The sequence below is a fragment of the Lygodium microphyllum genome, chromosome 9, assembly GCF_053477565.2.
Source record: "Lygodium microphyllum isolate KBCC chromosome 9, Lygodium_microphyllum_v1.1.10, whole genome shotgun sequence".
NCBI lineage: Eukaryota > Viridiplantae > Streptophyta > Polypodiopsida > Schizaeales > Lygodiaceae > Lygodium > Lygodium microphyllum.
Genome location: NC_141143.1, coordinates 159,937,030 through 160,009,118, shown reverse-complemented (window position 1 = coordinate 160,009,118; position 72,089 = coordinate 159,937,030). Strand labels below are relative to the sequence as shown.

Below are 72,089 nucleotides of genomic sequence, written 5' to 3'. Positions count from 1 at the left end.
AGAGAGGGTGTATGTGGGAGCCTGAGTATCATATAGAAGAGGTGGGAGTCTATCAATGTCTAGCCCATGTCTGTCAAACCAAGCTCTAGTCTGTGCATACCATGATGTGGTATCCCCCGCTCGAGCCATCTCCTGAGATGCCATATATGCTCTATATGCAATGCGATCTCTGTCCATATCCTGAAATCTGTGTAGGAAGCAGACTGTCTGAAATAATGCCTCGACTAGCATGGGCGGTGTGGCAAGCTCTGCTCGCACAAATGTCATGTGGGACTGAGGCCTTGCTGCGAATCAATCTAGATATCATGATCACTTGAGGTCTCTCCATCAATGTCCATACATAATCGGCAAGGCCTGGCCCCCATATAGCTGCTCCATACATCAGTGATGGAGTGACTAGAGTATCAAAGAGCCACCCCTTGGTGCGGGGCTCCTGGAAATGTGCCTGATAACACTGTCGCTCCATAAGAGCCAATGCTGAGTATCCTCTAGTGAGGCGGTCACGAGCTACCTGTGTCATCGAGAAAGTCCCTGAAGCTGCTGTAAAGGTGACTCCCAAATATACATATGATCCAGTGACCTCAATGCTCCCTCCTCCTGCCATGAAAATACTATGTCTGCGTATCTGAGCTGATGTATGGAATATAAGAACCTTGGTTTTACCAAGGTTCACTGTCATGCCTCTCTGTATGCAAAAATCATCCAATGCTAATAAATGCTGCTGTAATCCCTGAGCTGAGTCTGAGACCAACACAATGTCATCTGCATATAGTAAGATATGAACTGTGGCTCCACTGAGATCTATACCTCCACCGGCTCGCTGTTGAATAAACTCTGCTATCTCATCAATGTATAGCCCAAATAGAGTCGGTGAGAGTGGGCATCCTTGTTTCACACCAATGGTGCTCACAAGGGGATCTGATATACCTCCCGGACATCTGACTCTGCCAGAGAGGAGAGAAGTAGTAGAAGAGGGAAAAGAGGGAGGAGCAGAAGGTGAAAGAAAGTGGGAGAAGGAGAAGAAGAGAGGGAGAAGGAGAGGGAGAGAAAGTAGGGGAGTAAGAAAAACAAGGAAGAAGAAAAGAGGGAGAGAGAAAGAAGAAGAAGAGAGAGAAATAGGGTAGCTGCTACAAGTCACCCAAACCACTCTCCCAACAATGAACCCCATTCAGTGGGTTTTTCCCAACCAAACATATCTACCCGAAACCCATCAAGGACTAGATTGCCCAATCTCCGCGAGGCGAATGGCTCCCAAGAAGAAAGTCGTGGTAAGCATAGGCGCCCAAGCCACCGGTAATGCTAGAGGGATGAGCGGAATGACCAACGCAGCACACACGAATCAAGCCCAGGTTCCAAGCAAAAAAACGAAGTTAATTTAGGACTTAGTTCTCATGGAAGGATTAATGTCATGCATAAGGTTTTGTTTATACTAAAAACTAAGTTGCATGCAACAGTAGGGATTGAACTTGCATAAGTTTTTTACTCACCTTAAATGATAAGGTTATCACCTTACCTCACATGAAATGATAATTTCTACACACATAAAATGATGGGGTTATCGCCTTATTTCACATAAAATGATAGTTTTTAAACCAATTCAGTCCATGAATAGTCATTTAGAATTCACGTTGCGCAATTATGGTTAAAAGAAACACATGAAATGTTAATTTCTGTTCATAAGATACATTTGCTTCGTTAGGAACAAAACCCTAGGACTTTCATAGATGCAAATCACATGTGATCCGGTGCATTAGAAATAAGTACTCATTGCCAGGAATAAAGGGAGACAGAAGTTGTTTAGGGGACAACTATACTAAACGCGCAACGTGCATGATGGTTGGGAAATCTTGCATAGAACCGCACTAAGAGAATTTGAAGGATCACATGCATCTAAACCGCATCTTGGAAATTTAAATGAGGAATCATGTGTTGCCATGTGTGTTAACTGAGCTTGGCAGGAATTAGAGATTATAAGACCCCTGGGGGGTTCGAATAAGGCATGTCCATGGCCTTGACTGACCAGCTAGTGCTTCAGTTAGGGACTAGGATACCCTAAGAAAGTATAAGTTAACTTACCAAGACCATTTGCTCTTGTTGAAATTATTGGAATTTCGCCAAGTCGCAGAAAGACCTAAGATTGAGTGCTGGGCATCCGGGAAAAAGGAGTCACACCTTAGCAGTCGGTCGCACAAACGACCTCCGAAATGTTCGTGCTTGTACTTAGATACATTATTTACTTTCCTTGCTCAAGGAACTAATTCAAAGAAAACACTTAATGCTTCAGGTTGAAAGCCTGGAGAGAGAGGCAAGAACAGTTACCTCCGACTGTCTGCCTAGCCCTATCCAAGGGGGTTGTTAGCCGCACCGGGTATATGGACCTAACCTACCACGAGAGGTCTCTCTGTGGATACTACTTGGAGCGGGAGGATGCTTGGGTGCCAGGGGAGGCTCTGGCTGTAAATCCCTTACGTCCGGATCCTGCGCAAGAGGCTGACATGACTCGAGATGGGATCTCAAGGCCAATCCGGAATTATGATAAATAAAGAACAGATGCTTGAGAAAAAGGAACTTTCTTGACATTGTTTTTGTGTCAGTGCCTAAGTTACGTGAAGAAACCCGTGATTAAATTGTTTAATTAAGGGAGTTGATTTGCATGTGGATGTGACTCAGGTCCATCCTACGGAAGGGTGGTCCCAGTTAGCTGGGAACTTTTCTCAAATGATGAGATGATAAGACAATGAGGACCTAGAGACTTGCTGGTAGGAAAGGAACCTTAACCTCAGGTTGATCCCAAGTGGGAACAGCTGGACTCTTCCGCTTGGGGCAGACTCGGGAAGACCTAGATCGCAAACCCTGTGTCATTCCCTATGAGTGCCAGCAGGCGCAGCCTTCTAGACCCTCCTCTCGATGGGATGCTAAGACGTGTCCCATTATTGGACAAACGGGCACGTTACAGTTGGTATCAGAGCGAATTAACGGAATCTAATATTTACAAAGGAACTTAATGGAGGAAAGTAGAGCAATGTTTGCTATTGAGAACATTTCCTTACTTACTTATGGATGCTGGGCTGTAGAGTCACGAAGCATGGAACAAATTCTTGGTGTTCTAGGTTATGTTTATGACTGCAAAGCGTGCTTCGGATTATCGACGGAGGCTAGACATGATGAATATTCTAGACAACATCTACAATCCTTTACCCCTGTATGCGGAATGGAGATTGATGGGAGAATCAGGAATATATTACACAGCAGCCCACCGACTTGCATACCTTCAGACCAACTTGAAGAGAATCAAGTGGATGGAGGATTTAAAGATCGTGAAGATGTTCATCTTTGTCGAAGCTCACGCAAACGCAACCCTGCATGTTGGCGGTCGGCAAGTCAAGCAGAACAAGTATGTGTATGAAGAAGTGACTCGGGTGATCCCTGCCGGACAGAATCAAAGTGCTGGGGCATTATGAGAAGAACGGGTATCAAAGGAAGGGATATCCCGAGCTTCATATGACTTATCGATTCCTGAAAATCCATGACCCCTCTCCATATTATTACTCAGTCCTTGTAGCCGAATGTAAAACAATCGTATTTTCCCTAAATTGATGTGCCAATCAGCTTGTTCTACTTTCCCAAAATAAATATACTCAAAAGGGCTATGCCCTCATGAATTAATAAGATTTTTATTACTGTCTATTCTGGCTGTAAATGTTGGCAAAGGAGTTAAGTGATTAGGTTACTTCGCTAAAAGCTGTGCTGGTCATATTAACGTAATGTGAGAAACATTTGGTAAGTTTTTAACATAAAGAATCTTATTGCCCAGGCGCAACCCCAAGTGCAGATTCCAAGTCTGACCCCTGCACTAAGTACAGCTGTGATTCAAGAGAAGAAGTTCCTTCTCAAACAAATCAAGTCACCTGAATTCGATGGTAAGGGAAGGACTGTTCAAACTGATGCCGAGATCTGGATCGAGTCCATGGAGGACTATTTTGAGGCAACAGGAACTGCACCTGCTAACCAAGCTATGCTCGCCAAACTTAAGCTTACAGGCGAAGCAAGACTTTGGTGGAAACAATGGTGCAGAGACCAAGGAATCTCAGAAGGAACAGTCACTTGGTAGAAGCTTAAGGAAGCTATGCGAGGGAGGTACCTGCCACCTGCCTACCGCACACAAAAGATGAAAGAATTCTATGAGTTGAAGCAGCTTGGGCTATCCCTTGATGCATATTATTCAAAGTTCGTCTCTCTCTTAAAGTACGTGCCACAAATGGATATGACACAACAGGTGTCAAAGTTTTGTGCTAGGTTAAATCCACCCATAAACACCCGCTTGGAATCAATGCACCCAACGGACTTACAAGACGCACTCATTCGAGCTGCACCAATAATACAAGAGGTGCAAACCAAGCCAAGGAACAACAGGACTTGGCCTTACAGGGATCAGAATAAGGGAATGTATAGGTCTCAGGCTAAGAGAGCGCAGGGCCAGAATTAAGGACAAAGGAAGAAAGCTAGGACCAACGCTATCAACAACTTTGTTCCTACACAAGGTAATGGCCGCAATCTCAGTTGCTTCCGTTGCAACGAGCCATCCAATGGACTTACAAGATGCATTACTTCGAGAAAATCTAATCTTCCAAGAACTTGGATAGAGCAATGGTGACAAAGATGATCCTCAAGATCTGGGCAAGAGATGCCACACGTGGAAGAGATAGGGCACATCTGTAGGAGATGTCCCTACCGTCAATGCTTCCATTACAATGAGCTAGGACATGTCCAAGACAAATGCCTTGACTTAAATCTAGAAGACATTGAGCCTCCAAGAAAATGAAGCTACACAAGCACAGGAGTCTATGGATATATAGAGGAATTAGATGAAGACAAAGACCTAGAACCCACTACACCTCTTCAGGATGATTATAAATCTTAGAAATTTTATCGACATGAAATACAACTTGTATTGGAATAAACTTTACTCTTGTAACTACATCTAACTTGAGTAATGTGAGTTGCATCTATTTTGAGCCTAGAACTTGCAAATGACTAGAGATACTCTGGCAAGGAATGACAGTTATAACTTGCAATGAATTTCTCTTAAGTCATTTCTTATCAACTAATATGGATTGGGTCTTACCAGAATGTCAAATCTTGGAAGTATTCTTTAGTATTACAAGCAAAGTTGATTGTCCATGGAGCTTAGTCCCAAACTAAGAAGAGGACAATCTGGGAACATAGTTTTCAAGATAAAGGACCACTTCGATATGCTAAAAGGATCCTAGGACAACTTTGTTTAAAGAAGAAAATCCTGCCAAGGACAACCAATAACCTTGTGACCCCAAGTGATAAAGCTCCGCATTGTTTCTATTGTAGGGAGTTAGGTCATTTCAAAAGGGAATGTCCAAAGAACTGATGCTCCAAGTGCCACAACATTGGATATAACTATGTCAAGTGTCCCAACAAATTTCAAAGAGAACTTGAACTTACAAAGAATAAAAGTATACAAGTTTCAGTGATCTAGAATATACCATATACTTAGGAAAACTTAGAAGATATCCATGAGATGTGACTACAATAAACTCTTCTCCTGTAATCCAGACTCGGATATATCAAATACAATGAGTTGTTATTTCAAAAGACCACATGCTTATGAGTGATCAAAACATCACAATGAATGTGTGATGGATCCCTATGCCACAGGTTCGAGAACGAAATTCCTAGTTCTTCCAAGATGAGGACATCTCAAGTTCTCTCAGGGGGAGAGGATGTAATGTCCCATCCTAACGAATGCCCCCCCCCATTTTTTAAATTAACAAAATTCTTTTTCGTTTTTCCCCCTGCCTTCGACGACAGGTGGCGAGGGGGGGAAAGTGGTAGTTGATGCGGTGGGTGGGGAAACAATGAAGAGGAGGATGACGTCAAAGGGAATCATCATGATGACAATGGGGGAGGGTAGCTGTAGGCGACGACGGAGAAGGAAGATAAGAAGAAGAAGAAGAGAGGGAGAGAGAGGGAGAAGAAGACAAGAAGAGAGAGGGAGAGAGAGGAGAAGAAGAAGAAGAGAAGAAGAAAAAGAAGAAGAAGAAGAGAGAGAGATAGGGAGAAGAAGAGAGAGGGAGAGAGAGAAGAAGAGAAGAAGAAGAAGAAGGAGCTCTTCCCCTCCTTAGAGGAGGGTGGCCACACGTGTTCCTCTTCCTTCTTCCACAAGTTTTATTGCCTTTCCCGCAAACTTAATCCCTATCCTGTGAGTTTTTCTTCCCTCTTTTGCTCAAGAAGCTACTGAAATTCTTGCGTCAATTACACCTAAAGCAAGAAAGATCATGGATGGCCCCCAAAAGTGAAGAATGTCGAGTGCAAGTGGCAATCCCACAAACCGTGATGAAGCCTTGGGCAAGGGTACCACTGCCAACCCAACTACGGTTCCGGTCGTAAGTAATCTATTTTTAAATTATAGATGCTTGATCGATTATCGCATGAGACACGTTAGGGTCATATTATGCCGTTCAATAATAGAACATTAAAAAGTCTAAATTACATTGTAAGTATTTGAAGGATCGAATTCCCCAAATGCGTGTATTAAAAGAAGTTAATTGCATTTAGATGCCATACGACAAACTCATAAACAGCATATAAGGCTTCAAGCATTGCCATCTTCCCATCCTCACAATAATAGGTGTGTTTCCACCACACCATCGGTATGATGTAGCTTACACACTTGATAGAAGGCTTGATAAGAGATTTAACCTAAGGAAATTCATTTTTGAAGCTCTTGACCTTGCCCAACTCTTGCTAACAATACAAACTAATAGCTCATGCTTGGTAGATTGGAACCTTGATGTTATGCATAGTTAGCACAAATAACAATCATAAGGGCTAAAACTAAGAATGCCTTGGGTTCTGACTGATAACTCCTATGATTATCAATCCTATTTGGATTGGGATGGATCCAAACACAACTTCGACCCCCAAAGGCAAGTAGAGAGCTCAAGGGATTAGGAAAACCCGAGGCAAAGGAAATACCGATGCTTTTGTACTTGCTGAGAAGTGGGTTAGGTTATTGATCAATATAAGTGCTCAATAGAATTTACATTCTTGCATAGTTGTATGAGACCTTGGCACGAGTCTTAGCCAAAGTGTTAAGTAAAGTTTGCATGGAATCGCCCTAATCCCAAGGGGGAGAGCAAACACACGATAGAAGGTTATCAAGACTATTCTTGCAATGTTTGGAAAAGGATGCCATTGTTTTGTGCATTGATTAAAATAATGTCCTAAATGCTCTTGCATCAAAATGATTGTGGGATGTGAATTGAATGATTAGTCCAAGTGCTTGTGTTTGATGGTAAATGCATGGTAGGGGCTTGTAATGACAAGTTGCCATGGGAATAAAGAAATGTTCTTCTCAGAAGGGGATATTAGGTTTATTGCCTTGATTGTACTTGGTTCTTAATTGGATTAATTAAGGAAGGATATTTTGCATGGGTGGATCATCTCCAAGGTCACACCGCATTTCAACCCGAGAGAGCACTGCTCGATTCACGGGCCGAAAGTCGAGTGGTGAAAAGGCCAACCACGGAAGTTGTGTCTCACACCTAGGACACTTGGGATTAATGGAGCTTTGAACACCCCTTGTTGCCGAGTCTAGAACAGAGTTGAAGACTGCTAGGAGCCCAACGTTTGGAAGCATTGGAAGATCCTATTCTAGATATTGGATGGAATTTATGGGGCCATGTGATTTGGACTAGGTACTTCTATTGGATAGAAGGGATACATAATTCTCCTGTATGGGCAGGAGACAAATATTAACTGGAAAATAGGTTAAGGAACTTGTTTGTAAGAAGGACTGCTTGTTTTGTTTTCGTATCGGTGCTGTAAATTACATGAACAAACCATGTTCCCTAAAAGGCCTAATTAAGAAAGCTAATTTTGAATGTCACACATAAATGCGATATGACCTAATTAGAAAACTAAAGCTATCAAAGAAAGTGGGTGGGCAGAACCGCGACGGGTTTGTCCTAAGCCAGGGTGGTCTTAGAGAACTAGGAGGCTTCTCACAAGGTTTTACCATCGTTTGACCCTTATATAAGGTTAGGTTAGAATCTGATTCATGCCATTTTAGGGGACTGGAATGGGACTATGCCCTACGGGTAGAGAGGTTGAGTGGCACATCCCTCCTGTTTTCCATTCTCCTTGAACCAAGTGCGGCATGGGTCTGCTTTGGATTGGATTTCTGTACGTAAAGTTGGATGTCCAGAATCCAATGCTAGAATATTGTCAGGAGACCTTGACCCCTAGGAGCCCAAATTTCAGGTCGACCCTAGTAGGTTCGGCCACAAACGTTCTATTGTAAGGCAGTCTCCGAAAACCCTAGGTAGAAAACATCGGAACATTCCATGGGAGTGCCGGGCGGTGACACCTAGATTTGTTTCTCGATGGACCGCTAAAAAAGTACTTGGATAGCCGATAGGTAGACACATTACATCATGTGCTTCCCAGAGTATTCTCTATTTGAGTTTCTTGCTTGAGGGAATGCATAATCTTGTTCTAAAATAGACAAGTCCCCCATTGATAGAGAATTCTTGATACTTGATTTTTAAGTCTAGGGTTTTGGTCCTTCTCCAAAATCTCCTTTATCATCTTTCTGGGTCATGGCTTGCTTCCTCCTTAGCTAATTCAAGGATAGGGTTACTAGGCATTGACACCATAGTTACTAAGGATTCCACCATTGAAGGTTCCTCTATAATAAGAGAATTGAGGAACGCCTTGTGACTTAAGGCATCAGTGACCACATTCTCCTTACCATGTCTATACCTGATCTCAAAGTCATATTCTTACAGATTCTCAATCCAATGATGTTGCCTCATATTGAGGTCAGCCTAGGTGAAGATCCATTTGAAGCTATTATGGTCTATGACCAAAGAGAACTTGTTGCCAAGCAAATAGTGTCACCAAATTTTGAGAGCATGAATAATTGCTAGCAGCTATAGGTCATGAGTAGCATAAATCCTCTCATGGGTTTTTAGCTTCCTTGAAGAATATGCTATAGGATGACCTTCTTGCATTGGTACACAACCTAGTGCAAGTGAGCTATCATTTGTGTGACAACTTCGAATTCCTTGCTCAAGTCAGGGAGTTTCAAAATTAGTGATGTCACTAAGCTATGCACTTGAGTTTATCAAAATTTGATTGTTCGGTGGGCATCCACACTATGGCGACCTCCTTTTTTAGAAGATTTGTGAGGGGTGTTGTAATTAAGGCATAGTCCTTAATGAATATCATGTACCATCCTATTAGGCTAAGAAAACTACACACTTCTTTGACAGTGGTTGGTGGAGGCCACTCTTGGACATCCTTAACCTTTGTAGGGTCTACAGAGATTCCCTCTTTTGACACAATAAACTCGAGAAATTCCATCTGTCTCTTGAGGAAGGCATACTTTTTCTTCTTAGCATAGAACTTGTGTGTCCTCATGGTTTTTAGAACGACGTGAACTTGGGGTTCATGATCCTCCTCTTCGTTGGAATAAACTAAGGTATAATCAAAGAAAACAAGTACAAAATCATCGAGATATGGTCTAAAAATGTCATGCACTAGTCTATTTAATGTGGCAGGGGCATTAGTCAATCCAAAGGACATTACTATGAATTCAAAATGACCATATCTAGTATTGAATGCCGTCTTAGAAATACCCCCATCCTTGATGCAGATCTGGTAGTATTGTGACCTCAAATCAATTTTGGAGAAGATTTTTGCCCTTTGCAATCAATCAAGTAACTCATCCATCCTTGGGATAGGATATTTATTCTTGATGGTTACTTGGTGTGGAGAAACAAGAACAAAATCTTGCTTACTAAGTTGCTTAGAGTACAACTTGGGTACACTCTATCTCACACTTGATAGTGACCCATAGGCTATTTATATAGCCTTTTCCAAGCTAGGGTTAGGGTTTCCCCTACCCCTTAAGGCCATTCACATTCATCTGCCCTCATAGGCCCTTGCTTAGGGTGAATTGTCATGCCTATATTGTAACACCCCCCCAATGCCAAGGTGGCATTGCATCATAAGACATGTTAAAGTTTCCCCCCTAAATCAAATGGGATGCCTTTATAAATCAGGCTACAAGGATATTCATAGGTAGATGATGTTACAAGACTCAAAAAAGTTGGTCATCTGTGGATTGGGAGAGGCAAAGTTGGCTTCCAATTCCTTAGATACTCGTGGAACACTAGGACACTTACTGGTGATATGCCCCGTCTTTTTGTATTTGTTGCACTTCATTTTGTCAAGGTATTTCTTCTAGCAATTGCTTACAATATGTCATTTTTTGTGACAGAAGGAGAACTTAATAGAAGCAGTATGGACTAACACTTGCTCACGGGAAGTGATTGCTGAAGTTTCTTCTATATGGTTTCTCTTCTCTTCATCCAGGCAAGACTGGATGGTACTTGCCAAGATTGGGTTCGGGATATTAGTTAGGGTAGTCACAAGGGTTGGAAAAACCTTCTTCACAGACTTTAGTAGGATGGAAATGGCATCTTCATCATGGATGGGTGCTTGAATGGAGGCAAGTTGTGCCATAAGCCCCTTCATATGTGAAATAAACTTGCTTAGATCTTCTCCATGTTTGTATTCCAAGCTGAAAAACTCGAACTTGAGAAATATCTTGAAGTTCTTCCCTGTAGCGCCATAGAGCCTTTCAAGCTCATCCCACTTTTCCTTGGCAGTGGAGAGTTGGTCAATATAATGAATTAAAGATTCATCTAAATGAAGCATGATGATGGCCTAAGCCTGTTCATCATCTTCTACATCACGGGGATTGGATGGGTCAATTACTTTGGTCCCTTTTATGAGGGGCCAGTAGCCTCTTTCCATCATTTTGTATTTTACCAAGACTTGCCAAGGATGGAAATCTTTTCCATTAAACTTGCAAATTTGGGGCCTTACTTCTGCATAGGCCATGGTCATTATAGGAAGGTCTTACCAATTGCCGTAGGCAATGGCAGTGTTTAGTCCTTTACAGGTGGCCAAGTACAACCGAATAGCATAACTGATAGCCAAGTTTTAAAGTTGTAGAGTTGAAAACGGTTGGAAATCATACATATGCAATATCTCAAGATAGGATTTAAGAGGTCCTATTCTTCGAACAACTCTTGATTTAGGCTTCATTGTTTTCCTAGGTTTCAATAAGGTGAGCTTTGATTAGACTTCAGGCTCTTCCTAATAATATGGCCCATTAGAGGAGTTCTTGGTGGAGCACTACTTATCAATCAACTCTATGCTCTTGGATGAATCAGAGGAGAGTACAATAACACTCATATCTCTAATGTACCAGCATACTAATATTGGGATATGATTTATGTGTTTATAGTTGTACATGTAACCTTACAACCAAGCAAGAAGAGATAAATGTTATAAAGCAATTGATGGATTTAATTTTCTGATAAAAAAACCAGATTGAGTCAATATCCAGCTAGCAACATGATTGTAAAATGCAACATTAGTGCTTACAAGCACTCATCTCAAGGTTTATGCCACTTGAGATGTGACATGTAGATTGTTTGATGAACTAAAGAGGTCCACCGAGGGTAAAAACTTTGAAATAGAGCTTTGAAATCTTCAACTAACTTTAGAGAAGATCAATCATTGATTAGAATCACAGTTAGTGCTCAGAAATTGAAAAATTTAAAGAATGGAAAAGCTTGAAGCTTTCTGGCTATGGCTGCCAAGAAACAAGCAGTTAGGGTTTGACTGATTGCAACCACCATAGGAGAAATTTCACCAAACCCTCTTAGAGGAAGATAGTCCAATGGAGGGGATTTGAAAGCCCTATGGTGACTGGGAGGATTTCTGCATCTATAGGCCACGCTGACCTCTAGGAGTTGATGCGTGCAGATCTGCACAGTTTTCATGATTTGCACAATGCTGCCCAATGTTGCCCTCTAATTGCCATGCTAGGTTTCCTTGTGTTGGGGAAGAAGTCCTCAGTGCTCTCCTTTGGCTTCCCCAGCTCCTCCAAGGTCAGGGCGTCAAGGTTTGGCTATGGAGGTAAGAGGGAAAAGATGAAGATGATGGAAAATCATGTGCACTTAGTGAAGATGAGGATAGAGGAAGCTAAAGGGATCAGAGGAGGCTCTGATACCATGTGGAAAATCAGAGTTTGCAACAAGAAGAATGCGCACAAGAGGGAGATGAGAGCTCAAAGTACAAGAACAAAATCTTGCTTACTAAGTTGCTTAGGGTACAACTTGTGTACACTCTATCTCACACTTGATAGTGACCCGTAGGCTGTTTATATAGCCTCTACCAAGCTAGGCTTAGGGTTTTCCCTACCCCTTAAGGCCATTCACATCCATCTGTCCTCATAGACTCTTGCTTAGGGTGAATTCCCATGCCTATATTGTAACACTTGGTTCAAGCCTCTATAATCGATGCAAATGTGAAGTGTACCATCCTTCTTCTTCTGGAACAAGACTAGAGCCCCCCAAGGAGAATTGTTGGGGCATATATACCCTTGGTCCAATAGCTATTTGAGTTGTTCTTTTAACTCAATAGCTTCAGGAATGGACATCTTTTAGGGTCTTTTGCAACTGGTGCAGCACCTAGCATCAGCTTAATCTCATGGTCAACTTCCCTAGGTAGTGGTTATTCTGTCAAATCCTCTAGGAATACATCCACATACTCTTTTAACCATGACAGTTCTTCATTGGAGTCCTCCACCTGTTCCAGCTTGTTTAGCTTGATCAGACAGACGTGTAATCCTTTCCTTATCCCTTGAGCTATTTGCATTGCCTTGGCTAGCTAGAACTTTAGTATACCGGCTTCTCCTTGAGTTGTAACTAGCTCACCTTTAGGATTCTGAAAGGAAACCTTGCTCTTCCCACAATGGATGTGAGCATCGTTGGGGACTAGCCAATCCATTCCAAGTAGACACTCATGGGCCCCTTGATTCATTACTTTGAGTTTAACAGATGTGGGATCTTCTCAGAGTAGAAATTCCACCTTAGCAGTTTGTCTAGTGCAAGTAATTTCTCGCCCATTTGCTAATTCCACAAGCAAAATAGGTGCAGCTACAGTGGCTATTCCTAACCTTCTTGCATAAGCTGGTAAAATGAAAGAATGAGTACTACCTCAATCAATCAAGGTTTTGAATTTCTTACCTTGGTAATCTGATGGAGTTTGGATCACCAAAATTTGGCGATTCGGTCCCTTTTTATGAAGAGCGGCATGAGCTGATGCCCTCTCAATATGAGCTCCCATGGACGGGTCTTCTTCTTCATTGATTTCCTTAATGGTGACATTGGAAGTTTTTGCCCTTCTCATTGCTGTGCCAATGTGGCCATGGGTAGCCTTGGCTTGCCCACATAATTTTCCTTGACGACAATCTTTGCCAAGTTTGGGACATTCTCTTTTAAAAACATCGCAGATTTTGGTCATTTCTTTGAGTGGGGACAAAGTCACCAATTGCATTTTCCTTCGGCTTATTCCTAACCTTCTTGCACAAGCTGATGAAATGAAAGAATGAGTATTGTCACATACAATCAGGGTTTTGAATTTCTTACCTTAGTAATTTGATGGAGTTTGGATCACCGAAAATTGGTGATCGGCCCCATTTTATGGAGAGCAGCATGAACTGATGCCCTCTCAATCTTAGCTTCCATGGATGGTCTTCTTCTTCATTGATTTCCTTAATGGTGATGTTGGAAGTTTTTGCCCTTCCCATTGCTATGTGACGACTATAGCCACGAGTAGCCTTGGCTTTTGCCCACTGAATTTTCCTTGACGACGATCTTTGCTAAGTTTGGGACATTCTCTTTTGAAGTGCCCAGGTTCCTTGCAGTAAAAACATCATAGATTCTGGTCATTTCTTTGAGTGGGGACAAAGTCACTAACTGCATTTTCCTTTGGCTTCTTCCGTTGGCCTTGACTCTATCCTTGCACCCTTTTAAATTGAGCTTTCGACGTCCCTAGATTCTAGTCTTTGTGAGACTAGGGTCTGTTATTCCTGGACTTTGGCTGGACTTCTTGGGCAATGGGTCCCGCTTTTATCAATGCATCTTGTAAATGGAAAGGATGCATTGATTCCAATTGAGTGTTCATTGGTGGATTCAGTCCATCACAGAACTTAGAGACTTGTTGGAAAATACTCATTATCGGGGTGTATTTTAACAAGGAGACAAATTTTGAGTAGTACACCTCTAGAGACAGACCCAACTATTTCAACTTAAAGAACTCATTCATCTTTTGAGTTTTGTATGTAGGTGGCATGTACCTTCCCTACACTGCTTCTTTTAGCTTATCCCAAGTTACCATGATTTTTGTAACTGCTTGATCTTTACACCACTGCTTCCACCAGAGCCTAGCTTTGTCGGTGAGTTTGAACTTGGCAATCATATATGAAAACTCGGATCTAGGACATGGCTATGACATAAGCTATGGAGGTTGAAATAGAAAGAATGAACTCATGAAGACATTGACACTGACAAGTCAAATGTCATACAAGTAAATTAGGTTCCAAGATTGAGACTTAGGCTCATAAACACAATCTTGTGTGTGGACAGTGACAAGGACACTTTACTGGAAAGAAAAGAGTAGCCCTGAGCCCATACAACTCCTTACAAAGAGACTAAAGTAGGTGTGATTGCAAATATCTCAACATCATAGCCTGGTTTAGAGGTGTTGTTCCTGTTGCACTCTGAAGTAATCCTCCATGGATTCAATCCATATTTCTACATTGGCTTCAATAGTCTTCCCTTTCCCATCAAATTCTAGTGGTTTGATTTGTTTAAGAAGAAACTTCTTCTCTTGTTGAGAACCGCATTTTAGGAGCCAACTTTGAAGCATTCTTGAAGCATTTAAGACCGGTTCTGGAGCAAAAAAGTGCCCAAGAGGTATCAAAGAGCCAATTTTCATGAAAATTTAAACGGTGGCGGATGGCCAAGTTGGAGTTTTCCTAGATGCATTTCGACGTCAGGAATCCAACGTAAGTCTCGGTTCGTCGAGGTCGTTTGACCCCCCATTCAATTCCCACAAGGGTTGGCGTTAGAAAGCAGCTACTCGATCGGGAAGAGCGGGATGGGGCCCAAATTTCTTGATTTTGACATCACGAAGCCACCTGTCCAGACGGATCTCAATTCCAACATCGTTTGGCCCCTCAAAACCGAAAAAACCACTTGCAGTAGTGTGAAACTAAGAAGCATGAACTAGATATTTGGTTTAAAGCTTAAAGCTCTTAACAAAGAGTTTACTCACTAAAATTGAAATGACATGGCCAGGGGGGGGGGGAGGGGGGAGGGGTGTCAGGTTTTCGGCGTCTCCAAAATCTCCAATTATTCATCATTCTCTGATCGGGAGAAATGAGAAGAATCCCCTTGGGCCTGAGATGCTCCCAACCTTCGCTCTCCATCACTGGAATCTGATCAAGAATTGATGCACTGAGCAAAGAGAATGAAAATCAATCTTTCTCTCTCCTCCCTCTCTCTCCCTTTAAGGGGCAGTTCATGCACATGAAGAAGATGAAGACCAGTTGAAGGATGCTTGTTGTCCGGCATGAAGTGGTTTGCTCCAAGATTAAGAGGAGGCTAAGGGGAGATGTTCAACATTGAAGATTTGCTGCTGGTTGATCCATTGGCAACCCAAAATAATAATACAAAAAACCCGCAACACGCAAGTAAGCGGTATGCATCATTTTTACAAAGGAAAATTGTTTCTTGTTGATGTTTAATGGTTGAAATGGAATTCATATGGAACGAATTTTTTTTGGGAGATTTTTCACATTATGATTGAGGGTTGTGCATAAAAGAAATGCAGATCCATAATAATAAATAGTTGCAATAATTAAATTATGGCCCGAAAAGTGCCTTTTTAGTGTAAAAATGAAGGTTTTATTGGTTTTGGGTGGGGAAAAGAGATGCATATGGGATAAAATTCTGAGACAAAACATCTTTTAGCTATCATAATCAGTCACTAGTCATAAATTAGAAAATAATCTATTTTTATGCACAAATAAATAGAGAAAAATAGTTTAAATGGGGGAAAATAGGATTTTTACATTTAAAAAAATCTAGAAATTTATGATTCATGGTTGTGGCTATATAAAAAACCTGAGGCATGAAGTTAGGGTTTGTTTATGTGTTATAGTTCATGTTTTTTTTGTTTTATGCAAAAAATACATACAAAATAAAACCCTACACCTATGCAACGCAGCATAACCTAAACATTAGAGGGAAAAGGTGATGTTAAGAGATTAAGAGGGCTGAGAGGGTTTTAAATCTTTGAAATATTTGATTGTGCATTGCATTTAAAGTTACGATATTTCAGTTTAAGAGGCTAGTAGTATGAGAAATCGGTGCTAGTCTCCATACATCAAAGCATACGTTTAGTGAAAATCATGAAAGGACTGTTTTTCCACATCACAAAATGCTGATTTGATGAATATTGTTTGTGCACTAGGATCATATGCACTTTTCATGACGCATGACATGGTATCATTCCTGAATTGCATAGCAATTGTCTTCCTACGATATGACTTATACGTGGAGTGGAAGGGAGACTTTGCTATAAGTCAGTTGTATGCTTTCCTTGGGACTGTTTGTTGAGGATTTATATATTCTTGGATCGTACAAAATAAGAAAAGAGTGGAATTTGTATCGTGTGTACTTTTTGTTGAAGCGATGCATCTTGGGGCCAATCCCCGAGGTGTAGGAGAGTCGCAGTGGAGCCGCGGCAATGAGCTCGGGGGAGTTTCCTTATGTTTGTGTTACGAGGCACTATGCCTATATGTTTGGGATCTTCCTCTAAGGAGAAGGGAAGGTAAATGTTGGACTACATATCAGCTACAAATGCATAATTAAGTCTATCTAGTGTATGTCAGTGTATTACAGACGCTCCTGGTCCACGAGGCCGTGTGGTGGGGTTGTTTGTTGTTGCATGAGGTCCGGCTAGTGCCATAGCCAATGCCGGCCCATTTTAGGTCCCATTAGTGGTGCATTTGCTAGGAGCCGCCAATAAGTGGTGGTTCCAAATCTAGGGTTTCTAGGGACCAAATAGTTGGTTTATGTCCTCTAACAAGAACCATCAAGCCGAAATACAAAAAGCGGAACGTGCTAAGAGGGCTAGATGGCAGTTGGAGATTGTAAGGCGTTATTCTCCTCAAGGAGTAGCCCACTATGCATAGGCGGCAATGGTTCTAATAATTTAAGTGTCATAAGTAGCCCTTTGAGCACAAGTGGAAGTCTTAGCACTTCCCCACTTCCAATCAATCAACCCACTTCAAGTGGGGGTGTAGTTTTACCTACACAAACTCCTGTTGTCAATCCGGTTGTAGCCATGGCACAACCCACTGCAATTCCAGCAGGAACACCAGATTTACTGGCATTAGGAGCACCTTTGCCCATCTTCCATGGGTTAGTAGAAGAAGATGGAGAACTCCATATGAAGGAGTTTCAAACGCTCATGTTCAATTATCGAATCCAAGATGAAGGACACCTAATGATGTTCTTCAATATGACATTAAAAGGAAGGGCAACAGTATGGTATCAAGGTCTAGAGGCCGAAACCATAACTAGCACTGACCAATTCTTCGAGGCCTTCCATAGAGAGTTTGCTCCTGAGAGGGGTGGACAGTATTGGTTGCGTGTCTTGCATGTAACACACCAAGAGCCAAATGAGAATGTCTAGGCCTATGCCAAGAAGCTAAAGCAAGTTCTTCGCAAACTTAATACTTATATCCCCATTCCACTGGCTACACAGTTGCAATATTTCCTACATGGATTAGATTTCAATATCTAGATGTAGCTCAGTAGTGTCGTGTTGGCCGATATGGGCACTGCTATTACCCAAGCAAGAGTAGAGTCACGCTTGCAAGTGGCTTATGCAGCAAGGATAAATTGGAATGGTAATAATCTGGCATTAACCAACGGGAGTCAAGGGGACCCCATGTCAAATGTCAATGGAAGAGGGAGTATCATGCCGAATCTACCTATGTTTACCATCTCCTCCCAATAGTATAACTATGCCTATGGCTAGTCAGGCAGGCCTACTAAATGGTGGAGGCCAAATAATGAATCCTAATGTTGTCCCAGTAGATCAGCAGCCAATTCCTAATCAAGTGGTTAGGCCGATGGGATGATAGACAGATGATCGCGACTATGAGTCAAGTGCCTCTAATGTCCTTGGCGAAGTTAAGGACATGATGAAGCACTACACCGATATGATTTCTGAACAATATAGAAAAATAACTGTGGATGTCAATTTTCTTAAGAAGCAGTAGAATTTGATAGGAAGTCAACGCCCTGAAGAGGGTGCCCCCTCAAGATTCAGATGTAAGTGGTGTGGTGGCCAACATTTCCCTAAGAATTGTCAAAATGTCAAATGCGATATTTGCGGAAAGTCTGGCCATTTAGCTGCTACCTATTAGAGTAAGATCAGTTCTCTCCAACAAGAGAGTAAACTGCCAAGTCCAGTTAACCATTGCGCACAAGGGAATAATCTCCAGCAAGATGAGGGACCAAGACAAATACTACAATGAGGAAAGACTATTGTAGAGGAGTTGCCTCATGGCAGTGGAGTCAGTCTTATTAAGGCTGTATGTGTCAATGACACTGAAACTTCTAATCTACGAACTGTAACAAGAGGTCAAAAGATTAAAGAGGGTGACAAAGGAACTATAAAGCTTGTCGAGGGGGAAACCTTAAGCAAGATGCTAGGGGAAAGCAAGTTTTGAATCCTGATAACATTACTATTCATAAAAGTACACTAAATGACCATACATATGTAGGAAAATGACCAATGGAATAATGTGAAGCCCATTTTTTTAAAAAAAGAGGCACTAAAGCCGGTCCAAAGACCAAAGGAGAGAATGGTTTGGCGCGAGAAGAGAACTTTGGCTAACTACCATGACTTTGATCTAGTAAGTTCTCTTTGCGAAGTTAAACCAGACATGAATCTCCTGCAATTGATTAAACTTTCTCTAGGAGTACGCAAGGAATTCAAGAAAATCCTGTGTATTGGGTGTATTGTAGAACCTTTGGGCATCGCAGGAGTGGGAGAAGATTGGTTCAATCATGCTAAAAAGCATTGCCCTAGGGTTCCAGCATATGTGGATGGAATATTAGTAGAGCACGCTATCATGGACACTGGATCCTCCATCAATATCATGAGTTCAGACTTGATGGAGAGGCTAGGTCTTGAAATTCAAAAAGACAGCTCCACACTTCTTAGGATGGCGGATGACAATCTAAGACAACTAGAAGGTTGCATCACTAAAGTCCATGTTACAGTTGCGAGCGTGGAATGCTATATGGACTTTAGGGTGATAAGGTTTGCATGACGTCATAGCTATTGATTTTTGCTAGGTAGGCCATGGATCTTACGAACAGACTGCCAAGTCGATATACACGCTGGTTGAGTGATTCTAGGGAGAGGTGCCAATCGTGTAATAGTGGATGCTTACCCTGAGTCTCATCAGAGTGAGAGAGCTCCTTTATCCTCTACTGAACTAGAAACAGTAGATGATCCATCTGGTAGTGAGACGGCATCGAGGGACGGATCTAAAGAAGGGTCCATTATAGAGGACATTTATAAGATAACATTGAATGAGCTGATAGAGCCTCAAGATCGAATAAGAGACATGGATGTTATTGAGTTGGACCTTGGTACCCCTAATGATTCACGGCAAATTAAATTAGGTCCCATGCTCAGTTTCAAAGAGAGAGAGGATTATGTGTCCCTAATTTAGGAGTTTCGTGACATCTTCGTTTGGGGCTATGACAAACTTAGAGGCATTCCCCCCAGTCTGGTTGTGCATACTATTCCTGTAAAGGAAGGTACCCACCTTGTATGTCAGAAAGTAAGGCATATGCCTTTTGAATTAAGGGACGGGTTGTTTGAGGAGTTACAGAAGTTGCAAAAAGCGTGTTTCTTGTTCAGTATACTGAATGGTGTTCACCAGTTGTGATTAGAAAGAAGAAGAACAATCAAATCTGGCTTTGTGTAGACTTTAGAGAGTTGAATAAGTAGACTATTAAAGACTTCTACCCGTTGCCCTTTATTGACCAAATTTTGGATCAATTAGCGGGTAGGGAAGTATATTCGTTCATGCATTGCTTTGTGGGATATAACCAAATGGCAATTATTGAGCAAGACAAGCTTAAAACGATATTTATTACTGTCTTTGGTACATTTGCGTACCATGTGATGGCATTTGGTTTATGTAATGCACCTAGTTCGTGGCAAAGAACAGCCGACAAGACCTTTGGTGACATCTCCCTAGAGGAGTTGAAAGTATTCATTGATGACCTAGGGGCAGCCACCACAAGAGAAAGGCACTTGATTATTTTGCGGAAGTGTTTTGAGCATTGCATAAAATTTTGCATAGCTCTCATCCCACAGAAGTGCGTCTTTGGAGTCCCTTATGGGCTATTGTTAGGTCGTGTGGTCAGTTCAATGTGGATTGTGATTGACCTGAAAAGATCAAGATCATAGTTGCCACGAGTCTGCTGCATAATCCAAAGGAAGTACATAGCTTTCTGTCATCGGTAGGGTATTATCAGAGGTTTATCAATGCCTTGGTAGAAAGAGTGTTGCCATTGACAAACCTATTGTCCTTCAACTGTCAGTTTACATGGAGTGATGCTTGCAAAGTATCTTTTGACGATGTGAAGCAGGAGCTTGCCAATGCACCTAAAAGGGGCAAAATGTTCTATCTATTTTCAACAGCCACCATGTATAGTATCAACTACTCCTTATCCCAAAATTGGGAGGAAAAGTGGTACCATCCAATAGCCTTTGCTAGTAAGAAGTTGGAAATATCGGAAATTAACTACACTTATATGGAGAAGTTGTGCCTTGCGATGGTATTTGCGACCAAGAAGTTCAGGCACTACATTCTTTATGAGAAGGTGGTTTTTAATACAAAGGCGAAAGGGCTTCAATTGTTGCTAAACAAGTTACAGCCACCTGATCGATTAGCAAAGTGGGTAATCACTTTGTAGGAGTTTGATTACGAGATCAAGAGCAAGCCACCAAAGCTACAGGGAATTGTAGAGTGTCTTGTGGATTTCAGAGAGCCAAAAGAGGTCTTGGCTGAAGGAAGTGACATGGAAACATTGTTTAAGATTGATGCAGTGTCTATTCCCTCCTGGTATGTTGCTATAACGCACTATTTATCTACAGGAAAGACTAGAGCTACTTTATCCAAATCTGAGAAGAGGAAAGTTAAACAACAGGCATTGAAATTTCCTTGATCGTAGGAACACTATATGGACAGGGTGTTGATGATATCTATTCCCAATGTGTGATGCCTAACGAGGTTCCATTTATCTTGGAGGAGTGCCATGACTCCACTTGTGGAGGGCACTTTGCTGGGCAAGTGACGGCACAAAAGGCTTTAAGAGGTAGTTATTGGTGGCCGTCCATCTTCCAAGATTCATTCAAATATGTTAAGAGATGTGATACATGTCAAAGACATGACAATTGAGAGAATAGGAAGCAACCACTTATGCCTATTATGGCTATCCTTCCATTTGAGAAGTGGGGCATCGACTTTGTGGATCCCATTACCCCATTTTCCACTACTCAAAAGAGATATATTATAGTAGACACCGATTACTTTACAAAGTGATCAGAAGCACGGGAGACAAGGTAGGACAATGCAAAAGAGACTGCCAGTTTCCTACTTGAGCAGATTATTTTCCGTTTTGGTCCGCCAAATGAAATAGTATGGACCGTGGAACCCATTTTTTGAACAAGGTAATTAAAAGCCTGACTCAAACATGGAAGATCAAGCATAACAAGACGACCCCCTATAATTCGCAAGCCAATGGACAAGTTGAAAGTACCAATAAGCAGCTTGTGGGTATCCTGTCCAAAATAGTCTCCAAAAAGAAAGGGGATTGGGATACAAAATTATATGTGGCGGTTTGGGCATACAACACGACGTTTAAGCAAGCCACTGGCCACACCAAATTAGTTTATGGGGAGGAGTGTGTCTTTCCCTTAGAAATTGAGTTTCCGACCATCAAATTTGCAATAAATCATTCTTTGGGTGATGAAAATGCCCTATTTGAGTGTTTTACGACTATAGCCCACTTGGATGAGCTCAAATTGCAGAGTTTGTTGCACCAGGAAGTGGTTAAGCGTCGGATGAAGCAGTTGCATAATCTAAAAGGCGAAGAAATATACCTTTAAGAAAGGACAGTTACTTCTGTATTACGATGCGTGTAGGGAGCTATTTCCAAGGAAGTTGGAACCCAGATGGGATGGCCCTTACAAGATAGTTAGGATAGGTAAAAATAAGTCCATGACTTTGCTAGTTGATCTACAGGGAGTGGAATTTAAAAATAAGGTTAATCTTAATAATATTAAACCTTATTATTTTTTAGTATGCTAATGTGCTAAAATGCATTATAGGTCCATGCTGGGGTTGATTTGAGACCTGCAGGAGAGCTTAGACTGGTTGATGGGGCGGTTAATTCCTTATCTGGAGCACCCATATCTAGAGCAAAGATATCATCAGGGGAAGCTTATCTGGTGGAGCAAAGCATACAAAGTGATTGAGCAAGAAGACGATACCTTTGTGTGGGAGATTAAAGTTTTCTGCCATCACTGTTTACAAATTTTGACAAGCATCCATGTTGAGTTTAATGAAGAAGGTGGGATGGAGCCGTCAGTCCACCCTCTAAATATGTTGAATTTTGATTATTATCATTACAAATAGGGGAGTTCTTGATGGGTGGCTATGTAATCCCATTGTGGACGTACAACCTATACTTTGATGGAGTGCCCAGGGGCCCTAATAAAAAAGGGAGTGTTGGAGTAGTTATTCGAGATCCTCAATGTAGAGTTACAATGAAATTAACTACTTATCTCAGGGTAGGATTCACTAACAATATGGCAAAGTATAAAGCCTTGATTATGGGACTAAATATTGCCAAGAAAGGTGGTATTTGACAGTTGTTAGTAAAAGGGGATTCCTAGCTGATCGTAAATCAACTAAATGGCTCATATACAGTCTAGAATCCTATCCTTCGTATGTATCATCGAACTGCTATGACTCTACTTGATGAATTTGAGAGTGTATCTCTTCAGTTAATTCCACGTTCTTGGAATCAGTTTGCGGATTCATTAGCCAATTATGCTTATGAGGAGGACCTATTCTTTAAATGTGGTCCTAGTTCGGATTTTGTTATTGATAATGAGACATGACCTGGTCAGTTGTGGGGAATGTTATCAGATCAGGTGTTATATGGCATGCGATGGTTGATATGGGTAATGCAAAGAGTGACCGAGACCCATATGCCACTATTACCTTGGATCCATATGTTGATCAGATGACATGTTATGTGTACCCCTCTTGCTATATATGCAGGAGGGATGGGTCACAACTTGATGCATTTAGTTTAGGGCTAAGGACCCTATTTTTTCCCTTGGAATGGAGTGTATTTTCATATATCTACCTTATTCCAAAGAGGGATGCATATATGTTGTTATGTTTGATCTCATTAGGCCAAGAGGGCTAGTTGCTTTAAGAGTTTTAATGTTTGCTTTCTGTAGGCCAAAAGGGCCCGCCAGCTTTGTAGTGACATGATTTATTTCTTTGGGCCAAGAGGGCCAGTTAGTTCACAGTAAAATGTGCTATTTCATTAGGCCAAGAGGGCCAAGTAGTTTTGCAGTGTAATGTTTGATTTCTTTAGGCCAAGAGGGCCCTATGTCTGTTTGGTGCAGGTACGCTTAATAGTTTGCTATTTTAGTGATTGTATCATATAGGTTGACGAAGTCGCTGGAGAGAGCCTTTCCTGTGGAGGAGTTTCTTGTGGCCATTCTAGGTGGTTTCGTCCCCTTTCTGAGCCTTTTTCCCGTAAGCAAATAATGATATATGTGTATGTAAGGGTGCTTTCTTCTTATTTGTTGGGGACCGGCAAACAAGGCATGAAGTCCCAGGTTTAGGTTCGATATGTCTGGGGGAGGTCTGAGTAGTTATTGCCTCTTGTATTGGCATTGTCAGGCACTGAAAGACTTGTTTTAGACGGGAGTTCTAGTGACCCTATTCTACTGACCTTCTAGGCGGCTATTCTAGGAGGTCCTGTTAGTGTGGGGCAGTTAGAGAAGCCTACTAAAAATAACCAAAAGAAAAAACCCTAAATATTCGAAAGAAAATCTATGAATATAAAGAGGTGTGTAAAAAGGGATTCTAATCCCTATAGAAATAGAGAAGAAAGGAAAATCTTTGAGCAGCTGTTTATCGCCTTGTGAAGGCTTAGTAGGTTCCTAGGGATGAGATAAGACCCGATGCCGATGCCTTGTCTTCCTAGGGGTGACAACTAGCTAAAAAGCAAAGAAAATAAAAGAAGGTTGGAGTGAAAATAAAAGTGAGCGTTAGAAAAGGATTGTCGCCTCATGAGGGCTTGGTAGGTTCTTGGGTATCGAGACAGGACCTGAGGCCAATGTCTTGTTCTCCTTGGGTCATTACGCTCAGCTCCCTCCTTTTTACACGCCGGAGTGTTGAAAATCCGGGGCTATAAGGAAATGTGCTAAAAGACACCATTTATTGATCAGGCTATAAGAGTCCTAGCCTAGTAGGAGCTCCTAGTTGAGTTGTCCTTCGTTAGGTAGGTAGTTCAGACCACTACTTAGAATGACCTTTTTGATAGTTCTTTTTAGCTTGGCCGTGTTAGAGGAGTCGGTTAGTGACTAGTTTTGGGCTTTATATCAGATTATGCTAGGCCTACTCCTCGTGGATTTCATGCCTTGGTTTTGTCACGAGGTAGGGTGAGAGTTGTGATCTGTTTTGTTGTGTATCTATTTTGTATCAGCTTGATGCTCTTTGTGGTTGTGTTTATGTGCAGATCTGTTTGTGGGATTCGACAGGCTGAGTCACCCTATCCTATGGTCGCCAATGAGAGTCGCATTTTAGGAGCCAACTTTGAAGCATTTAAGGTCAGTTCTGGAGCAGAAAAGTGCCTAAGAGGCGTCAAAGAGCCAATTTTCATGAAAAATTAAACGGTGGTAGATGACCGAGTTGGAGTTTTCCTAGATGCATTTTGATGTCAGGAATCCAACGCGAGTCTTGGTTCGTTGATCGGCGGTCATTTGACCCCCCATTTAATCCCCATAAGGGTTGGTGTTATAAAGAAGCTACCAGATCGGGAAGCTAGGAAGAGTAGGACGGCCCAAATTTGTAGATTTTGATGTCACGAAGCCACCCGTCTAGACGGATCTCAATTCCGACGTCGTTTGGCCCCTCAAAACTGAAAAAAACACTTGCAATAGTGTGACACCAAGAAGCATGACTAGATATTTGGTTTAAAGCTTAACGCTCTTAACAAAGAGCTTAATCACTAAAATTGAAACAACATTGGGGGGGGGGGGGGGGGGTGTCAGTTTTTCGGTGCCTCCAAAATCTCTAATTATTCATCGTTTTCTGATCAGGAGAGATAAGAAGAATCCTCTTGGGCTTGAGATGCTCCCAACCTTCGCTCTCCATCGCCAAATTCTGATCCAGAATTGATGAACTAAGCAAAGAGAATGAAAACCAGTCTTTCTCTCTCCTCCCTCTCTCTCCCCTTAAGGGGCAGTTCATGCACATGAATAAGAATGAACATCTCCCCTCAGCCTCCTCTTAATCTTGGAGCCAAAATGAAGACCAGTTGTGGCTGTATAACAAAGATGAGGCATGAATTTTGGCTTCATTTTGGCTTTGTTTATGTGTTATAGTCCATGTTTTTCCCATTTTATGAGAAAAATACGTACAAAATAAAACCCTACACCTATGGAACGTAGCATAATCTAAATGTTAGAGGGAAAGGGTGATGTTAAGGGATTAAAAGGGTTGAGAGGGTTTTGAATCTTTAAAATGTTTAATTGTGCATTGCATTGATAATTATGATATTTCAGTTTAAGAGGCTAGTAATACAAGAAATCGGTGCTAGTCTCCATACATCGAAGCATACGTTTAGTGAAAATCATGAAAGGGTTGTTTCTCCGATGAATATTGTTTATGCACTATGATCATATGCACTTTGCATGACACATGACATGGTATCAGTCCTGGATTGCATAGCAATTGTCTTCCTAGGATATGACTTATATGTGGAGTGGAAAGGAGCCTTTGCTGTAGGTCAGTTGTAGGCTTTCCTTAGGACTGTTTGTTTAGGATCTATATATTCATGGATTGTACAAAATAAGAAAAGAGTGGAGTTTGTATCGTGTGTACTTTTTGTTGAAGCGACACATCTTGGGGTCAATCCCCAAGGTCTAGGAGAGTCGCAGTATTACAGATGCTCTTGGCCTGGAGGTCGTGTGGTGGGGTTGTCTATTGTGTGCATGAGGTTCGACTAGTGTGATAGCTTGTGCCAACCCATTTAAGGTTCCATCACTTGTGCCTCTATCGTGCTTAGTGTGGGAATAGGGTTCTGATTTTGCATTTGGGGTTGTATTTGGTTCAATTTAAACTTTCATGTTAAGATTGCATTTACACATCTCTTCACAACTTGTCTCAATGTTTAGATCATTTATCATCAATACCGTGCAACAAGTCAGATAGTCATAAAATTCTCATTTATCCATAAAGACCATAAGCCTCAGCTACAATTATTCGGGGATAGATAGAGGCAAGTTGGGATAAATTTTCTTTCAGGAGATATATCAACTGTAGGTTAATAATTTCTTATTGGATTCAGCTATGGGGACAGAATGGTAATATGGGTTTGGGGAATGGATTCTCAGAGACAGGTAAGTCATGGGAAGTTCAGGAAATCCTTGTTTTTGATAGCCATGACGTTTGTTTCACCCCATTAATTTAATTCTATCTGCCGGTAGTAAGACTTTGACCACCTCCTCATAGATGTCGTGAGTCTGTTCTACCTGTTGGTGTTCGATGTGCAGGATTGAGTTCACTTGTGCCTCATGGAAGATTAATGAGTTGATAGTCTTCAAGTCCTCCAACCATTTTAGCCTCTTCAGGTTATTTTGAAGATAGGCAAGCCGGTTGGCACCTATGTAGTAGTAACATGCACTCCATGTCTAATGCCTTTCCACATATAGCGGTGAAGGGTTGTAGAGCCGATCCAAGATCCCCATCATGTCGGTTCTTTTGCGATAATTTGAAGATTTCATAGTAGTCCTAAACATGATATGAAATATGAGGGACCTGCTCCATGCCTTGTAGGTCTGGAAGCAACAACAATCCAAAAGTGAGTAAAAGAAAAATGTTTTCTAGTGAAAACATCACTTCACTCCTCTTGATTTATTCTTATCTTGATTGTGTTATTTGTTGGTTTTCTCTAATACCAACTATAATGTGTTCGGTCCTTGGCACGTTTTAGTAGTCCTGATCTAAAAATTGCTGCCTGGCACTCCCAAAGAATGTCATAGGATTTGTCCGTTAGTGACTTTCGAGTCTACTCCACAACAAAACATATCAGCCAACCCTGTTAGGATCGACCTGAATCTTACTGTGTTAATGGTCAAGTCATTCCACAATTTTCTAGCGTTGGTCTTCAGACAAAGTGATCTCCTTTGCACAGAGCATTTATGGACTCATATCGCACTTGGTTCAAAGAGAATGGGAAACAAGAGGGATGCATCCTTCAACCTCTCTACACGTAGGGTAAAGTCCCATTCCAATACCCTAAAATGATATGAGCCAGTGTTCTATCCTACATTAACTAAGTTCAATACGTCATCGTGGCTTGAATGTTGAGAAGTATTCCAATTCTTTGGGACCGCCCTACCATAGGACGAACCCGTCAGAGGTTTCGTCCACCCGCTTCCCTTGATAGCTTTAGTTTTTTACTTACTTAAGGACACATTAGTGGTAACATATATAAGCAGATTCCTTAATTAACCCGTTAGCCACATGTTCCTTTACCTAATTTTCTACACTAATACGAAAATAGATCAAATAAGTTCCTTGAAAAGTAAACTTTATATTAAAATTTCAACTAAGATACAAATCTTGTCCATAGGACGATTCCTGCAATCTATAAGGGTGTGTCTTATTTTCCTCTAAGTTTTTGCCCTTGCACTAGTAATAGGGCCTTGAGAATCCATCTCGAGTCATGTAGACCATTTGAGTAGGACTCGGAGGTAGAGGATTTACAGCCAGAGCTGCCCCTAGCATCCAAGCATCCTCCTACGATCAAACTAATCCACGGAGAGACCTCTCGTGGCGGGTTCGGTCCATACTCCCGTCATGGTTATTTAGAATCCCCTTGGATAGGGTTGGCAGCTAGTTGGGGGTGGTTTGGCGTGCCCCTTCAGGAAATTAACCTGATTGATTATACTAGATTCTTATGAGAGCTTGGGTCAAACAATCCTTTCACAAAGAGTGCTCCTAAAGTTACAAGCACAAACAATAATGTGGGCGAGTGCTCGGAACACCTACTAAGGTGGAGTTTCCTTTTGAATTCTTAGCATTCAACCTTTGGATTTTCCTTGCCTTGGTGAGATTGGCCATGATGCGTTTGCATCAAATCCTTGACGTTAACATCCATATCTCTTGCATGACAGAGGTATTCTAGGTACAAGTCCTCTTACTCCTTGATCAGAAATCTACGCCTCATCCCTTGATTATCTTTGTAATAGGAATTGCAAGTTTCCTTTAGTAGGTGTTACCATCCCCATTATTATCCCCATGAAACCCTATCCAATCCTCTAGGATTAGATTTTTGTGTAAGTCCAATTAAATCATCCTAGGTCACTCTAGGCTCTATTTATGGTCCCTCCTATTCTCATTATCTCACTCCTTTGATTTCCTTGCAGAAACCATTATCAACTACCTCATGTACGATAAGAATAACTCTTTCATAGTTTGGATGACCACCACTGTCATAGGGTTTTATTTTTCCATGATAGCAAACCCTATTTTGCTATGAATACTTGCATGTTTGTGGGCAATTATGCTCTCGGCAATGAGTGTGAGAAGAGAAATCCGTGGTATTATGGGTCGGTCTTTAGATAGTGTTTCCATTGTCTTGATAGTTGGGTCACAACTATCGCTCTAAGGTTTACCTATCGATCGGGAATCCTTGAAATAACTTAAGTAAGTTGACCTTCTTACTTGGAAAATTTTATATAGTCTAATTATCTGCATCATTATCTCAAGCTGACTAGAGCTTGTATGTCTTTCAAGTATTCATTATTGTAGATACATTTTTTTATGCTTCAGTGAACGCAAGTAACCTAATTCATGCACATTGCAATCGTGGGGTGTAAACACACTTTTGTGGAAAAAAAGGAAGAACGCTTTTATCTCCTTCAATTCTTTCCTCTTTTGTAAGTGAAGCAAAAATTGAATACACTACTTATGCAAGCTAAGAAGAACTTAGCTCTTTGCAGATGTAGTGAAGCAAGAATTTAATGCTTTTCACGGATGCATTTATTTCTTGGAGAAATGGATGAAAATATTTCTTTATTAACTAAGATGCTTAGGATCCTGCCTTGCAATCATAAGATGCAACTTCCTAGATGCAAGTCTCCTTCATGATATTTTTTATGTAAAACATCAATCCCTAAACAGTTTGTATCATTTTTCTACACACTCAAGTACAAACAACTATCAATTCCTTTTATCTCTCATGCATGCCAATGCTTGTGCATAAAATTTAATGCTCCATGAACAAAAAAAAACAAATACAAAACCCCTAATTTCAGTGTGCACCAATGCAAAGCCTATTATCCAAATTGTTACATTCTATAACATGCCTTTAGTACAATAAAATCCATAATTTTGGCTAAGGTGAATATAAATACAATCTCCAACATGATTTTTAATGTAACATAATTGGTGACTTGCTATCATGAAATTTAGCATGGGTATTTTTTGCTACTTAATGTAATCGATCTGTGTTTATTATTTCTTTAAAATTATTTCTACTAAAGTAAAATTTATTGAATGCACCTAGTTAATCAAGGATGTATTATCTGTAGAGATTGAGAGAGGAAAAGACAGGGTGAAGAGCAAGCATGCTCTCTTCTTCTTCTATTCATTATCTCATAACCACACACATAGCATAAGTGTATACAATAGTACTAAGGTCCGTAGGACCATTCACACTGGGTCTAAGACCACCGACTTATTTAATGTCCCACACTTGCTGATACAGCTGGACAAGGCTAATGTCGATCATACATACTAACAGGAGAATAATATGAGCTTGATATTCTAACACTCCCCCTCAAGCTCAAATCATCTGATGAACTCCAAGTAGCTGTCTAAAACTACTAAACTTATCTTTACCCAAAGACTTGGTAAAGATATCTGCAACCTGTTCATCAGTCTTCACATGCATAAGATCTACTCTCCTTGCAAGAACCATCTCTCTTATAAAATGGTAGTGTACCTCTATGTGTTTTGTCCTGGCATGGTATACTAGATTCGTTGCCAGGAGTACAGTACTGAGATTGTCACATAATAAGGTCACTGGAGCATCCACCTGAATATCCAAATCAGCCATAAGCTTGAGTAGCCATGAAATCTCACATGCTGCCAATGCAGCACCCCTGTACTCTCCCTCAGTACTAGACAATGCAACCGTTGGTTGCTTCTTGCTGCTCTAGCTATCATGCCACTTCCAAAGCCAAAAGCATAACCACTCATAGATCTGCGATCATATGAGCATCCTGCCCAATCCGCATCTATGTATCCAACTAGTTTCAAGGGCTTATCTCTCATATAGAACAGCCCATAATCTATAGTGGACTTAACATATCTCATAATCCGCCTAACAACATCCAAATGTGGCTTCCTAGGCTTCTGCATAAACTGACTTATGAGCCCAACTACATAACTCAAATCTGGCCTAGTGATGGTCAAGTAGACCAGACTTCCAACCATCTGCCTGTACATAGTCACATCCTGAATTTCAACTCCAGTGCTAATGTCCAACTTGACATTCTGATCAAGGGGTGTATCCAATGGTTTGCATTCAGTCATGCCATACTTTTTCAGCATTTCCATGGCATAATGTTTCTGCATTAGCCATAAACCATTTTCAGCCTTGATTACCTCAATACCCAAAAAGTACTTCAATTCACCTAGATCTTTCATGTCAAATTCGGATTTCAGCATCTTCATTACATGCTGTATGCCCAAGTCATCATTACCAGTGATTATCAAATCATCAGCATATATGACCAGCACTACCAAGCCACTGTCAGTCTTCTTTGTAAACAAGTCCTCTTACTCCTGGATGAGTAATCTATGCCTCATCCCCTTGATTATCCTTGCAATAGGAATCGCAAGTTGCCTTTAGTAGGCATTACAGCCCTCATTATTATCCCCATGAAACCCTACCCAATCCTCTAATATTAGAGTTTTTGCGTAAGTCCAATTAAGTCATCCTAGATCACTCTAGTCTGTAATTAGGGTCCCTCCTATTCTCATTATCTCACTCCTTTGATTTCCTTGTAGAAACCATTATCAACTACCTCATGTACTATAAGAATAACTCTTCCGTAGTTTGGATAACCACCACTATCATGGGGTTTTATTTTTCCATGATAGCAAACCCTAGTTTGCTATGAATAGTCACATGTTTGTGGGAAATTATGCTCTCGCCAATGAGTGTGGGAAGAGAAATCAGTGGTCTTATGGGTCGGTCCTTAGACAGTGTTTCGTTTGGGTCACAACTATTGCTCTAAGGTTTACATATCGATTGGGAATCCTTGAGATAACTTAAGTAAGTTGACCTTATTACTTGGACAATTTTAAATAGTCTAATTATCCGCGTCATTATCTCAAACCGACTAGAGCTTGTATGTCTTTCAAGTATTCATTATTATAGATACATTTTTTAATGCTTGAGTGAATGCAAGTAACCTAATTCATGCACATTGCAATCATGGGGTGTAAACACACTTTTGCGGAAAAAAGGAAGAACGCTTTTATCTCCTTCAGTTCTTTCCTCTTTTGCAAGTGAAGCAAAAATTGAATACTCTACTTATGGAAGTTAAGAAGAACTTAACTCTTTGCACATATAGTGAAGCAATAATTTAATGCTTTTCATGGATGCATTTATTTCTTGCAGAAATGGATGCAAATATTACTTTATTAACTAAGATGCTTAGGATCTTGCCTTGCAATCATAAGACGCAACTTCCTAGATGCAAGTCTCCTTCATGATATTTTTTATGTAAAACATCAATCCCTGACAGTTTGTATCATTTTTCTAGACACTCAAGTGCAAACATCTATCAATTTCTTTTATCTCTCATTCATGCCAATGCTAGTGCATAAAACTTAATGCTCCATGAAAAAAAAAACCAATACAAAACCCCTAATTTCTGTGTGCACCAATGCGAAGCCTATTATACAAATTGTATAACATGCCTTTAGTGCAATAAAATCTATAATTTTTGCTAAGGTGAATATAAATACAATCTCCAACATTATTTTTAATGCAACGTAATTGGTGACTTGCTATCATGAATTTGAGCATGAGTAAATTTTCCTACTTCGATCTGCATTTATTATTTCTTGAAGATGATTTCTACTAGAGTAGAATTTATTGAATGCACTTGGTTATTCAAGGACGTATTATCTACACCCAAACCCAAGTTATTGTTTGTTGTATCGGCGTGGGAACCCCTCTTAAGGGGGGTTGGAAAATTCTAGAAGTTTCCTTTCTCTCTCTCTCTCTCTCTCTATCAAAGACTCTCTCTCTCTTTCTCTCTCTCTGCGTAGCTTCATGGAGGGGGTTGGCAAGTATTGCCTTCATCCTGGGGGGGGGTCTTTATAGGCAGGAGGAGGAGTGGTATGTGGTGAGGGTGGCCTTCTCCCCACCCCCCACCTGGGCGGTCAAAAATGGACCCGTGCCATACATGCCAATGATGCGAGTTGGAGGAGGGATAGTGGGGGAGGAGGAGGGAGGTAGCACACATGTGCCCCTCCTCCCACAATGTCATCATTGTCTTCATTGTCGTCGTTGTCATCTTGTGCTTCCCCTCCCTTCCGCTAGTTGGTGGCATTGACAAGGGGAAGTAAAAAAATTTGAAATAAATTTAATTATGTTAGGGGGGGTCCTATGGGACACGTGAAAAGGGGGGTTTATTACAGTTTACACTTGTATTATTGCCTTTTACTTCATCCAAACACTTAATACTCTTTCTTTCTTCTTAATGTTCCATGTTTAACCCTTTTGTCTCATACCCCTATGGTAGACCTTCTACCTTACATGCTCTAACATTGGTGAACCCAATGTGAAGATCAATGGAAGGAGTATTGAGATGGGTGATTCTTCAATAGCTTCACGATCAAGTGTAGGTGATGTATTGCAGTAAGTGGCTCAACAGTTAACTTTATTGTATCAAGCACATTAGCAATAGTATCAACAACAATAATAGTAGTGGTAGCAATAATAAAGAAGATTGGATTTTGAGAAGCTTGAGGTTGTAGCTATGAATGCTTTGCAAGTAGTTGAGAACAAGAGATGAAGAAATTTAATCGGCAGAATACATTGGCTTATGTACAAGTATATGCATCAAAAATGGATTTTAATGGAGTTTTTAGTATGCATGGAGCCAGTATTTTGCTCATCTCACCATGCATACACTGAAAGAGTGACTTGTGGATTTGTATGGAGCCATCATTTTGCTCATCTTTCCCTGCATGGAGCTGGGATTTTGCTCTCATCTTGCCATACATGTGCTGAAAGAGTGACTTGTAAAAAAGATAGTTGTAATTTTAAACTTTCAAAAAGTGTAGTTTGTACCATCTAACTTGCCTTCACTGAAGGTTCATAGAAAAATCCTCAATGTTTGAATTATTAGCATAGTAGTACCACCACCAGATGTTATTTTTGCACCTAATCTACTAGTTATACCTATTGGCCCATCTATAAAATAGGATCTAAAGGACAAGTTAGTAAAGGGATTGTGTGATCTTAGTCTAAAGGTTACAAAATTGGATGAAAAAGTGGTGTACAGGAGATGGGCAGTAGCCTAAAGGCCTATCAAAGAAGGATTGAAATGCATATGTATATGGTGTAATAGTCTTCAACATGAAATGAATGACTGTGTGACGTATTGTGATGTAGAGGCCAAAAATTTGGTCTTTTGGAAAAATGGTAAAATTCATGCAAGAAAGATAGGGTTTCCACTTAAATCAAATTTTGTTAAAGGGGTATGGAGAAGTAGCTTGAGGAATTGGCAGCAAGAAATGCATTTGCATCCATAGATTATGTTACATATAGGTTGCAGATTGAGGAATCTATTGGTTCTCTTGATACGTGTAAAATTACCATGAAATCCAAAGTTTGGTCTCGTACTTTGGATTGTGCAAAAAAGGAAAAGATAGCCAAGTCTGAATTTTCATGTGCTAGTTAGAATATAGGGAGTATGATAGGATGGGAAACTCCATTGGATTAATTTATAGCCTATACATATTTGAAAAACTATAGAATATGGATGATATTGTAGAAGAAAAGAGGAGAAGAGATGACGAGGCTACATGTACTTTAAAGCATATGACACATAGTAAAATGGAGTAGCAAAAGGCTATTGAAAAAGTTGTTTCTGAACACATAATGAAAGATGTAGTGTGAGATAAAAAGCTAGATGAAAAGAAGAAAGGCAAGCAACCTGGGTATAAGTTATAGTCATACGTTGAGACTGCTATGGACATTAAAAATGTACTTGAGGAGTGCATCCTTGGTAGCAGGGTTGAGTGAGGTACTTGGCATTGCTAAGCAAGAACTTTATGATGTGATAATTGATATCATCAAAAGAAAATGGTAGTTTGTGGGAGAGCATAGTCAAGCATTGATGCATGTTGATGAGGAACTTGATTTGCAAGGTATTCATTGGGAATCTATTGATGATTCCATTGTTGTCATTAAGTAGACTGAAGCAAAAAATGGGGTGATTAAGGATGGAAAAATGAAAATGTCATTGTGAGTAGCACTACTCATAGAGAATTTATGCAACAATAGTCTCATGAAGAAGAGGAAGGTAGTTGAATTCCTAGAAGTCATAACTTGTGCAAGCATGGGGCAAGAGCTACAACTAAAATGGTTGTGAAGATAGGTGAATGGAAAACTCCATGTATTTCATTGAATCATTGGTATGAAATCAATGTTATGACACACAGTTTATATAAGAGTGATGTAGCTAGCCAAAGGATGTAGATCATGGTTCCAGAATGCGAGTGTTGGGGGTAAAGGTGCTTGTGTCTAGCCGCATATGGATTACTACACTAACGACATCCACATACATATACACTACATGTAGTGGACGCCCATCACTATCACTTCATTATTTATTCTTTTAGTGACATTTGAATAAAGGGAAGGTCAATCACACATTGTGACTGTTGGAGTTTCCACATCATGTGTCTCACTCTCTCTTGCTCTTACTCCTTTCACCATAGCTCTTGCTTCCACTCACGTGCTTTTACTCCAAGGTCACTCCCTTCAACTAGAATCAGAGCCAACCATTTGAGGAGCTTCTTCATTCTTTACTTCAGCCCAAATTCAAAGCTTCAACTCAAGATTTCATGGTAGCCATTGTTTCTTTCTCTTGAGGTATGCATTGAGTCTTTCCTTCTTTCGACTTGTTCTAGCTTCTTGCTCTGCACTTGTTGAAGAGCTTCCCAAGGCTTAGTTGAACCTTGTTAAGTACTTATTGAGCTAAGGAGTAGTCATTTTATCCATTTTGAGTGGATACAGAGCATGCTATAGAAGTCATAGACAGTTATGGCAGTTTGATAGCACTATCATATTTTGGCCATAACTTTTGCATACAGTATCAAAATTAGGCATTCTATAACTAGAAACAAAGAGCAAGATGAGAGCTATAAATTTGGTCACTCAAAAAGTTGAATTTGTGTAGGTTTTTGTTCTCTATTTCACATAGAACAAAACTATTCTCATTTAGATATCAAACAATAAATTCTATAATGCATGTTTGATGCTTCACGAATACTATTTTGGTGCCTGGATGGTATGGTTATCCTTTTGGGATTGATTTGAGCTTGAAACAACTCAGATTTCACTATCATTTTAGTGCTATAATAACAAGGCAACCAGCATTTATCAGTGAAAAGCTTATAGCTAATGCTCATTAATGCTTTACATGATACTCAATGGATGTACCACTACTTCTATTATTCTATATACTTTCTGATATGCTATAGTATGCTTTTGAGCCAAAATTTGAGCTTTGTTACATTGATATTGGTTGTGATTACATATCTTGGTTACTTTAGTGGTTTATGTAGTGTTGAGTGCTAAAATGATATGTTTTTTGGGCTCATTTTTTGTTATTTTTGTTGCTAAATAGTTGTTTTTGGTGATGGATTGTTTGAATTTGAAGATGTTTTGAAGTGCTTGGAATGGTTTGAGTATGTTTGAAGGGTTTATGATGAGGATATGTTATTTTGTAGGGTTCTGTAATTTTTTTTGTTTTTGTTCATCAAGAAGGACAAGGCTTCATGATCCACGTAGAACTTGAAATGCGTTGACAATAGACAGTGTCGAAACTTCTCCAGTACAAACACCATTGCCAAGCACTCAAGCTCTGTCACTGTGTAGTTCCATTCCCTATCAGTGACCTTTCGGCTTGCATAATATATCGGTTGATCTAATTTAGAGGGGGCCTTTTGACATAGAACATCACCTAGCCCTTCAACTGATGCATCGGTGTGCACATGGAACTCCTTCGTCCAATCAGGAGATTGCAAAATAGGTGCTTGGATCAGGCACACTGTTTTAGGGTATTAAAGGCTTCTTCACAGTCATCTGTCCAAAGGAAATCAGCTTCTTTCCTTAGAAGCTTGTGCAGAGGGGCTGCCTTGGTTGCAAAATGTGCAATAAATCTTCTGTAGTAGCCCACATGGCCAAGAAATACTCTTAATTGCTTGAGGTTTGTTGGTGCTGTTAAAGCGACAATCTTTTCAATCTTTGCCGGGTCTGTTGGCAATCCCTTGTGCAGAGACAATATAGCCCAACAGAACTCCTAAGGAGACGCCAAAGACACATTTGTCGGGGTTGAGAGAGATCCTATACTCTCGGCATCTATCAAAACATTGCTTTAGGTGTCCCTAATGCTCACGGATCAAACTATAGACACAAAAGTCATCAAGATACACCTCAATGAAATCATGCAAATGATTCTGGAAAGCAGCCATCATTACTCGTTGGAAGGTGGCAGGAGCATTACAGAGCCCGAATGCACTCTGTAGGCATAGATCCCCCATTCTGTGGTGAAGGTTGTTTTGGATTGGTCCTCTTCTGCGATTTGGACTTGATTATATCCACTGAATCCATCCAAGAGGGAATAAAGCTCATGGCTTGCCACTGTGTCCAACAGTTGGTCTGTAAAAGGGATAGGGAAATGATCCTTCTTCATCTTCGAATTATGACTACTATCTCTGTACTATAACTGTACTGTCTCTGTACTATCTCTGCTCTGTCTCTGTGACTGTCATGTAATAGGGAGAACAGTACATCCATGCTTCTATTTCACTGTCAGATGTAATTTCAGAAGTTAATTCTAGTTGAGGCAGGAGGTATTCACTCATGGACAAGGATTTTACATCCCCTGGCAGTTGGCTTACAGTGCCCACTATTAGGGACTGTGCCTCTGTTTTCTTAGGAAAGATTTGCTTAATAGCCTCTTCATCTCCTGATGTACCATCTGTTACCTCGTTAGAGGAGTCAGTTATGACTTCAATGGATGTGGATCCATTGCCTTTTTGTGATCCATACAACTTTAACACCGCTTTGTTGGGTCCTCTGCCTAGGGTTAGGGTTCCTTTGAACCAATCCGTCCTAGCTCTTGCTTCAAAAAGCCAAGGTCTTTCCAACAGCAGAGGGTATGAGGTCCCATAAGAATTTGGTTTGACCACCAAATATGTCAGCCACCAATAGTCTCTTCCTGCAAAGGTCATTTACTCTGCTTTGGTCTGCTAATCTGATAAGCCACTGTGTAGGTTGAATTCCTTGCAACCCTAAATCCTTCATTGTGACATCTGTCATTATGTTTACTGATGAGCCTCCATCAATCAATGCATCTAAAATGAAGCATCCTTCTATCCATACACTAATCTCTGGGGTTCCAGGATCTAGGAAGGTATTAGCCACATCTACTTCCTTTACAGGCTCTGGGGCCTTATTGGTCTTGGTCGCTGTTGAAGGAGCGATCCTTAATCCACGTCTTCTTGTCAATATGCTTTTGAATTTCTTTCGGCAACAGCTGGGAGACAACATCAGTAATTGTTGGAATGTTACGTTTGGTTTAAAAGTATCTAGGTATTTGACCAAGTCATAATCTTTGATAGGATCCATAGGCTTCTCCAACCGGCTGGGAAATGGGGCTATACCCATTTTTATTTTTCCTTTTTCTTCTAATAATTGCAACATCGGCACTTCTTCTGTTTCTGGAGGTGCTTCTATATCATCCATCTCCTGGGCCTTTGGTCCTATCTCTGGGACTGTCTCTGTAGCTTTCTGTGGCACTGTAGTGCTCTGTACTGCAATGTTCTGTTCTGTACTGCTCTGTCCCTCTGTTGGCAGGTTGAACTTCACAGTCTTAGCAGGAGAGTCATTTCCATTCTAAACCACTGGTTCCTTCTTCTTGGTGCGCGTAACAGCAGCAACTTCCAACTCGACTAGATTGGAAGAAGGCTCTTGTACCTTCTGTTGGCTATCGGTGGCATTGGCCTTTACAGGGGCTGGACTGGGACAGTACTTTGCAATGTGGCCTTCTCCTTTGCATCGACTGCATAAGGGCTTGTAATCCACAGATCGTCTAGGGTTTGGACAATTTGGGGAGATATGTCCCTTTTCTCCACACCTATAACATTCCACCTCTGATCTCTGACCACTGCCAGACTGTCGTCCTCTGTAACTTTGAGAGGGAAACCTCCTTGGACCAAAATTAGGACCAAACTCCCTAGGCTTTGGTCCAATATCCTGTGTTGTCATTTTGGATTCTAGCAAGTTGAATCTTACATTTTCATCCTTCTATCTTTGTTCATGCATCTCTTTCAGAGAGCAAATATCCTCTGTATGGTTCTTCCGCAAACAGTAGGCATAGAAGGCTCCAGGAATGGTTGGTTTTTGGGTACATTCAGTGGCTAAATGTCCCGCTTGATGACACTTTCTGCACCATATATTAGAGCGCATCACATCTCTTCCAACTCCCACAAGAGTGGATATATTGATAGTATTCACCTTCAGCGTCTGTAGCTGCTCTGTAATCACATCCAGAAGCTCTTTCTTGATACTTGCAACTGAGTTGGATAAGTAGTCCTTCAGATTTTCACCTCCTGAAGTGCTTGTAGTAGGGTTTTGGGAAGCGTCTGTAATTACTGCATACACTGGTTGGGTCGATCTAGAAGGTCCTCTGTTCTGGCTTTGATTCAGAGCTCCTGTTGTGACTTGGGGTTGTTGATTCCAATTGGTAGGGTTCCACTATTGTTGAGTCGCCATTGGAGGAACTATTTGAGGCCACTGTTGCTGTGGTTGAACCATCATTTGAGGCACTGTCGTCTGCGACGACCACACTGGATTAGGTGCATTATACTACGGCATTGTTTGCATCTGGGGATAGGGGTAGGGAACTATCCTTGGGACTGCATTTGGTGGGTATACCATTCCAGGCATGGGAGGAGGTAAGACTCCTCTTCCTGGAGTCATTGACAGCCTTGCTTCAACTTCGTCATACAATCTTGCACCTTCCACTGCAGTTTGCAGATTGACTGGTCTTCTCAATTCTACGAACTTGCGAACCTCTGATTGTAGGCCCCTGCGAAACACTCCTTTCTGGAAGCCTTCGTCCAAATGATGGTTAGTCCATCTCTTCAGGATGGATTCCATTCGCGAGACATAAGCTTCTACTCTTTCTCCAGAGAAGTGACTTAGGTTCATGAACTCCTCTCGCATCTGCTCTTCAAAACCTTCACGCTTGAATTTAGTGAGGAAGGCCAACTTCAGGTCATCCCATGTGCCAAAAGTTCATGCTACTTGTCTCTCATACCATTGAAACGCCACGCCCTTGAAAGTGGCAGGGAATATTGCTAACCAATGCTTAGGGGTTCTGGCATTGTTAGCCACACATGCTACCATGAATTCTGCTACATGAAGATCAGGGTCTTCATTGTACTCTCCCTTAAAAACTAGCAATGGGACCACATTTGCTAGCCTGTCATCAATATTTTCAGGACAGATCTGACTAGGAAGGGGACCTTGAGTAGCCATGGGGACTTCTCTAAAGAGTACTTTTAGGGCGTCAAAGGAGGCTTCTGCTACGAGCTCATTCTCAGCTTTGATTTTTGCCTTCTCTCTTCTCATGTACCTCTGGACTCGTTCTAACACTTGCCTCTTTATTGCGTCATTCATCAGGGGGTTGGCTTCAACTAGTTGGTCTGGACTCAACAGGATAGTATTAGAGAGGGCTTGAGTCTCTAATAGATTCTCTGGCCAACATCTCCTCTACTTCCTTCTTTTCAATATCTCTGAATTTAGCTTTCAAACCACTACAGAGGGGAAGATATTCTGTTCTGAAAGTATCAAAACTCATTCTTCTTAGGATTGTTGTTGCGTCATTATAATAATGCCAGCTTCTGAGGGTTTCAACAGTGTATGTTGTGAAAAACACTCTGTCTACCAACTTCTAGTGGGTTGCTAATTGGGCAAACAGAAGATTGTCAGTGCACCAAGCATCCCATGTATCTTGCTGTTGAGCATCCACGAACAAATTCCAACTTTTTTCCTTCTTGTCTTCGTGAACCTCTACAAACCAAGACTCCTAAAGCTTCTTCACAATCTCCCACTTGATGATGTCTGAAAACTTCTCAATGAATGCCAAATCTTCCATGGATGGTCATTCTCTCTGTTTCTGCTCTTCAGTTTGTTCCCAAATAGTTTGCCACCAAGATGCAAGTTTATGCTGCGTCAACAGGAAGAGGAAACAGTCCACCACATAGAGCATGCATCATGATGGTGATATGTTTCCGCCATTGTGGGATGAACTTCTTGTGGAAAGTGGCTTTGATTATGAGAAATTCCAACTCTTTAGTGGAAGAAGGAACTTTACAAGCATCCATTGAATTCTCCTCTTCTTGGCAATGCCATTTCCTTCATTTTCAGCCTCTTCTAATGCTTGTTGATGGCAAGTTTCCCCGACTGCGCACCAAAAACATGGAGCCCCAAGAGGAACACCAAGGAAAAGGGAATTATCTTGCAAGAAAATCTATCTTGTAACATCAACAAGCTTTTATTTCATTCTTTTGATCATCAAAACAAAGAAAACAACAATTCTTCACGCAGCATCATAGTAGATATCTTCCATGGATTTGATAGAATAAACCATAATTTTCAACGTCTTTATATAATCTCTCAATATAACAAAGAACACAAAGGAATTAGCCAACTTTGAATGGAAATCAATCACATATTATTCATCTTCAATGTCTTCATAGTTCTCTCTCTCAATCTCTCATATACAGCTACACTGTTTTTATAGAATTGACTATCTCTGACTCTCTCTCTCTCTCTCTCTCTCTCTCTCTCTCTCTCTCCATCAATAGTACATCATATCATCACTAAAATACTATCATAATAACCCTCAATAATCCTTTTTAGGTCGTGGATTCACCTCCCAAGAGGTATGTCTGATATGAAGAGGCACCACAGCCACTACAGCGTCTTTTCACAGCTCACTACTGTCACTGTCACTTAGTCTTCTCTTCAATCTTCAGCAACTATTTCTTCCACTTGTTTTAGCTCTTTTGAACTTAGATTCATCCTTTCCAAAGGTTAGAAAACTTTCTCAAAGTCACACATACATTCTACAGAACACTTACAGAAGGTCTACAGAATAGTTACAGTACAGTACCAGAACAGCTACAGTACAGTTACAGTACAGAGACAGAGCAGAGACAGAGAGTCTACAGAAGGTCTACAGAAGGTCATTAAAACCTCATAACTCATAATCAAACCATTCCATATTATCAAAAACTATTCAATAAACTTTCAAAAGATCTCAATCTTCATCAATCATCAATCCATGCTTCATACAGAAGACAATCAGAACAAAACAGAAGCTATACAGAAGGTATACAGAACCAATCAGAACATCGTAGAGCTTCATATCTCCACTGAGAATCATCATGGATTTCCAAAACATAATCAATATCATCCAAAACACTCTCAAATACTTCCTTTAACAACCATACATCACTCTAAATCCATCAAAAATCAATCATTCAGACCTCAAAAATAACAAAATTCAGTCAAAAATTCAGTCTTTTTCCACTCTCAACAGAGGCTCATCAGTAAACATAATGATAGATGTGACAATGAAGGACTTAGGGTTGCAAGGAATTTAATCTACACAGTGGCTTATCAGATTGGTGGACCAAAGCAGAATTAAACCGTTGGGCATCCTCCCATACATCAAAACAACCCTTGCAGGAAGAGACTATTGACTGACATATTTGATGGTCAAACCAAATTCTTATGGGACCTCATACCCTCTGTTGTTGGAAAGACCTTGGCCTTTTGAAGCAAGAGCCAGGACGGACTGGTTCAAAGGAACCCTAACCCTAGGCAGAGGACCCAACAAAGTAGTGTTGAAGTTGTATGGATAAGGAGAGCCCTTTGTTACAGCCAGACAATTATTCTCCAATGATGAGATTTTCAAGCTGTTACAGAAGCAAACCAAAGAGATTTTGGATGTCAAGAAAGTGATAAACACTTCAAGAGTATCTTTTTCCATGATCACTGATCCTCTTTGAAAGTTAGTATGCCAGTTCCTCCAAGACAGGTTTATGCCTGCCAAAACACCATCCCATTATTTATCCAAAGAACTCTTCACAGCTTCTAGGATGGTGTTAAAAGGGGTGGCCATTGATTGGAGTACTTACCTACTTACAAAGATGGACCAACATTTTGTCAAAGTAACCAGAGGGAATGTTACAAAATGTCACTTATGGTTCCTACTTATATGCTTTCTTGACATTCTTAGGCCTTAAGAAGGGTGTGCTACCACCTCCTCCATCTGATCCAGTGCCTCCCCCTCCACCTTCAAAAGAGTCAGAACCTATTGACAAAGAGGATCTTGATTCCCCTCCTCCATTGGTCATTCAGTAGAAGCGCTTGAAGCATGTGGCAGATAAAACTCCTTCAGTCCTTCCTTCAGTCACAATTCCTGCTATATCTGGCAGTGACCTCCCTATCTACCTTACATGCAACAATTTATTCCGGGAACATAGAGAGGGTTCTTTGGAAATATCAATCCCTTCACTGAACAGTTTATTGTCAAGAGATGCTATTCCATTCCTTTGTAATGACATCCAGAGTTCGATTGAACTTTTAGTGACAACTTGTATTCAACAGCTATATGTTTCTTTCTATGAAGAATTGATGTAGTCCAAAGACTAGTTGCATAAGGCAACTATAGAGTTAGCCTTTGCTAAAGGCACACTTGCTGATCTGTTTAAGTAGATGGAGTAGCAAACACAAATGATTGAGATCCAGAGAGAAGAAATATCTTCTTTGAAGATTCAGTTAGCAGAAGCTCAGTCAAAGGTCACTAGAGTCTCGGAGGAGAAAGAGAGAATGTCCAAAGAAGCTCAAGAGTTTCATACTCTTTTAGATGCAAAATTGTAAGCTTTGCAGACTGCTCATAATACAGTGGAATCACAAGCTTCCCAGATTAAGCAGTTGCAAGACCAACTGGCACAGTCACGGTCTGTTCCTCCAAGCCCCAATGTTCCTATTATTCCTTCTATCTCTCAGCAGGACTTGGCAGTTCTCCAGAGACAGGCCACATTGTGTCCCTTGTTTCAAGATAAAGTGGAAAGATTGCAGTCCAGGATGGATTTGTTATGGTCTACATTTGAGCACTTTTAGGAGTATGTTCCTCCGACCATTCTTTCTTTGTCCACTATCAGTTGCAGAAGTTGGCCTTCTATATGAAGCTTTCAACGATGGATTTTCCTCTTCCAGAGGATGGTTGGAGTGGGACTTGGTCTTCTGATTTTCTGACAGAAGTAGTCCGTATGGTTTTTGAAGATTCTGTGACAATGGATACCATGTTGCTGTCTTACATGTATCTACGAGGTGATCTGTTGATTTCAGATGATGTAGATATGGCCTGGTATGTGGGGGATGTGGTTTTGCAAGCTGTCTTGTATGTCAACTATTTGGAGTTGCAGATAGAAGACATGTTCCAGTGTTATTCTTCAAAAGTGACTACTTGCCCTGACAATTCATGGCACTCAATGATTGATTCTGTGGTCGTGAATCAATGTCAGAATACAGCTTCTACTTATGTGCAGAGCACTAACCAACTGAGGGTGGATCTCCTAGCTTATCTTTCCAAAAACCATCCATTTGATTCAACCTTTTTTTATGCCTACCAGAGAAGATCTATCTTGGGTGCCTCTGTTCCTACCATATTGTACTATCAACAAATGGCTCATCACTATGATACTTATCTTTCCCTTTATCAAACCAATTCAGCAGCAATCTTACCTCTTCTTTTCCAACCTCAGGGTTTTTCTCAAATTCCTATATTTACCTATTGTTCTTTTATCAAAGATCGAGTCTTTTCTCCTTCTTCGCCATGCCCTTCTCCATCTATCCATATATTTACCTATTGTTCTTTTATCGAAGATCGAGTCTTTTTTCCTTCTCCGTCATGCCCTTCTCCATCTATCCATATAGCTTCTACTTTTCTTGTTTATCAATTGATACCTTTCTTAACTGATTCACTTAAATTTTCAGCCACTCCTTCTTTATCTTATTTCTCCTTTTATGATTTTGCCTACCCATCTCTTCATCCTCTTTTACTTATTCCACTTCCATCTCCTGCCACTTCTATTTCTCAACCCCCTCAGTTGGTTAGTGAATATGATGGATTTGATCAGTAGATTCCAAGAAGAAGAGGATGGAGCTCGACTAATTCTCTTACTACGGGACCACAGATAAACTTGCCAATAATTCCAGGAGACTGGACAACTGCTAGTCTAGCATACCAGAATTACCTCCATTTTGCTCACCAATATTCACAATCTCTAGATCCTTCAGTGAGATTGACAGCTCATTTTGCTTGGTATCTAGCATACATGCATAGGCATTTCCATAATGATCAAAAGGCCATTCCAAAGCTTTGTATGAATGTCAATGTGAACATTGATTCCCAACAGTTGGATGTCCTATATTTTCATGCCCTATGTCTACCTAGTAGATATCTTGTTTTGCTAGAAAGGATGTGCTGCCTGCAGTTCTTTCAAAATCCTCCAAAGACATTTGTAGATGAGTCCTTCTCCATGGATCGTTTTCGAAACCACCAAGCCTTCAAAAGGGATCACCTTCATTGATGCCTTTGCAATGTATTTTGGATGATTCTTAATGATATATATCTCTCTTTTTGGAGGTGTCATTCAGATGGTTGTGTTTAGTGTTTGTGTTGTGGGCTAATTGTATGTGATGAGTTCGTGCTGGTTGAATAATTTGTTTGAGAGCTCTTTTCAAACTATTGATCGTGGATGGAAAGCCTATGATGGAAAGTTGAAGAAGAACCTCTTATATCCTTTACAAATTTGTTATGACTTTCAATTGTTTATCAGATGTGTTAATGAATAACGAAGTTTTCCTTTAGTAGTATTCTTTTCTAGAGATACAGGTGATAAGTTGGGGTCGTGGTTAAGAGAGATCATTGAAGATCCTACGGAAGATAAAATTGACCTCTTTAGTGAACTTATATTCTTCTTTTCCTTAGGTCGCGAGGACGCTTCCTTTCTAAGTGTAGGGATATGTTGAGAGTGGAAAAAGACTGAATTTTTGATTGATTTTTGTTGTTTTTGAGGACTGAATGATTGATTTTTGATGGATTTAGAGTGATGTATGGTTGTTAATGGAAGTGTTTGAGAATGTTTTGGATGATATTGATTATGTTTTAGAAGATCATGATGATTCTCAGTAGAGGTATGAAGCTCTATGATGTTCTGATAGGTTCTGTTGAGGTTTTGATTGGTTCTGTATACCTTCTGTAAAGCTTCTATTTTGTTCTGATTTTCTTCTGTATGAAGCATGGATTGATGATTGATGAAGATTGAAATATTTTGAAAGTTTATTGAATAGTTTTTTATAGTTTGAAATGGTTTTAGTATAAGTTATGAGGTTCTGATGACCTTCTGTAGAGCCTCTATCTCTACTTTGTAACTATTTTATATCTGCTCTGGTACTGTACTGTACTGTTCTGTAGATCTTCTGTAAGTGTTTTGTAGAATGTACGTGTGACTTTGGGAAAGTTTTGTAACTTTTGGAAAGGATGAATCTAAGTTCAAAAGAGCTAAAACAATTGGAAGAAGCAGCTGCTGAAGACTGAAGAGAAGACTGGAGTGACAGTGACAGTAGTCAGCTACGAAGAGACACTGTAGTGGCTCTGGTGCCTCTTCACATCAGACATACCTCTTGGGAGGTGCATCCACAACCTAAGAAGGATTATTGAGAGTCATTATGAGAGTATTGTAGTGAGGAGATGATGTACTATTGAGAGAGAGAGAGAGAGAGAGAGAGAGAGAGAGAGAGAGAGAGAGAGAGAGAGAGCCAGAGAGAGCCAATTCTATCAAAACAGTATATCTGTATATGAGAGATTGAGAGAGAGAACTATGAAGACATTAAAGATGAATATTATGTGATTGATTTCCATTCAAAGATGGCATATTCTTCTATGTTCTTTGTTCTATTGATGGATTCTGTGAAGATGTTGAAGATTATGGTTGATTCTATCAAATCGGTGGGGGATATCTACTATGATGCTGCGTGAAGAATTGCTATTTTCTTTGTTTTGGTCATTAAAAGAATGAAATAAAAGCTTATTGATGTTACAAGATAGATTTTCTTGCAGTAGAATCCCCTTTTCCTTGGTGTTCCTCTTGGGGCTCCAACAATAGCAAACCAAGGATTTATCAATCAAAAACCACCCCATAGAGGAAAGACCTAGGACCCTAAAGTTTAAACCACCAAATGAATGTATGCAATTGAGAAGCAATCTCAAGATTCAATCTCCCACTATGAGTAAAGACCTAGTCATGGTAGGTTGATACACACTTAAAACACCACTATTCATGATGACGACCTAGTTGCTGAGTTAGTTGGCCTAGAGACCATGGGTGCAACAATAAGCTCAATGGTTGGATATTTGGGAGAAGCCTTAGATGAATTCTGAGCTATCATAGATAGCTTTGAATGCACCATGGACTGACATGTCTCCAATATGACCCCATATGCCATGGAACAAAAGCTTTTAAAGTTGCAAGACTTGGACATAAGTACCCTTACTCAATTGATAGGCATTAAAGATTATGCAATGCAACTCGAGACAAATAGCATATGAATAATGCTACTAAATGTAGGAGTTGGAGGAATGTCACAAGATTTGTTATCAGATCTTGTGTAATGATGCTTTTTTTAAATTGCATGGATACATTGCAAATGGGAAACCACGTAGCTCAAACACTCTCCATCAGAATGGAAAATACACTAAGAGTGAGGGATCAAGCAAGGATTCACAAAAAAAGTTTGATAGATATAGAGCTAGGGACAATCCCTATAGCTTCGTTAAACAATTCGAAGAAGTCTACAAGGCAAGCAATCCCATGGGTGATAGTAGGTATAAACATTCGGATTATACTTGGGAAAAAAAGGGCAAACCTTGTTTTAGCAAGCTTGACACAATTGAGAAAGCCTCATTTGCATTGCTTGAAGACATCTTTATAAACTGCTTAATGGAAGCTCCTATAGTGATAACCTCATTGTTTGTTTAATATTGAGTAACAGGAAGAGGAGAGCATGAGAGACTACGTCTCGAAAATGACCCACTAACAAAGCCGTAACAAAAGCATTTATCAAGGGCATCTATGATGGAAGAATCTATGAACCATCCGAAGAAACTCAAGTATCAATTGATCGAGCATCAATGGTGTATTAGACAAGGCTATTCTAGTTGAGAATCTTCATAGAGAAAGATGTAGAGATAAAATGGCCATACATACCTAGCAAGACCCTCAACTAAGTCAAGGCAAAGTTAAAATGAGTGAGACACAAGTGGCTAAAGTCAAGAAGCAGCAAGCATGAGCTCCTAAATATTGTTAAAGCCTTGAAGCAGCTTCAACCATATCGTCCAAATGTGGAGTGTATCCCAAGGGGTTCACTCTTTGTAAGGGAGACACCTCACTTGCAAGCAAAGAATCTTGGAAAGCCACTTATCTATATATAGTTCTTGCAAGAGTCATACGAACCCCCTTTTTACACGTATACAAGGTATCAAAAAAGTTTATTACATACCTCCTATAGATATAATATTTTGTATTCTATTTGGATACAAGATTTTGTACACACACACACACACACACACACACACACAATTGGCTCAATTTATCCAACATTATTTTTATTTTCACAAAGAGGGAAGTATAAGCTACAAACCACTTAAGTTAGATGCATAACTATACTAATCATGGTGTCTCATTAGTGCTAAGCCATGAGGATGTGGGACTTAGATCTTGTTGAAAAACATGGATCTAGAGCATGGCAGCTATGGAGGTTGGAAGATGAAGACCATATTCATAATGACATAGATTAGATAGGACCAACTGTTACTCAAGTGAATTAGGTTCCAAGATGGAAGCTTGGACTCATAAACATAATCTTGAGTATGACACTGACTATGACTGAAAGGACAAAGTACAGTTGTATTCCATCATTGAATGATAAGAAGGTATATCACTTTATAGGCTCATGATGGTTCCCTTTTTCTCCATTGTGCATATAGGATTCACGACATCTTTTCTTGGAGCATACATCATTTGTCATTTTTCAATAGATACCATGCTTAGTGTAGGCATAAGAAAAGCCTCATCTCTTTGTGTGCCAAGTGAGCTTGAAACACTGACACAAAGTGGAAGGTACAAGCTACAAACCATTGAAGTTAGATGTATGACTACACTAATCATGGTGTCTCTTTTATGCCAAGCCAAGAGGATGTGGAACCAATATACCATGCTTAGTGCAAGCATAAGGAAAGACTTACATCTTTGTATGCCAAGTGAGTCTAGGACACCAACAGAAAGCAAAAAGTACAAGCTATAAATTACTTAAGTCAAATGCATGACTACACTAATCCATGGTATCCCTTTAATGCCAAGACACAAGAATATGGGACCTAGGCACTATGGATAGTGCACACATAAGGAAAGCCTTGTGTCTTTAGGTTCAAAGTAAGGCTTGGGATGTTGACACAAAGTGAAAAGTACAAGCTATAAACCATTTAAGTCAGATACATGACTACACTAATCCATGGTGTCCCTTTAGTGCCAAGCTATGAGGACAGGGGACCCAAATACCATGCTTAGTGCAAGCATAAGGAAAGCCTTGCACCTTTGTGTGCAAAGTGAGGCTCGGGACACTGACACAAAGTGGAAAGTGCAAGCTATAAACCACCTAAGTCAAATGCATGACTGCACTAAATCCACGATTTCTCTTTAGTGCCGAGCCACAGGGATATGGGACCTAGACACCATGCTTAGTGTAGGCATAAGGAAAGCCTTGCATCTTTGCATGCCAAGCAAGGCCTAGGATACTGAAACAAAGCTTTTCCATAACATGATGCTTATTCATAATGTCAACATCTTAGGAAAGGCTTCTTCCTTCAAAAAAATTCAAACGGAAAATCTCTAACTCTTTTTTCATAACACCCTTGACACGTATACCTCTTTTTCTCAACTCATCTTTCATCTAGATCACCTTATGTTGATCTAACACTGTATTTTCTAAGAAAATGGCCTTAGCATGGCTAGGTATATTAATGGAATTGCTTTTCAATTTAAAGGATAGAAGATAGATCACATTCAAATAAGAACACGATGCCACAAAGAATTTCCTTTATGAACATCTTGTAGTACCTTCTTCAAGAGGACCATTGGATGGTTTCACACTTGTATTACAAGTTACAATCCCCCCTGTTTGCACAAGGGCTTGCAAGGGTACTTCACAAGAGAGGAATTCCAGTATGCCCATTGTTATCCAAGTGACGGTTAAACCAACTTCCCCCGTGCCAAAACATCCCATGAACCTAGCTTTAAGAGCTATGATTGTAACGCAGTAAGTAGTTTTCTTCCTAACCACCAAAAAAAGAACACTCGTGAGTCCCTTCTTACTACTTATAGGAGTTTTGACTTGCAAGTTGAGTCAAGTTCATTGAACTGCTAAAAGCCTTTTTTTAAAAAAATTGGGCACCCTATATGATATATCCTCAGCTTTCCAGGCACTTGGAAGTTGGAGAGTGGACTCTGGTGGGGCGCGGGGCGGCCAGAGGGGAACTAAAAACGACAGTCCTCCTTAGTAAATGCGTGCAGGACAGACAGAGTTTGCAACAACTACGCAACGCCGGGGCCCGGTATCACTGTGAATCGTGATACGATAATCGATTTTTGAGAGAGAGAGAGAGAAGGCGTATGAGTAGGCATACTAGAAGATGGTGGGCCAGAACCCGCGGGGCGAGGCTTCGCGAGAAGCTTCCTTGGCGGGGTGGGTTTATATAAACAACCGCGCGACGACTCGTCTGTAAGTTATGACCCTTATCCACTCTACAATATCATTGCACGTCATCGCCATTGGCTTTCCGGAGTCAACAAAATTGGGTGCGTAGTTTGTCTCTCTGTTCGCCTCGTCCACAGACAGATTCACACACGCTTGCTCTGCGTCTCTGCTCGCCTCGTCCACAGAGAGATTCACACGCTTTCTCTGCGTCTCTGTCCGCCCCCCCGCACGCACGCACACAAGGAAGAGTTCCACTTTGCTGCCCCTCACACACACACACACAGCGCCCTCTCTCATCCGATCATGGCTTCACTAGCGATGGATCTGACGTATTCGCGGCCGCCTTCAGCTTCCTGCTGTCCTCTGCCCTCGAGTCTATCCTCGGCCGCCGCAAGCTGCCGCCGTAGCAGCACCAGGAGGCAGCTGCAATTCCCGTCGTCGTCGTCCTTCTCCCACACAAAGCCGAGCTGGAGGAGGCGGAGACATGGAGTGACCTGCGCCTCTGCTGGAGCTGCTGCGCCGACGGCCGCCAGCCTGTACGCCGTCTTGGGGGTGGAGAAGGACGTGAGCATGTCCAGCATCAAGAGCGCCTACCGCCGGCTGGCCCTGCGTTACCATCCGGACGTGGTCGGGTCCTTGCTGGCGGGCGACGTGGAGGCGTCGACGCGCAAGTTCCTGGAGGTGCAGGAGGCGTACGAGATCCTGTCGGATCCGGAGCGCCGCGCGGACTACGATTTCTCGCTCATGCACCCTTTCTGCGCCCAGGCCCTCTCCTCCAACTTCCACATGAGGCCCCCGCGCCGACGAAGATCGGCCGGCTCCACCGTCTCTCCCGCTTGGAAGCTTCAGTGGGAAGCTCAGATCAGCCGCCTCAAGCAGAAGCGGCGCCAGGCGGCTCAGCACCACTCACCTTCAGCTTCCTCTCCTCCCCCTCCTCCTCCATCGACCTCATGGGGCGCTAGAGTGCGGTGGCATAACCTCTCCCAGCGTAATTCCAGCTCGCTCTGCGCGTGATCGTCGTCGTCGTCTGTCCTGTACATATACGCCACCAGTGCCCCGTCGGGACTGCACTGCTTTGTACAAAATTTATTAGGCCCAACAACACAACTCCCTTTGTAGACCAACGGTGAGATTACACAGGCCAAGCCCAGCAGAGAATGTAACTCTTCCTACAACTCTCAGATATTTTTTCCATTTACATGCAGTTCCTTTCACCTTGAACAGCAAGTCAAAATTGATCAAGAATTTTCTTTCCTTTAGTCACACCTTCAAGGAGAAGAGGGATCCTGCCTTTTCGTTCCCCTATCGAGAAAGAGGAAGTAGGAATTTGTTTCTTAAAACGTTTGATTGGCACCTTTTTTAAATAACGTGGTGAAAGTTTATTAATTGATAAATGAGTGATGAAAAAACCGCCACCATGGGTGGGTTTTCCAAAGGAGTCATTTACACCTCCTTCAAGCTTTTGATTGGCGTATGTTTCTTTTGAATGTTCTACACCTTCTAGACATGCATATACATCCAAGTTGTGAGAATCCACCCTCTATTAATATTTGATTAGTCCTTTTTGTTTTTTAAAACAACGGGCAAGTGAGGCCGCTAATTATGTTATCTTCTAGACCTTCGACGAGTCATCTCTTCTACAGATACCCAGGATCTTCACGTACCACCTAGATCGGGACCTCGAAGGTTCAACTATGACTTGGTAACGAGGCCTTTGTATTTCTTCCATCATGGATGCACAAAGCTAGTGGCTTCTCTCCAAGTCGAAGAGATGCATGTACTTTGGGTGATGCAAAGCAAGTCAAAGAAAAGAGAGTGAGAAGTTAATAATAGTAGGATGGAAGGTGGTGCTAGAAAGTGAGTGCTTTAAATTTTGATCTTGTTATGAAACTTTTTGCCCATGTCATCAACAACGAAATGTGAAAGTAAACAACATTCCCTTTTCTATGATATTTCAAAATCACGTTTCACTAGGTTTATTTGATATAATCCTTACAAACATTTGGATCATGTCAAAGAAGTTTTGTTGCTATATTTATTTCCAAAGGGTATTTTTTCAACCCATAGAAGTGCATTGAAACAACTTGTGAACATCTTTTTAGATTTGAATTGATAAATGAAACTCATTAGGGCCAAAAAGCTTCAAAAAGTGCACATGTAAGAAAATGACTATGACTTTGCTAATTCTTTTTAAAAGAATAAACCCTCCAAATTTGGCCAATCAAATGTGATTAATGAGAGAACATATTGTTCATTTAAGAGGTCAATTATGAAATGTCTAAGGACTTTAACTCATGTCAAGGATCATTTTTTGGCCATTATTCTTTCTTTTTGAATGGTTAAATATTATGTTTACATTTTTCCCAACAAAATCACATTTGTTTTTTCAGCTATATTCATTTGAACTATCATTCTCTCATCTTCCCTTGCTTCTTAGTTCTCAGAGTAGATTATATTATGTTGTAAATTTTCTCACCAAAATCACATCCATTTTTTATTGCCAGTTTGCTTTAGTCTCCCTCCGTCTCCTTTCACAAACCCTTGAGAAAGTGATCAACAATCAAAAGAGTCTCTACCCAAAGGACCAATGCCACTTATCAACTTAGCCATAGAGAGATGAGCCTTCATGGACTTGACTCTATTTTTTTCTCTTAGAACTTTGATTCTATTACAAACTAATTTTAGGATTGAAAGCATCGCTTTAGTATTGATGCTTATCCTCGTACATCTTTCGTCAAATGTAATGTGTCACTACAAGAGAAAGGCCCTATAGACGCGCACTGTACACGCAAAATAGCAGACACATTTATCAGCGCCTCTATTGGCGCTAGTATATAGAACGCGTCTATATACCCGCGTTTTTAAGCGCGCTTATAGATGCGAAAATAAACGCACATATTTTTCATTTCTCATAAAGTCCCTAAATATGACCAAACATCTTAACAACTAGTATTTTTTTGAATACATTATCAACTTTACTTCTTTCTGAGTATCACAAATATACATCCAATCATTCAAAGCTAATTATATATGCTACAATGAATGAACAATCTCATCTTCAATGAGATCGGCCCTTGCTAGACTATCTACCTCTGGGTCAATGTTACCAATAGGCAATGAAACAAATAAGTCTATCCCACTGTCAGATGTATTGCTATGCTCAATTTCTTCATCATCATCTGCAACCATATTGTTATCCTCTTCTGCGCTTCCTTGAACATCCTCGCAGGGATCATCTTGCACTGCATCATATATATCATCGATCATGGCATCATCATTGATTGTTGGATTGTCATCAACTATCTCTATGATGGTAGCATTGCCATATATTGGTTTTGAACGATTAGATATGGGGATGACGTGCCACCATCGGTTATTGTTTACCATTGGGTGATACACAACCTGCATTTAAAAAACAAAAAGTAAGCAACTTAGATGTTTATTGTATTTTGAGAATGTATCAAGAAGTAATATATATGAAAATAAATAGCTTCTAATATACATGCTCGCATTGTTGAGGTAGTACGAATGTGTCATTCTTTCCTTGGTGAAATTTTGTAGAGTTAATCACTACAAAACCACTTGGATGACGTCTAATTGTGCAATGCTCACCCGTTGTTACTACTTCTTTAAACCACTTCACATCTAGTACATATATAAAAAATCGTTTAAAGTCAAGCTTCAAAATATCTTGGATCAAGCCACAATAACCTTCCATGGTGCCATTGGTATCCTGGAAGTTTACGAGGATACCACAATCCTGGGTATTTCTCTTATCATCTATACGTTGAGTTCGAAAATGTTTGCCTTCACACCAAATAGCATTGAACAATGTGCACTAGTAGTACATTGTTGAGATCATATTAATGATTTAGTTAAAGATGAAACATGTGAAATTATTATATCATATATAACTAAAGATAATTTAATTATAAGTATGTCTCACCTTTGATAAGCAACCTCGTGCGTATTCCCACTCCTCTTGCGATATATCTATCACCTCATCTTTTTCCATCTTCTCCATTTCTTCATGTAGCCAATCTATATCAATATGACGTGAAAGCGCACTTAAATATTCTGGATATGGGACATTACGTCCATGTCTAGCACGAAATGCTTGCCTTTCGCTTACTCTTCTTGCCCTTGCTTATTTATATAGTGTCACCCATTTGCTCATTACTTCGTTGTTAAGCACACAAAATACATTTAACTTACGAAGTTCCTCTTTTATTAGCACTTTGCTCCTTCCTTTTCCTTGCGGTATTATAGAGGTCATCCTTAAATCTTCATCATCTTTCCATAGTTGTGGTAAAGAGGGATCCACTTTAGTAAGATATTTAGAGATTTGTACAAGGGATGATTGCACTAACCAACCCTCAGCCATGCTTCCCTCAGGTCGTGCATTTTGTCTTGCAAAATCTTTTAGGGTTTTCATAAAGCACTCTAGAAAAAACATCCACCTTGCATGAACTACCCCACAAATTGCAATCTCATCAATCAGATATATGAGTAAGTGTACTTGAGTAGTCAAAATGGAACGAGGAAAAGTTTCCTCCACCAAACAAACCACCTCAATGGACAATACTCGAGCCTCTTGCAATGTATTTGGATCGATTTCCTTCAAACTCACAAATCTACCAACATGCAATTAAGAACGATGATTAGTTTTGGCCATAAATTCAAGCGGGTTTACTATGTGATGTACGTAATATGTAAACTAAAAAATAAGTATAAAGTATACATACCTCGTGAGCTCACGTATCTTGTAAATGATATCACACACATCTTTCGAAACACAATGGGATATGCTAGTAGGAAGGATGAACTGTATGCAAATATTCATACATTGTTAATTAGTCTACATAGTTACTCCACTAATTAATATATTTATGGCTATGAAAATCCTTACCTGAATCATTTTGTGCCAATCGTGAGACTTCAAACCGGATAGTTGCTCCATACCTCTTTTTTTTTTCTTTATGAAGGCTCCCTTGAGGCATCTCATATATCCTGTGGGAGTTCGAAAGCTACATATTTGCTGCTTCACCATCTTTTCTTCGGTCTTCGACAACATCCAAGGTGCATGCGGTAACTCGATCTTTCCTCTGGGTCTGATGCGTGTCCAAGCTCGTCTCGTACGTCCAATGCTACGTAAATCCTCCCTTACATTGACAGAATCACGAGCCCCGATTAAGTGATCCCATAATGTAGAGGCAACATTCTTGAATATATGCATGGGGTCCAACAAGTGATTGATCTTGAGTTCAGTCCAGTATGGGAGACGAAAAAATATAGAGAATCTAAGGCACAAACAATATATTATTTCTCGTTCTCATAATGGAGTGTACTTTAAAGACAAAAAAAATAAGTAAACTAGTTACCGACTCATGCTGAGTGGAGGATGATCATTGGTGTGTGTCCAAGTGTCCTTCCAATCTTGAATGGTCAGAGATTGTGGAGTTCTTCCATTAGTGGGGGGTGCATATTTGGGGTGGTCAATAGGAAGAAAACGATGATGATTGTCATAGATAACCTTCTTCAAGCGTATCGATCTAGAAGAAACCAGAGAGGGACCACAAATTGGACATGCATGATATCCTGATGTAGTTAAACCTGTAAAAACAAGTGGGTTAATGATGACATATATTTGATTAAGGGTAAGAATGAATAAAATAGAGTATGCAACTACCTGAACACTCTCCATAGCCTGAAAAGTCATGCATGGTCCACAACAACATGCCCTTTAAAGTGAAATCTCTAGAGGACAATGATGCACTCACATCTTGCACCTCAGTACCTCTCCATAGCATTTCTAGCTTCTCGATCAAAGGCTCTAAGTAAACGTCCATGTTTTTTACTTTGTGTTTTCTAGGAATCAAAAGGGACAACATTACATGTCCTTTTTTTATTGCCATGGATGGAGGGATGTTATAGTTCACCAATACCATTGGCCATACACTATATGAGGTGCTTTTGATGCCAAATGGATTTATTCCGTCTAATCCTAGACCAAATCTCAAATTTCTGGGCTCTTCTTTGAAAGTAAGCCACAAATTGTCTACGTGTTGCCAAGCTGGTGTGTCTGAAAGAATTCTCCACTTTCCATCACTTGAATGGTGACTAGCATGCCATGACATGAGTCTCGCAATAGATTCACACTTAAACATAAGTTGAATACGTGGAATAATAGAAAAATATCACAAAACCTTACGAGGCACATCCATTGATTTCATCTCTTGGTTGTAACTTGGTTCACCACAAACAGGACACTGTCGTGCAAATGCATGATCCCCACGAAACAAGATGCAATCATTGACACATACATGGATTTTAACATAATCGAGACCTCCAAGACATGTCAATAAACTCCTTGCTTGCTCCCTTCTAGTTGGTAATTTATTTCCATTTGGAAGCATTTGTGACAATAACCTGCATATATTGTGCAAAAAGAGTTAACATACGTGAATATTGTCTAGAAGCATTTATAAATTAATATCAAATGATACATACTTCAATAATGCATTCAAGCTAGCATTACTCCATCCATAAATGGTTTGTAAGTTCAGTATCTCGAGAGATGCACGTAGAACGGAGTAGGTGCAACATTTGTACAATGGAGTTTTTGACGCTATGTGTAGCGGGTCATCTATCTCTCTAGTGACGCACTCTCCCCGAACCTCATGGGAAAATAAATCGTGCACCATGTTGTCCAAAATCTCTTCCTCCAAAACTTGATGGGGCATTTGAAGAGGGGGCTGCTATTGTCGTCATTAGTCTCTACTCTTCTTGAGGACTCTGCCTCCTCGCGTTGACGCTTCGCAACCTCTCAATGCCCTGGAGGGACCGTTTGAGGATGTGGTACCGCATTCTACTCAATAAAAAAAAGGAGGTTTTGTTTAATGGTGAAGACACAACATAGACTAATAATATTTATACAAATAAAGCAGTAAAAATTACTGGGTCTTTTTCTTGGTCCCACTCTCCGTACATGCTGAGGTGTGACATTGTGATTCGACGTGCTCGAAAAAAACATCCTCGACAATGATCACACATACATTTAATTTTCCGTTGTAGCCAAGTGTCTCGATTGTGAAGACGTAATGTCTCATCCTCACTGGAGGATACACTGTTTGTTGACTCAGCATGTCCCATACTAGTAGAAGATGACGACATAATTACACCTGAATAATAAGGACATATATGATTTCATTTGGTATATATGTCATATTCCCTAAATGCATTGATACTTACAACATGGAGGCAAACATTTTGATATTGAAAGACTAGGAAAGTCATGTTGATCCAAAAATAACCAAAAGCTAGCATTTAATCAGTTTAATTGTAATTGTGCGTCTATCAGCGCGTGTAATATGTCTTATCTGCGCATATACACGCGCAAGTACAGACGCACCACACAAATATAAAAAAATTTAAAAAAAGTTGTGGCTTTCTTTTCAAACCAGTGCTTTCCTGCGTTTTTTGCACGTTTTCTGCAGTTCGAGCTCGACATCACTAATCATATCTATCTATCACTTCATGAAGACAATGAGGGAAGGAAATAAGAGTAAAAAGAGGACAGGAGGAAGGAAGAGCCAAAGAGTAAAGAACAAGAGCCAAACAGCAAGAAAGAGAACAAGAATCAAGCAACCTACCAAGGGAAGGGAGAAGGAGGACAAGGAGCTTGCAACCTAGCCACCACCCGTCGGAACAAGCAAAGAAGGTGAGTTTTTCTTTTCTCTCTCTCTCTCTTTACATGCTTTAGACTGTCATCTATGGAGGTTTTTTGCGCGTTTTTTATAACAGTTTGTAAAATATGGTCCGACTTTGCGCATTTGTCAACGTGTCTAGATGACAGTGTAGACACAGGTATAGATGCAAGAATAGGCGCACTGACAGACGCGGGTATAGACGTAGGTATAGACATAGCGTGTAATATGTTTTATCTGCACAGGGTAGTAATTAATTTTTGCTTGTGTAGATGTGGAATCCTGGATCTTCCAGCACTGATCCTAAGTTGGAACGCATGAACAACACCTTAGCGGAGTTTTCTAGAGGTGTTAGTAGTTTTTTTGGAGGTTTTCTGAACAAGGAACAATTCATGGGGGAGATGACCAGTTATCTTGGTTGCCCTCCCACTGCAGAGGAGGTTTTTAGTGTCATGTCTGGGACACCTATCACATCTTTGCCTAGCACTGCCGCACAAACACCAAACCTTGGCACACCAAACCTTGGTACACCTCTACTAATAGGTACTCCATGCACTATGCATACACATAGATCAGCTGATACACAGGGATCAAAGCTGAAATACATGGATCGGCCAAAGCACGTACTGCATCTTCAGAAGCACGTGCATCGAGTGAGGTAGAGGGTAGTGTCCGTCGAGGGAGGGAGAGTTGTGCGGGAGGACGAGGAGGTCGAGGGCTTTGTGGGGGTTGCCTAGGAGGTGGCTCTCGATCACCCTCATCGGGAAATGAGAGAGGTGAGCCTCCACAAATATACTACTCTATCATAGATGTTGGTGGTATCTTGCATAACCCTGAGGGGAGGGAAGTGATAGCCTACTTGAGGAGTGTCGTGCATGCCACATACAAAGATTGTATGATTCCCTTCAAGCACCAAAAAAATGATTTGTGGCAAGAGGTACTGCGGGCAGTACATAGAAGGTACCCTAATCCCGAGAATTCACGATTCTCAGATGATTGGGGACGGTCAAAGGTGAGAGATGCGCTTCATAACAAGAGGTCTCACCTTATGACGCGCGCCAAGGAGTCACTGCGGAGACAAGAGCAGGGGCGCCCTGGATATGGCCAACCACCCAATTGCCACCGCAGAGAGTGGAAAGAGGCCAAGAAGAGAGCAACAGAGAAAAAGATAAGTCGCCAGCATGCAGAGGCGCGACGTATCTAGATGCCAACCATGGGATCATCGCATTATGGATTGGGTGGCAGGGAGTCATGGGAGGCTGAGTTTGTAAGTATTATTTGATTTCTTTTTTAAATTAAATTTTGTAATTTGTTTCAATTCATTATGTAGCGTGTTCTAATACGTTGTATGTTAAAATTATTTTGTAGTATCATATCGTTGGTAGGATGCCTACTCCTAGAGAGGTAGGCTACCATCGAGGTCATAATTGGGCGTCCACTTGGCAGCATTTCTACGAGGAGGGACTCATCACGGAGGAGCAATATAATCGTGCCATGAGGATTCCACAACCAGAAGAGGTATGTTTTATTTTTTATATGAAAAGTATAGGTAACTCTAATTTATTATTTGTAATGGTATTTATATACCTTAATCCTTTGTGTAGGCGAACCCTGATGCAGTTGAGGATAACGAAAGGGGGACTAGGAGTAGCGGTGGCAGCACCGGCACCGACACCGGCAACGGTGGTGGTAGCGACGATGATGCATCTTCTGAGGAGATGTAGAGGAGCCCTATGCATGCATGCCTCCCCTTGGCTTGTAGTTTTCATTTTTGATATGTATTACTTTCAGCTAGTGCTTGCGACCATGACCATGCTTGAGTTCACAAGCACTAAAACTCGTCATGTGAAAACGTTTCATCTATATATATGAAATTTCGTGTTCTACATACATTGTTTTGTTTTCAGTACAAAAATCTTCGAAATATGTACGAATGTTTCAGCACAGTACGCTCATGTTTCAGCACATAACGCTCATCATGTGTTATTATCAATATATAGACTTTGGCTCTCCACATTCTTTTGCTTTCAGTATAATAATCTTTCTCTGGTTTCCCTAAGCATACAATTTGATGTTGATAGGGGAAAAAAAACTAGAGAGCATGTGGCTTGCAAAGCCACATGCTCTCTGGTTTTTTTTCATACCTCTGTTTTGCACGTCTAAATTGCAGGAAAAATGCGCATCTATTATCATTAAAAAATTGCAGAGTACACGCCTCTGTAGACGCACAGTTACACGCGTGTATAGATGCAAAATATGAATATATCTACTTTTTTATAAATATGATTATATATTTCTGGAGCGCGTCAATAGGCGCGTTTATATGCATATGTAGGTTTCACTATAAGCGCGCTTGTAGACACGAAATTTTAGATGTGGCAGTAGATGCGGTAATAAACACGCCCGACATTTTTAAACACAGTTCAAATATTGCGTCTACAAGCGCGTCTATGGAGCCTTTTTGTTGTAGTGTGTCTCACATTTCATTAAAGCTCCAACATTTTGGTTCCATTGCCAATACCCGATGGAATTATCCATGAAGGAAAATATTCTTTTATTCATACATCAAAATAGAAGCACTACTCCAACATAGTATAGAAGCATTGACTCTGAAATGGACTAGGAGTGGAGCTTGAAATGAGCATGAGCAAGAGTAAGACAGATTGAGTGGGAGAAATTTGATTTCAAGTGGATTAACGAGTTAGTATAGTACTAGGAACAAGCATTAGATAATAAAAACCATTAAAAGGTCTAAATTCTTGTCTTTGTTTTACATCCTGGGCTTGCTTGTAAATTTGAAGTAGGGGGCTTGAGAAGGATTTGTTGTTTGCTCAGTAGTTGGCAAGGTTCCTTATCTCTTCTTAGATCTATCATTGGATTTTTCACTACAAGATATAGGCCTTATACCGACATTTAAAGCGACGAAAATACAAACAACAAAATTTGCCCCCGTCATCGCAAAAAGCGTCGTTGTTGACGACGCCATAGAAACGTCGCTATTGGCGTCGCTATTGGCGTCGCTATATGCGTCACGCATATAGCGACGCCAATAGAGACGCAACCAGTAAATTTGCGACGCACATAGTGACGCCAATAGCGACGCGAGCAGTAAATTTGCGATGCAAATAGCGACGGTAACAGGGAAAAAAAAAATTTTGTGGCAGGGCAGCAAGCACTGTGTGCTGTATGAGAGCCATACAAAATAGTTTTTGCACTACTGTATACAAAGCGCTTGCAAACAAAAAGAATGTATACTGAAATCATACAACTGATACATGAAATAAATACATGATCGCATAAAAAGCGATTGGTACAATCATGACAGGATATCACTAATACATAGAAAATGTCTACATAGATCAGGCGACTAAAAAATAAAGGTGTGTGAGCTCCAAGGATCCAAGGGCGAGCTACAAATCCTTGTCCCCCGAAAGCTCGTCCCGCCGCAAAGGAGCATCGAACGGATTCTGCAGAAAAAGAAACAACACATCAATCCACCATACAATAATGCATTCAAATATCTCATGGTAACTACGGACAAGAAAGATGAGTGACTTACAGGGCCGCCGCGTCTATACAATCGGTTGATCAATGCATTGAGACCGTGCCTCTCTGCATATCGAGTCTCAAGGCCTTGCGGATCGCGATTTGTAATGGAGTGCTGCAAAGAAAACAAAATGCTAACTGTTAGAAACATGATTGTCAGTACAAAGAATATTTCAAAAAAACAAACAAGCAAAACAAAAGAGAAACTTACAAAGTTCTCCAAATATGTCCTGTGGCCGCCACTCCCAAGATGATGGACCACCCCGGCCTCGAGTCGTGCCCTCGCTGCCTCGCGCTGCTGACTCCAACGTCCTGGCGAATCTGTAGCCTCCTCCCTCAGTCGGCGCCAGTCGTCTGCATCTAACCACTCGGGCTTTGCAGCCCCACTCTTGATTGCCTTGCGTGAGTCGGATCGTCTATGTGACATGTATGCACGCATCCAATCCATCATCCAGCCCGTAGAGAATCTATCTACTGCGGCTCGCACCGGAAACTCCTCGTGCAATGATGCTACAATGTAGTCCTTGCTCCCCTCCGGTATGTTCTTCCAATGATCCAGGACATTGTGCCGAAAAACTTGTTGGCACAACTCTCTCATGCGAGCCATCACCCTCCTCCCCTCATCATTCATGATGATGGCTCCTAACCTACTATCAACCAGAGACTGAAGGAATCGGATTGCAACATAAATTCACCTTACTCCATCCTCAATAGGTACACAAGTGTGACCTTCAAGACCATGAGGTGAGTGATTCTTTAGCATATCTCTTCTATACTTGGTTCCCAATTCACTTGTTCCCTATGTCCACATTGTGGAAGATCGCATGACTTTGTCTCATCACAAAGCCTCTCTCTCTCTCTCTTAACAAAATCGGTCATTCTTAAGCTTGATGGACTTGAGCATAAAGCTATGTCCCATCTGAATTATCATAGGCTTTAAGCCTCGATGGCGTCCGAGTGTTGTGCCATTTAGCCTTCCTTGTCCGTCCGAATATTATGAAGCATTAAGCCTAAACAATACAAGGCGTCCGAGTCCGAAGCAATCAATGTCCGAATTGAAGGGCATAAGCCTTTGACCCTTGGTATTGGCAAGCGTCCGAGTTGAAGGCACTGAGCCTTAGTTTGCACGTCCAAATTGAAGGCGACTTGAGTTTCCATGATGATTGTGTGCCGTCTGAGCCTAAACGATTGATGTCAAGGCAATCCGAATTGCGTCCGAATGGGAATCCACATATTGCGTGTGAATCAATCATGGAGACATCCATCGATTGATCGCAATTCGAGTCTAGCAAGTGCTAAACGATTGCGTGTGAATATTTGATGGCGTCCTATCGTATGATGGCGTCTTTCGTTCTGTCCGAATTGCCCAAGGCCTTAAGCCTTTGTGTGAGGTCCGTCCGAGTGACCAAACATCGTCTGAGCTCTCCCATGGCCAATTGAGAAGCAGTCATCACCCTCAATCAATCATCCTACCACTCAAATCGATGATTGGGTTGTGGCCAAGTCAAGGGCGGGCCACAAAGTTGCTTGCCACCTCTCCTCCTCTCGCTTCGTCGTCACCACATGTCATTTGGATGTCCGAGCCTAAAGTCAGCCACCCCAGCTCCTTGGCCACCACCTATCCTCCTCCCATCTCACTTTGCCAGCTCGCCCCGTGCCGTTCCATCAGCCCGTTAGCCACACGACGACTCTCACACTCGGCAACGCCAGCTCCTCCACCACAATAACTACCTCGGCCATCAGCCACCTTCTCTCCCCATCGATCCGCAACGACGCCAGCTCCTCCACCTGCCTACTCGGCTGCCCTCCTCCTTCTCACTCCGTCACCTTCCCATCATCACGACCTCCTCATGTTGTATCAAAGGCTTCACAAAAATCCACAAAACAAGAACAAAGTACATGGGCATATGCCTTTGACTACACAATGAGGCTGCTCATGATAAAGCATGCTCTAGTGTGAACAAATTATTATTATGATTTGCTTGTTCATGGGCTTGGAGAGTCTTTATTTCTCCTAGTGAGCTTTGCCTCAAGTGCTTATCCATATGTCATCTTGAAACTATGCCTAGCCATGATAGTCATGTATTTCCTTGGACCCATTGGGTCACTGAATTTATAAATGGGAGTGATCATGTGCTTGCTCGAAGTGTGGGCAAAGCCCACTACTAGTGTATTATTGAAAAGATATGCTAGAATGGAGCTAGAGTAGTGCATGCCTAAGAGAAACACTCCTCTTCAATTCTTAAATGATTTAGAAACTTTCCATTTTGTAGCCTCTCGACGACTTTTTGTACAATCCCATGAGTAAGTACTATTGAGTTTGGTAGGTCTAAGATCAAGTGAAGGTGATAAGGGGGACTAATTTGGGACTCAGAAGAGGGACTTTATGTACATGTGCCAAGTAATGGGCTCATTCATAGGTGTAGGCAGTTGTGGCTTATGAATTTAACTCAAAACCTCCTCTTGCATCTCATCCTAGCTACTACTACTTCCATGAGCTTTTGTTGTATTACCATCAACTTGATTATGATCAACATGCTACTATTACATGCACACAATATGTAGCATTGCACTACAAGTAGTTGCCTAATTGTACAACTTGTATTGTCCACCGAATGATGCAATGTGAACATTACATCAAGCTACACGTCTACACTCCAACGATCAAGCTCTTTTAGCTGAGCATCCATTTGATTGGGTATACTATCCTTGTCCATCTAGGTGGGGGAGCACATGGCTCATGTGGCATTACTTCGCAACATGTGGCTAGGGTCATGGGCTTAGGTTGATTGTGTAGAATCTAGAAAGGGCTCAACACCCAATGATTATGTGGAGTACATAATGATTCATGTTTGGAGTGACCCAAGCCATGACAAATTGCAATTGTATCCTTGAAGCACTCACGTATGCAACACTTGGATTGCCTAATCCTACCACAAGTCATAATTACTTGATGGGATTAAAATAATCACATGACTCTATTGGCTTGCCAACCAATTTAGGGAGCTCATACTTTGGATATCTTGTCCTAAAGTTTTGAGTTGTGCAATATAATGACCCTTGGTACTCATCCTCAACATTCACACCTTTAGACACATGCTCTTCAATTTAATTGGTGCTAGTTCCACACATTGCACACTCTAGCACATGGAAGCACAAACATCTAAGGCAATACTCCTTAGCCACTCAAATAGAATGCTTGGATGTTGATTGACTTGGTTGCTTGAAGCACTCAAACATTTCTAGCTAGCCACCAACTCACCAATTGACTATGTGATTTTCTTGGTGGTTTCACCACCTAAGTGCTTGATACATAATCTCTCAGCATTGCCATAGCCATGGAGGTCATTAGCCCATTTCAACCACAAGCCATGTTGGTTGGCTTGACCATCCAAGGGTCTTGGCACTCGACCTTGCCCATTTGAAAATTGTAATAAAGCTAAATTCCACATCAAGCATTTAAACTGAAATGATAAGAAATAGACATAAAATGCCAGGAAGCCATAGCCAAGGTAGCTTGACAAGAAATGGTATTACTAGTATTGGTTGAGAATCAAATGATGAGAGGCTGCAGCAAGGTATGCATCCCAAGCTATGATGGCCAAGAGTATTCACCCTCTTAGATGGTAGGAGGTTGAGACCTCAAACAAGATATGTTTGTAAAATGGCAAAAAGATGCCTCACATGTTACATCTCCACCTTTTATACTTAATCCCTAACCTACTCTAGACTAAAGTGACTTATGCTTTATTACAAGCCATCCCGGCCTAAAAGAGCTTTGTCCTCAAAGCTGAAATTACATTTAGTACAAGGATGGAAACAAGTAAGAAGGTAGAGTAGAGGATGCATAATCCATGATAAACTCCAAAAGCTGATCTTTAATAAATGGTCTTCATAGGATAGGAGTAACTGTCATGAAACAGAGAGCAGGGCTGAATAGGGTAGTTGAAGTAAAAATGCCCATAAATTTTGGTTGAAGTGTCCAAATTCAGTGTTTGAGGTGTAGATACGAAATACGTAACCCAAGGCATCAATCTATACCCTCAAACTCATATTTTGATTGCGTCAGTGCAATTTAATTCATCATAGAATTTCTATACAATAAGTTGTCTCCTGTTCCAAGACACATGAAATCATCCCAAAATCAACCCGGATCATAAGGAATCGCCAAAAAATGGTTGTCATCCATCAAAGCACTACTAACCTCGCCCAAATAAAATGATAAACCATCATCAAAGCTTTCATAAGTGAGGTATTTTACATAAAAGTTATTATCACCTCCAAGATCAAAAGGATATGATAAATCCCATCCATAATCCATAGATGCATTCATGTAAATCCCTAGATCATATGGGAATGAAAAATCACCAGCATTATCGTCAACACCTCCATAATCCAAGGTATCATCCCCATAATCATGAAGAAAGCTTGCTGAATCATATCATTATCATAATCAATAGGCTGCTGAAAGTCATCATCTACATGAGGTATGAGCTGCTGAAAATCATCATGTAATGATTTCATATCCTCAATGCTTGTTTGGTCAATTGAATCTTCTTCAGCCCTTTCATCTTCAGCATTAGATTCATTGTCATATGCCTTGGTTGACTGCATAGTTCTCTTGATTTTCATTGACATTTACATGCTCTTGTTCTTCATTTACAACTGCATCTCTTCGTTCTTCATCTTGGTCACTAAAAACATTCTCTTCTTCTTGTTCTTCTATACATGATTGCTCATTAACTACATGTGTTACATGTATGGCATTTAGAGCAATTCGCCCGTGCTGCCCAGTCACATCTTTAGCCTGATTTTCAGCATAGGCATCATCTTCTTGCTGCCCGTGACTATTATGACCTTGCCCAACATATACTTCTTCTTGCTACCCATGAATGTTATGTCCTTGTCCAACATATACATCTTCCATTGGGTCTTCCAAGACAAGGGCTGTAGCAAAATGTTTATTCTTGCAATAGATGAGGTAACCAATGCTCATTACACTTGTAGCATATCAGTTGCCTTTGCATTTCCATCAGTTGTTGATGATGAATAAGCTTTCTTTCAATGCCATGAGGAGTATGTAACTCAAGAACAACTGATATGTTAATATGCTTTGCCTTGCATACATTGTCATGCCCAAGAGTGTTCTTCTTCTTGCATTTATAACATAGGCCCTTGGAAGTTATGTTGTCCAAGATATGACTTGACAAGTAGATGCTATGTACACCACTAAAAGAAAATTGATGGACATTTTTCCCATCTATCAAATGATAACCATAACCATGAGCTTGCTGTCCATGGTTTACTGCATAAGGCTGAATTTCTGTAGGAGCATTTGATTTCCCTGTTGAGCTGGAATTGCCCTCTTTGCGAGTGGCTGTTAAAGAACGCTTGGGAGATAGTGAGTCACTACAATGCCGTCTCTTGTACTTGGAATACTTGGATGAGATACGGCGGATGGCCTTACAGTGCATGGAAATCACTCAAGCACGACGCAAGGCCTGTCATGACAGTTTCATCAAGCATAAGGAGTTCAAAGAAGGTGATCTTGTCCTAGCCTATGATTCGAGATTTGGCAAGTTTCCTGCCAAGCTCCAACAACGATGGATGGGTCCATACAAGGTACTTGCTGTCAATCCTAACGGCTCTGTTCAAGTACAGACCGTTGATGCCTCTGATGATTCTTTCCTCATCAGTGGCTATCGCCTGAAAAAGTACTTTCCTTCCTGGGGATCTTGACAATCACAGTCGACCTACCCTTTCCCTTTTGGGCGTCGCACTGTCCTTCTTGTTGTGCTTCTAATAGCCATTATGATTCTCCTCATGAGGTGGTCTCGTTCTGCTACCCCATCGCAGAAACATCTCAACCCGACATTGTTCTCTTCTTGTCTGATCCAACAACGGTGGCGAGGTTGGTCCTGACATATGGTATTTCTACCATTCTCTTTCTTAATGAAAAAGAGAAAAAAACAAAAGAAAAAAAGAGAAAAGAAAAAAAAAAGAAAAAAAAGAAAAACAAAAACAAACAAAACTGTTATGGGAGAAAAGGAATAAATTCCCTGTCATAACAGGCCTCGTTCCAAGAAAAGGTGGAAACACCCTTGGGCGAGAAGCTGACTATGGAAAAGGTGGTAACACCCCGCAGTTCAGGATAGCTGACTCATCAGCAGAACCTTTTCAGCATCAAGTAATTTGAAGCCACCTCCCTAGGTGCGTTGTATCTGCAATATCAGTCCGTCTGCCCTTCTTAACAGATGACTCTTCTTACCAATCATTGAAGTACGAGACTTGTAGGCTGCCTCCCTGGATACGCCTCGTCTTCAAGATCCTGATGACAACAACAACCGACATGATCTTCATCACCAACCCCTTGAGTGATGTGAGCTTTCATCCTAATAGGATGGGGACGTGAGTATGGACTGCCCTCTGTATCTTCCAACAGAGCGTGAGACAGAGGGTGGGGTGAGTGACTAGTCTTTCCCTTCAAATCAAATGAGAGGTGAGATGTGTGAACGGAGTGTTGTACTTACGGGATAGGCCTCTCAATGCACAATGCATGATCTGTTTCTGTCCCCTGTACTATAAGGCTCCCTAGCATTCCTTCTTGCACTGTATACCAGCGCAGGGTAGAATGCACAGTTGCACTATCAATTGCACACAAGGCATACAACCTCTGCACAAGTGACCGTGAGGATTAGATCAAAGGGTTTCAAGAATGGGCTGCCCTCTGTATCTTCCAACAGAGTGTGAGATAGAGGGTGGGGTGAGTGACCAATCTTTCTCTTCAAATCAAATGAGAGGTGAGATGTGTGAACGGAGTGTTGCACGCATAGGATGGGCCTCTCAATGCACAATGCACGATCTGTTTCTGTGCACTGTACTATAAGGCTCCATGGCCTTCCTTCTTGCACTGTATGCCCGTACATGGTGGGATGCACAGTTGCACCATCAATTGCACACAAGGCATACAACCTCTGCACAAGTGACCGTGAGGATTACATCAAAGGGTTTCAGGAATGGGCTACCCTCTGTATCTATCAACAAAGCGTGAGACAGAGGGTGGGCTGAGTGTGAATGGAGTTTCTTCAATCAATTACCGAGAGGTGAGGATTGAGGGACGTTACGACCCTTGGAGTCAGGTACGTTCCCATTTCCCTATGCACCCATGGGCTGGGTTTCTACCATCAGCACAGGACACATCATTCTGTTCTATACACTACACTATAAGGCTCCCTGGCCTTCCTCCTTGCACCTATGACAGATGAGTTGGATGCATTGATGTACCATCAATTGTGCACCCTGGCATACTCCCTCTGCATCATTCCCTTGTCGATTCCTAAACCGGGTGTGAGCTATGGGTTTCATTATTATTTTCTCGAGTGACGTTAGTCATGGGGCGAGTGCTTGCTCTTTCAATCCATTTGAGTGATCGTGAGTTGAGTGCAATATCCCTCATCATCGATGAATTTCATGTGCTTCCTTCAACCAGCTACCTCCCTGGGTGTTGCCACGTGGTCCCTGCCATGAAGGACGTTGGAGAGTATTGTGAAGATACTTTGTTACCTCCTGCAACCGACACAACGACACCAGACACAACCTCGATAGTCGACATTCCTTCTCGGCAATATGGGCCAAGTTTTTCTAACCCTACACCTTCTATTTCTCAGTGATGGTCATGTTTTAAGTGTGAGGATGTTTGTGGTTGGTCTGATGTGAGGTACCAAGTCCTTGAAGTTTGGTTTACCCTTCCTGTTAAGATCTTAAGTGTGGGGATGCGTCCCTGCACGTCCATGTTGCATACACCTTGTTTTAATCGTGCATCTATGCCGCGCCTTCATGTTACCCTGATGGGGTCCCTTCCCCACCCTTACGTTCTATTTCACCCTGTTCTAGGGGTTGTTCCTTGATCGTTTGCCCTTATTATGGGTTTTGCGCTTCTTTCATACGAACGGACCTTACGTTCACCGAAAGCTCAATCCAACCTTACAGTCCTGTTTATCCCTTTGAACTGCCTATTCTTCCTTTTTACCAACCCCTGTTCCGATAGACGATTCTCAAGTTATTAATTTTTTAACCAATTTCCGTAAATTGGATATTTTTCCATGTGAACGCATCTTTATTGCTTCGGAACCCTGGTCTGATGAGTCAATCATGTCCTACCCATTCCCCCTGACATTTTTTCTTTTTATTCTGTGTCATTTCGATGCACGGTTCATCCGTTTATTAATTTTTGCAGGTTTTCAGACATTTTTCATGCCTATTTTTCACATTTTTCCATGTGAACCTGTCCTATTTTCATCAGAATTCTAGTTTGATTTGACAACCGTGTCTTGCCAGCCTTTCCTCCATTTTTTTCCCTTTTCCTCCCCTCTCTTCCGCCTGTCGGGCTTTTAGTTATTAATTTTTCCGAGCGTTTTCGGATGTATTTTTCGTGTTTTTTCCAAGTGAACCCTTCCTAATTTCCCCTACACTAAGTTTTGATGTACCAGCCCTGTGAATCCCTTTCTTTCGGACATTTTTCCTTTGTATCACCTACTATTCCGACGCACGGTTCTTCCCGTATTAATTTTCGAGTCCACTTTCGGGCCCATTTTTGGGGTTTTTCCCATGTGAACACATCCTATCTCGCTCGAAGCTGTGTTTTGTCGTGATAGCTGTGTCGAACACATTGTTCTGCCCACTTTTTCTTCTTTCTGCACTTCGTTCTAATACTCGAATTTTCCGATATTAATGTCCGTATGTGTTTTCGGGTTTGTTTTTTGCATTTTTTCCATGTGAACACCCTGATTTTGTCCCAGAACCAATGTTGCATATTTCCAACATTTTTCCCTTGTCTCCCGGCCCATTTTTCCTTTTTACGGATTTTTGATCCGACAAACGGTTTGGCTTTTATTAAATTTTCTTTATTTTTCCCGTTAATTGTGTTTCACACCTCGCGTGTGAATGCGCCTGTTTTTGGTTTTACGCGCCTCGGGACGCCCCGTGGCGTCTGTGGCTTGCGCGTCCCCGTCCCTGTCCGTTTGAACCCGTCATTGCAAATTTTTTTATCCCTACCTGCGCATGTGCACGGGCCGGGGATGTGTTTTTTTCTTATTTATTTTATTTTTATTTTTTAATTATTTAATATAAAAAGAGAAAGAAAAAATATATATAAACTATATACACAATTTTTAAAAAAATAAAAAAAACAAAAACAAAAACAAAACATAAATAGAAGAAGAAAAAAAAAACCAAAAACAAAAAAAAACACACATACTCTTCAATCACACAGGAACATCCACAAGAAAAACAAGAAAAAGGAAAAATAAGAAAAAAATGAAAAAGAAAAGAAAAGACCCCACGTACCTGTCGGTTAGTTTCTCCTTCCTCCTCCTCCTCTTCCCTCCCCTTCCTCCTCTCCTGCTCCTGCTTCTTCTTCTTCTTCTTCTGGTCAACAGCGCCTTCCTCCCCCTCAGCGGCGCCTCCCTTCTCCTCCACCCATTCTCCCTTCTCAGCAGCGATCTCCCCTCCTCGGCCTGCCACTCCTCCCACCGCCGCCTCTACTTCGTCCTTCACCCACTCCACCTCCTCTCCCTCTCGGTCGCCCTGCGCCACCCTCCTCTCGGCCTCTTCAACCCCCGCCTTCCTCTCCCTTTCGCGGCCTCCTCCAACTACCGCCCCCTCTGCCTCCTGTCTCCCTTGGCCGCCGTCGCTCTTCAGCACGCCGCCACTGCCACGACCTCTCCTCCACGCGCCGGCCTCCTACTCCTCCTCCACTCCTCCTACTCCTACTCCGCCTCCTCCCCCTCTGCCTCCTCCTCCCACCCTCTAACCACCCTAGGTTAGCACCTAACCTTAGATTTAGTTAACACTAACTTAATTGTGATTAATTAACTAACTTAGGTTAAAAACTAACCTCACTAGGGTTAGGTTAAAAACTAGGGTTTTTAACCTAACCTCACTAGGGTTTTTAACCTAACCTCACTAGGGTTAGGTTAAAAACTAACCTCACTAGGGTTAGGATAAAAATTAACCTCACTAGGGTTAGGTTAACCCTAGCCTAACTGTAGTTAGTCAACTAACCTACCTCAGGTTAGTCCCCCCCCCCCACTAACTAACCCTAGTGAGGTTAGTTAGTCCCCCCCCCTCAGGTTAGTCCCCCCCCCACTAACCTAACCTAGGTTAGTTAGTCTCACCTAGGTTAGTTAGAACTTACCTAGACTAACTTAACTAACCTAGACTGACCCCAGACTAACCTAATTGACTTAGTCAACCCTAGACTAACCCAGACTAACCTAATCAACCTTGACTAACTTGACTTGACTTA

The 72,089-nt window shown here is 41.1% G+C and overlaps 2 protein-coding genes across 2 annotated transcripts; both read left to right on the top strand.

The window, feature by feature from the left end:
- The first annotated feature begins 51,101 nt into the window (after positions 1 to 51,101).
- Positions 51,102 to 51,545, top strand: LOC148031796 (chaperone protein dnaJ 20, chloroplastic-like). Its single transcript, XM_087685606.1, has one exon. It carries the CDS (start codon positions 51,102 to 51,104, stop codon positions 51,543 to 51,545), a length of 444 nt encoding a protein of 147 aa, XP_087541732.1.
- Positions 51,546 to 59,428: 7,883 nt separating this feature from the next.
- On the top strand, positions 59,429 to 60,034 carry LOC148031795 (uncharacterized). The gene is made up of 3 exons (XM_087685823.1): positions 59,429 to 59,504; positions 59,606 to 59,755; positions 59,842 to 60,034. Exons 1-3 carry the CDS (start codon positions 59,442 to 59,444, stop codon positions 59,959 to 59,961), a joined length of 333 nt encoding a protein of 110 aa, XP_087541949.1. The 5' UTR covers positions 59,429 to 59,441; the 3' UTR covers positions 59,962 to 60,034.
- The last annotated feature ends 12,055 nt before the right edge of the window (positions 60,035 to 72,089 follow it).

Coding starts and splice junctions, on each gene's coding strand:
- LOC148031796 (XM_087685606.1), top strand. CDS start 51,102: ATGTCCAGCATCAAGAGCGCCTACCGCCGGCTGGCCCTGCGTTACCAT.
- LOC148031795 (XM_087685823.1), top strand. CDS start 59,442: ATGCCAACCATGGGATCATCGCATTATGGATTGGGTGGCAGGGAGTCA. Junction 59,505..59,605: donor AGTCATGGGAGGCTGAGTTT/GTAAGTATTATT, acceptor ATTATTTTGTAG/TATCATATCGTTGGTAGGAT. Junction 59,756..59,841: donor GGATTCCACAACCAGAAGAG/GTATGTTTTATT, acceptor TCCTTTGTGTAG/GCGAACCCTGATGCAGTTGA.